The sequence below is a fragment of the Erinaceus europaeus genome, chromosome 1 (genome assembly GCF_950295315.1).
Source record: "Erinaceus europaeus chromosome 1, mEriEur2.1, whole genome shotgun sequence".
Taxonomy (NCBI): Eukaryota; Metazoa; Chordata; class Mammalia; order Eulipotyphla; family Erinaceidae; genus Erinaceus; species Erinaceus europaeus.
In genome coordinates, this window is record NC_080162.1 from 166053829 (window position 1) to 166125917 (window position 72089).

The 72089-nt window shown below is 37.2% G+C and overlaps 1 protein-coding gene across 1 annotated transcript; it reads right to left on the reverse strand.

Moving 5' to 3' along the window:
• Positions 1 to 7655: 7655 nt before the first annotated feature.
• On the reverse strand, positions 7656 to 36568 carry RIPK2 (receptor interacting serine/threonine kinase 2). The gene is made up of 11 exons (XM_007517354.3): positions 35947 to 36568; positions 32037 to 32190; positions 28793 to 28948; positions 25864 to 26021; positions 23742 to 23791; positions 22552 to 22713; positions 20066 to 20151; positions 13968 to 14057; positions 12754 to 12847; positions 10801 to 10950; positions 7656 to 8685 (listed from the first exon to the last, which is right to left on the reverse strand). Exons 1-11 carry the CDS (start codon positions 36117 to 36119, stop codon positions 8348 to 8350), a joined length of 1611 nt encoding a protein of 536 aa, XP_007517416.1. The 5' UTR covers positions 36120 to 36568; the 3' UTR covers positions 7656 to 8347.
• Between the last annotated feature and the right edge of the window lie 35521 nt (positions 36569 to 72089).

Genomic DNA, 72089 nt, shown 5'->3' on the forward strand with positions numbered 1-72089 from the left:
CATATGTGCTCTACTGGGTGTGACACCGCCTAGCTGGAGGATTATTCTTAAAAGGAGTAACTCTGCTTGTATGTTAGAGTAAGAATGCAAAAAGTGATTTTGCTTCACATAAAAAGAATTCTGAGTTATCAATAATAGTATGGAGGACCATTTTATATCACTTATTTAAATATGTATTAGGTCTCAAACTTTTTATCATTTTTATTTGCTGCTTTGTCATATATAGTGTGTACATACACTCTTATGTAGCTATATATATTAACATCTATCCTTTTTTACTGCACTGGATTTTATTCTACTGCAACTATAGTAGAATATAAGCAACCTGAGAATAAGAAGCACATGTCAAATTTCCTAGTAGGTTGCATAGTGCCAACACAGAAACTGCTACACAATGGGTCTAGTAAGATCAATAAATTCTTTTGTCACCTCTGACTGATTTATCTGTGAGTCTTTCTCACTGTTGGGTTTTCCTCAATGGTTGGAATGATCTTTCTTGTAGTATAAGAGGTTGAAATATTAGGTATCATTTCAGTAGTCTTTCAAATGTGTCATTAGGAACTTGGCTAATGAAAGAGGAAGAATCTATTGAGTAATCAAGAGGATTCAAGAGCTGATAGAAGAGGTTAGTGGTTAATGGTACTGTTGTAGGACTTGTAGAGTTCTTCATAGATAGTGTCACTTATTTGCTAGGTGATCTATGGAAGATAATTTACTCCTTTTAAAAAAATATTTTATTTATTAATGAGAAGGGGAAAGAGAAAGAACCAGATTACTTTAGTACATGTGCTGTTGGAGATTGAACTTAGGATCTCATGCTTGAGAGTCCAGTGCTTTATCCACTCAGTACTTCCCAGACCACACTAATTTATTCCTTAATAACCTTTCCTGATCTCAGTTTCCTTATCTATGTCATAGGGATTTTACAAAGGAATTTATAAAAATACTTTTAGTAGTTCAAAAATATCTGCTCCTATGTCACTAATAACCAATTACAGTTTTAGAATACATTTTTCTTCTAATGATTCTCACTAAATCTCTGCTTTTGATTTCTGGATAACTGTCTACTTGGTATCACCAAATGAATATCCAAAAGACTTCTCAAATTTATTGTATCTGAAATAAATCTCTCTCTCTCTCTCTTTTAAAGAATTTATTTATTTATTCATGAGAAAGATAGGAGGATAGAAAGAACCAGCCATCACTTTGGTACATGTATTGTCGGGGATCAAACTCGGGACCTCATGCTTGAGAGTCTAGTGCCTTAACCACTGTGCTGCCTCCTGGACCACTGAAATAAATCTCTTTAATCCATACTTTTGCCCAAACCAAGCAGTAACTCAAACCAAACCAAACCAAACCAAACCAAACCAAACCAAACCAAACCAAACCAAACCAAACCAAACCAAAACAAGTTTCAAACCCACTAAATTACCTTGTTCTAAAGCTTAGTAGTAGTCTTAATCTTTTCCTCGTATGTATCAAATTCTGTTGATTATAACTATACAAGGTATATGGAATCTGCTCATCTCTTTGTCAAAACTACCCTGATTTAGTGCAGGCTCCTCTGTTATTCTTGCATTCCTTTTCCCTAATTATCCATTCTTCTGAGTCACTAGTGGACATACGTTTTTCCTTAAAACTCTTCAGTCACTTTCTATCATGTTTAAATTAAAGACAAATGGGATTTCTTGTGCTGGCATGCATTTTATTTCTCTAGCCATCTGACATCATCCTCCATAATTGCCTTCCAGCTAATATTTACCTCATTCTTCTTTTTTGCCTCAAAAGTCCTCCCCACACTCCAGTGCATTGACTCATCTTCCATATACTGTATTCTCATTTGCTAGGAGAGAAGTTAATACCATCCCAAGCAAGTGAATTATTTCTACTTCTTATCCAAATTCTCTCTCATGTGACCTCATTCATTTAATTTTCAACTTTTTCTGTAATGTGTAATTATCTTCTTTTTAATTTACCAAATCACTTATTTAGTCAAGAAAAGGTAATTCTCTTGAGGATAGTACCCTCCCTGAAATGAGATTATCTGAAAAAAAAAAGTTTATGTATGCACTACATAAAAAGGAATCTAGTCTAGAAGTTTTCAAAAAATGCCTTTTTTTGCATCATCATTGTGAGGCTATATATATATATATATATATATATATGATTTGTTGCTCCATGTTGGTTGTCTCTCTCTCTTTTTCCTTAGAGCATGTATTTTATAAAACCTGAATTTCTTTTTTTATTTTTTATTTATAAAAAGGAAACATTGACTAAACCATAGGATAAGAGGAGTACAACTTCACACAATTCCCACTACCAGAACTCTGTATCCCACCCCCTCCCCTGATAGCTGTCCTATTCTTTAACCCTCTGGGAGTATGGATCCATGGTCATTGTAAGATATAGAAGGTGGAAGGTCTGGTTTCTGTAATTGCTTTCCCACTAAACATGGCGTTAACAGGTCGATCCATATTCCCAGTGTGCCTCTCTCTTTCCCTAGTGGGGCAGGGTTCTGGGGAATTGGAGCTCCAGGATATATTGGTGGGGCTGTCTATTCCAGGAAATTCTGGTTGGCATCTAGAACCTGGTGGTTGAAAAGAGAGTTAACATACAAAGCCAAACAAATTGTTGACCAGTCATGGACCTAAAGGCTGGAATAGTGCAGTTGAAAAGTTGGGGGGGGGGGCTCCATTTTGTAGATAGCTAGTAGGCATATTTTAGTTATATTCTAAAGGGCCTGTGGCTATACTAGTGGTTTTATTTTATTTATTTATTTTTTTGCCTGAGCCTGATATGCAGGCTGATCCTAATTATTGTCTGGGGAGGCGATATCATGGCTGGCAGAAGGACCAGAAAGCTGGATCAGGGAAGAGAGTAGCTCCCAAAAATGGGAAAGTTATATAAATATTGTTGACTGGAATCCCCATTGATTTGATCTGATCTGGGGCCTATATTCGGCTTATGAGCCTTTGTGACCTCTGCAATCCTGTAGATCTGAGCTCACATTCTGTGGTCATAAGTAGGAATGTTCAAAGCTGCTCCAATATCAGGACCCATCTTCCTCAGGTGCAGCTTAGAGTATGCTGTCCAGCCTCCCTTCGGAGGATGGAACATTCTCTTCCATTGTTAATCCAAGTTGAGGGCAAAGTCCTATGGGGGGCTTACAAAGGGGTCTATTATGTTGTTCCTGATAGGAATGACTGGTAACAGTGGAGAGAGGGATTGATTCGAGGTCTAGGCCCATCATGTCTGTTTGGGAATCTCAGGACTCCCTGACTAGGGCCCCAGCTGATGGGGTGGCCTGAAAGTGACAAAAGAGTCATTGTTAAAGTATGCCAGTCTTTTGCACTTATTCAGCTTTTGCAGTCCTTGCTTTGATGAGGTTAACTTTTGAGTGAGTGAGAGAACCGCAATAGGAAGCAGGTGAGGAGGGTATCTAAGTCTAAGTAGACACTATTTCGTTATGAACTTTATACTGACTCACTACAGAGTATTGTGTATTTTTGCTTTCAGGTATATATTTTGCCCTAATTTATGGATACATGTGAACATATGCTCTGTCTTATGGGACCTGGTCTATATCTAGGTTTTGGGATTCTGTTAGGAAGTGGACCTCCTGGAATAAAATTTGAGACTACTATGAAAGGAAAGGTCTCAACTGAGTAATGAGAGTGAAGGGTTGACATTCCATGCCTGACATCTCTGGACACAGTCTGAAGTGAAGCATGCTGAGGTGGTACTCCTTGTGTTGATTAGGTTGGGATCTGTGGATGCAGTAGCATTTGGTATGAATTGAGAGAAGCATGAAGGAAAATGAACCCTACCCTAGAGGTTCCAGGACTGGGGGAAATATAGGCTCTAAAGAGGAACTGAGAGGTTCTTGCTGTCTTAGGGTTTAAGAAGACGATAGTTATTGCTATAATCAAATTGTTTTGGCAATTGGGTTGACTTTGAAATATCCCTTTGTTAGGACTTGCTGTATCATACACATCACCATAATTTATGTCCTTTGACATTATTTGTATATGGCTGTGCCACTGGTTGCTTCTGTTCTCCCTGGTCTAAGCTTTTAAGAAATTCAACATATCAGACTCAGCCTATGTATTAAAAAGACAGTCTATGATATAAAAGGTTTGAGACATTCAATTTTCCCCCCTCATATTAATTAGTGATTTATATGACTACAAACTGATAGGAGTGTACATAGACACCATTCCCACCACCAAAAGACTTTGTCCCATCCTACCTCCCCTCCCTTCCACTGCCCCACCCTACCTCCCCCCCCCCAACCCCATAAAGCTGAACATCCACCCTCACCCTCAACCCAGTGTTTTTAGTTTGGTGCCCTACTCCAAAAACTTAAATTTCTAAGGGTTTTCTCTCTCATTTTTTGTGGAGCCAGAGTCTTACACTTATATTTTCATCATGTCTATGCTGACATTTTCATTAAGATAGAGACAGAGAGGAGAGACACTATAGCACCAGAACTCCTTCCTGTGCCATGCCACTTCCAATGTGGTGTTGGGGTGTATATGCCCATATCTGATGAGCTTTTCTACAACTCTCTTTCTCCTGTCTTTACTACGTACATACATCCTTTTGGATATTAAGTAGATTTTTTTTCAACTTTATAACATACATATGTCTTCCTCAAGACATGTGAGTCATCTCTTTTAACTGTAATTCTTCAAGAAGATAGAGCATCCTATTTTCTAGTTTTCTGGGCAGGTAGGAATTTAACTTAGTTGGGGGGGCGTATCTAACTCACAATTTCAAAATTATCCTGCATCATAAAAATATATAAACTTGATTTTTCATTTGGAAAAAGGCAATCAGCTAACATGATGGTCACTCCCAAATAACCAAATAAATCTAGCTTATGACCAACAGTGCTAGCAAGAACTTTAACTTATGAGGACTAGTTATTGTTTATCTTGAGAACATGCAAAAAATGTGCCATCTGTGGATGTGCATTTAAGTTGTTTGCATGTTTTGGCTTTTATGAATATTCCTGCTAAGAACATAGGAATACATACATATATATATGTATATAATTTGTTTAAATTGTGGTTTTTATATTCAGAAAATATAGTGGTTTGCTGGGTGATTTAATTCTATTGTAGTTTTGCTTTTTAATATGATCTTGCCACTTTTAAACATTTGTTATTATTAGTAGTTTATAAGGTTGTAAAAATCACAGGGTATAGTTCTACATCACTTCCACCATCAATTTTTTTATTGGGGGGATTAATGTTTTACAGTCAACAATAAAAAGGAAACAGAAGAGCTGTAATGTTAGCACTGACCATGGTGGGATTATATATATATATTAGCATTATCGCTGGAACTCACTACATGGATTTGCACTCTTTTCTTTTCAGAAAGGGTGACATAAAGATTCAGTGACTCAGAAAGGAGAGACACCTGCAGCATGCGTCAGTGCTTGTGAAGTTCCACCCACTCCTGCAGGTGTAAACTGGGGACTTGAGCCTGTTCATGGTAATATGTGTGTTCCACCTGGTGAACTCTACCTGGCCCCGGTCACATCTTTTTGGCAATACATTTTTTTTTCCTCCAGGGTTATCTCTGAGGCTCAGTGCTTGCACTATGAATCCATTACTCCTGTGGCCATTTTATATATATTCCTTTTCAATAGGACAGAAATTGAGAAGGGAGGGAAAAATAGAAAGGGAGAGAGACACCTGCTTCACCACTTGCGAAGAGACAATCCTGCAGGTGGGGAGCCAGGGGCTGGAACAGGGATCCTTGCATAGGTCCTTGTGCTTCATACTATGGGCTCTTAACCTGGTGTGCCACCACCTGACCACTTTTGCAATACATTAAAATTTTTTTATTATCTCTATTTATTTATTGGATGGAGACAGTCAGAAATTGAGAGGGAAGGGAGGGATAGAGAGGGAGAGAGACAGAGAGACACCCGCAGCACTGCTTCACCACTTGTAAAGCTTTCCCCCTGCAGGTGGAGACTGGGAGCTCGAATCTGGGTCCTTGAGCATTGTAACACATGTGCTCAGCCAGGTGCACCACCACCCAGCCCCTACAATACATTTCATTGAATGTTGTAAAGTAACTGGAAAGGACCTAAGAAACAAATGGGAGGCAGGGAGAGAGAAGAGCTCAGTATAACCATAGTGAAGGGGAGGTTACAACTAGAAATGAAAGTTGCTTATAGCTATTTTGTTGGTTTCCCTGTTTTCTTAGGGGGGCGGGTCTCTAAATATCCTTGCAGAAAATTAACTAAAGATTATGGTTAGAACTTTGATCTGGTCATCTAACATCACAAAGCCCACAAGGAATAGCTGAATGAGTGAGGACCATTTTCAATAGTGGAATTTGTGGATTATTGAGGTCATAGTTAAAAATATCTCCAGATCTATAGAGTAAGTCCTCAATGTTGACAATAGATTCTGATAAATGGTGATCCTTATGAATTATAACAAAACTAGATCTTTCTATAGTGTCATTTTACTCAATGCTGGATGTTCTTCCTCATCATTGTTACAGTGAAACAATTATGGACCAAATGATATAATTTGAGGATCTGCTGTAGTTTTTATTTCATGGTAACTTCTAGTTTCAGAGATATTACCCAATCAAATATTATGGTATTATGTTATGCTTAAGGTTGTTTTTTAGTCCTTAACTTTCTTAGTTTTTCTTTTTCTTCCAGTTCTCTAATTACGGCATTGTTTAGTAAGTTTCCTTATATATCTCTTCCCTTAATGACCATAATTTTTAATAAATTAGGAAAATTTAGTATTAAATGGAGTGAAGGTAGATAGAGGAAAAAGAGTTAACAAAAAACAAACAAACAACCTTGTACTATTTTTTTTTTTTTGAGGGTTCTTCTTGGTGCAAACAAGTTCATGAAAAAAGCAGATGACGATTTGGGGTCTTTGTTTTGGGAAATGCTACTAGTAGGTCTATTTTAGGTATATTCCAAAGGGCCCATGACTTTACTAGTTTTTGCCTGTGCCTGACATCTAATATGCAGGTTGACCCAGGTTATTGTCTGGGAAGATGATGTCATAATTGGAAAAAGGACTAGAAAGCTGGATCAGGGAAGAAAGTAGCTCCCAAATATGGGGAAAGTATCTAAATATTGTTAACTGTAAACCCCATCAATTTGATCTGTGGCCCATATTCAGCACAGGAGCTATGCAACCTCTGCATCACTGTAGGTCTGATCTTGCATGGGCTTGGGCAGATGACCCAACCATTGTCTTGGAGCCCAGCCTCCCCAAATCACTGCTCCATTAGGGAAAAAGAGAGAGAGAGGCTGGGAGTATGGATCGACCTGCCAACACCCATGTTCAGCAGGGAAGCAATTACAGAAGCCAGACCTTCTACCTTCTGCACCTCATAATGATCCTGGGTTCATACTCCCAGAGGGATAAAGATTAGGGAAGCTATTAAGGGAGGGGATAGGATATGGAACTCTGAGGGTGGGCATTGTATAGAAATGTACCCCTTATCCTATAGTCTTGTCAATATCTCTGTTTTACAAAAAAAATTTTTTAAAAGAATAAAAATGCAGCCCTGATAATGGTATTTCAGGAATTAACAATAATGAATTAGATCCACAGGTGTTCTAGAAAGCTTAAAATCATATACTACTCAGTAAGAAATCAGGCTGTAGAATGTGTTTAATGATAATAATAATAATAACTATTTCCCAGATGCACATATACTTTAAATATGAGGAGGAGGAAGTATACTAGTGGTTGGTAGTGATAATAGGGGGAAGGCTGATGTTAGGCATAGAGACAAGAACTCATGAAAATATGAATATTTTCCCAATATACTTTGTACTGTTTAACCCTTGAAAGTTTTTTTTAATGAATTCAAACTTTAAGAATGCAATATGAATACCAGAGTTTAATGAACAACCTTTTGGAGAAGATTTGAACCTGGCTAGGATAAGAATGTTTCACAATCTCTTCTTTAAGTACAGAGTGGATACTTCATATGGCCTGACTATGTTTATGACAAGTAATAAATAATTCACAAATAAAGTTATATGATAATGGCTTCTATCAGAAAACACATTATATCTTAAGATATTATTATGTACAAGAAAAATGTAAATTAATATAAGTTTAACAATTGATTAACTTAACCAGAGATATATAAAAATGGAATTTTTCTATATGCATTAATTTAAAAATACTGTAATGTCATAGAAGAAGACAAATGTTCGTTCACTTAAAGAAGAAACTTCATAAAAGCTTCTAATACTCATGGGTTTTATAAAAACAATATGATCAAGGCAACAGAAATATAAAATATTTTTGTAAACTGTTCTTTTTGAAAAATCCACCTATAAGGTATTATTTTTTAATATACTTAACGATGGCGACTGAGAAACTATAAGTATTTCTGGGTAAGGTTGAAGACCCATTTGCTTATTATCTTTCAACTTCTGTACTATAACTTTGGCAAATTCTTCTCCTTGGATGTCAGTGATGTCTAGTAATTGTCTGACTTTTGAAGTCCTTGTGGGTTTGGTACTAACAAGTTCATAGTCTTCTTTCATGATCAAATCCCTGGACAGAAGGGCATCTAGAGATTGGTTAAGACAAGCTTCTGTCATTTGGCTCACAATCTCTTCCCTTTTACTCTGGATCCACTGTTGGGCTACACCAGGCTGTAATCGTTCTGTAGAAAAGCAAGGAAGGGCAATTAAAAGATAAAAATAGATACATAATACCTTATTTTTTTCTTTAAAAAACACAGCCTTTTATATCCTATAAATCAGAACAAATACTTTACTTTTCAGAACTTTTAAAAATATAAAGGTTGCCAGCAAGATAGCTCACCTGGAGAGGGTGCCAGCTTTGCTATGTGCTTGACCCAGGTAGGAAGCTGGGGAAGTTTAGGTCGCTTCCTCCCTTCTTTCCTCCCTCCCTCCCTCCCTCCCTCCCTCCCTCCCTCCCTCCCTCCCTTCCTTCCTTCCCCCTCCCTTCCTCCCTTCCTCCCTCCCTTTCTTATCTCTCAAATTACTTTTTTTTAATTAGTGATTTAATAATGATCAACAAGATTATGGGATAAGAGGGGTACAGTTCCATATAATTCCCACTGCCAGAGTTCCATATCCAATCCCCTACATTGGAAGGTTCCCTATTCTTTATTCTTCTGGGAATATGTACTAAAGATCTTTATGGGGTGCAGAAGGTGGAAGGTCTGGCTTCTGTAATTGCTTCTCTGCTGGATATGGGTGTTGACAAGTCAATTTGTGGTTTCTTTCCCTCTTTTCCCTACTCTCTATTTATATTAATATGTTAGTCCAGAATGGTGAAGTCCCAGCAGTGACAGAAAAGCAATACAGCAAGAAAAGCTTGTTCTCTCTCCATGGTTTATTGGAGTTCACATTTCTCTAGTTCTTTCTGGGCAAATTCTTTTTTTTGGCTATGTCTTCAGCAATTTGCTTCATTTTTAATGTTAATTCCAATTAATTAATTAATTAATTTTCCTACCAGGGTTATGCTAGGGCTCTACTACTCTCAGTGGCCATTTTTTAAATAGAGACAGAGATAAATGAGAGGGAGAGATACCAGGAAAGGGAGAGAAAGACAGCCACCTGTAATCCTGCTTCACTGTCTGTGAAGCTTCATATCCGCAGGTAACGACAAAGAATGCTAAAATTTAAGTACCAACACCTCAATTATTCTCTGAGGCTTTTGAAAAGAAGTGTAACGGGAGGGAAGGGAGATAGGAAAAAAAAAAAAAGCCGAAGAGTATTTCAATGCAGCTGTCATTATTGTATGTATTATCATGGAGAGCTTTCCAAGAAGAATAACAGCATGAGGAATAATTCTGACATGAAATCAATTTAGCTGTAAATCTTATTCTGCTGCTATTTTTTTCTTGACAGTAATTTTAGCATTATTACGTTGCAGTTTAGGACAGCTGCTCTATGCTGTGACAGCTATTGGAACTATTTTGATAACCCATGCTACTAAGTTCTGTGATTTTTCTTCCCCTTGGCATCTCTTTTCTAACTTGGTTACAGTAACTTCTAAGAAATTGATGTAGATTACATTTAAATTATTTCAATATACTTATTTTGCTTATTTGAACCCCCTAAAAAACTGTAGTAGATTTTTAAAAAAATTACCTGTGTTTTAGATGTGTAAGAAGAAGCACAACAGGAAATTTAAAGCAAAGTAACTGATTGGGTGGTTTTTTTAGTTTAGCACAGCACTAGGACAGGACTCATTAACTAGATATTCTGATTTCTGATTTGAAGTTTGATAAACATGATGTACTGGGCTATTAAAACAGTTCACTTGAATAGGTACCCACACACATGGGCCAAGTCCCATTTCATTAATGAAAGCTTTGGTTCCTCTCTCTCTCTGCCTCTTTGTTAAAAAAAACAACAACAACTATGTGCTATTTCAATTTTTATTTATGGGTATATGTGCAATTAGAGGATCTTATTAAAGCTGATTTGTTTGAGCACCTTTATACATGTAAAGACTACATGCACATCTATTACATAGGCAAACATGACTTTACCCATGTACAGGTTAACACCTCCTCTTAGCACTTGCTCTCTACTTAATTATTCTTGTAGCACCATTAGGGCCTCTTATTCCACGTCAGCACTCATAGCTTCTGAGATTAAAGTACTTTTGTAATTATGAAGATATGTATCTATCAAATTGAGGAAATAAAGACAAATACAACTTACTATATGGCAAATGTAGTATGCATATACTTGTGAGAAATATGACATCACTTGTGAAAATTTTCACAATAAACATTTACCTGAGTTTTCCTCAGCTACAAGTGGATTTATTATTGTTAAAGAGCATGGTACAGTCTTGTGATTACACAATGTCATCTTTTGAATAGCAGAAATGCGACTTTCCCAACTGTGACTTGCTGTACACTTCACTGAACTGTCTTGAACTTTTTCTAAAAGGGACAACATCTGCATCAGGAGTAGAATATTCTTCACATATATATTTGTTTTCATTAAAATTACAACACCAGAGCAATACAAAGATAAGAATTCAATACCTTTAATTTTTTACAGTTTATTAAAGCTAGATCATAAACCTAATTCCATGTGCAAATATTAGAACAAAAAAGTTTTATACTGAATATTCTCATAAATATTCGTCTTTGGTAAAATATAAATCACAAAATTTCCTTTTTAAAATAACTTTACTTATTATTGGATAGAGACAAAAATTGAGAGGGGAGTACGAGATAGAGAGGGGAAGAGATAGTCAGACACTTGCAGTCCTACGTCATCACTTGTGAAGCTTTCCCCCTGCAGGTAGGCACCAGGGGCTTAAACCTTTGTCGTTGTTCACTGTAATGTGTGCATTTAACCAGGTGTACCACCATTTGGACCGTGAATTTTCTTATTTCTTTGCATAACTGGGTCCTTCCTTCTCCCACTGCACTTTAAATATATCTTCTAAAGCTATACGTGACATGTATCATTCTATATACTCCTTTGGCCATCCTATTCAATCTCAGGTCTCAAAATGTCATCTGTCTCCTAAAATCTATAATAATTTTCTGTTTTTTGCTGAAACTTAGTCTTATATTTGCAACAGCCACTGGAATGATATCATTATCTTATGTGCTGCTAAATAAATACCTCATATTTAAAAAAAACAAACATTTAATTATTCATCTTAATTCCAATCTCTGCTTGAACTCTTATTTCTGTTAATAGTGCCAATGATCTTCAAATCAGTAGGGATAAAAACTGATCAGCTTAATTTTTTTTCTTTGTCTTCCTTTCTGCAGATGAAAACTTATAGTGCTTGCAGCCCACTCTCTTTAATAACTTTCCTCACATCACTTTTCCCCTTTTCTATACTCTAGCAATGTTATAATCTCTCCCCTATGCTACAGTAATAGATTAAGACTCACTCAGATGAGTCTTTCCACATAAAGCATCCTTTTCCTTCCAAATATTCTACCATACTCTAGCCAGATTAAATCTTCCTAAAGCAGAAAAAAATTATAATGTACTCCGGCTCAAAAAATACTCTCTATGTTAAATGCAAAAGCCCAGTTAGCTTAGCTTTATGCTTGAATATTGAAGCTAGACAGTGCTCTGCTCTACTGATCTTTTGTCACCTTCATTTACCCTCTTTACCAGCTAAACCCAAAAATGCACTATTCTCTGTTATTTTCTTGCTTCTGTGCCTGTGTGGTATTCTTTAGCTTGGAATACCCATACTTAAAAACCATAGGTCCAATCTTCTGCCAGAAATAATTTCTTCATGATGACAATAATGGTATAATGTAGTGATATGAAAATATTTATCAAATGACCTAGCTTCCAGTCTTAGATTTGCCAGTGACTACTATGTGATCCAGTAGTCTTGACCATGAAAATATTTAAAATGAGGGTGTTGTGAAAGCACTTTGTAAAATATATTACTCTTCTAATATACTTAATTATACATCCACATCTATTACTTTCTACCTCATACTATGATTACTCTCAGGTATTTCTTCTTTCTTACAGCAGATTTTTCTTATTCCCAAAATGTCTAATGTAATGTCTCTGTCATTAAATGTATGTATAAACACCTCATCACTTTCACATATTTTGACCATCACTTTTAAAATATGAGCTATGCATGTAAAGATAGGATGCCTTACAGACAAACCATGATTGCTTGCCAAGAGTATAATCTTAAAAAACACATGAAAAATTTGTCAGTAATACTGATTAAAAAACTTACATACCGGATAAAAAATTACTATCTTGAATTGCTGATAGAGATCTTAATGTTCCAGGAGTACCACCACTTTCATATAGCTTAGAGGATCCACATGATTCCTAACATACATAGAGGACTAGATTAATCACAAGACATTTAAAAAAGCATGCCAATTTAATTTCTAAATAGCTTTTGCATTTTTTTGGTGTAATATAGACAAATATTCAAAAGTACTGCAGAATGAAACACATAAAATAATCAACAAAAGAATAAATCAGATTTATCAGATTAAACTAAGAAGATAGACAAATATTTTTGAAGTCATTATTTTTCTCAATATCTATATGATGTGAGGGGTTTTATCCAGTGGATGAGACATTTGAAACTAAGTTTCAAATAGCTACTCTACCTATTGCTTTAGAGCAAATGTGTATTTCTCAACACCTCAGGTTCCTTAACATAGAGGGGTTGAAACCACAGTGAAAGTAATATAGAAACTGGCTCCACTTCAGATCTTGACAGATCTAAATCTGTCAAGGAACTACTAACTAATTTTCAATTAACTTTTACATTTTATGAATCACATGTTATTTTTCTGCAGTGTGTATGTAAAACTGTGCACACAATGGTTGATTTTTACTGATGATAATCTTTAGCCGGGAGCATGCATAAACTTGGGGATTTAATAAAACAGGATGACCTCACTCATAACTGGAACTTAAGAAACAATTAAAGAAAAGGAAAAAACACAGACTATTATTAGACTAGTTGTGGTCTAATAATGCAGCAGAGCTGACTCTAATGGGGCAGGAGTAGAGCAGGAAAGGACTGGGAGGGCTTTAGAAACCCAGTACAGGATGGTGGAAGAAGACTTGGCTGGTGAGACAACAACTGTCTTGTATATCTCTATTTCATTTTCCCAATAAAGTGATTTTTGGGAAAAAGTGAATAAAAACTATGTACCATGCCTTTAAGGTTCATTTTAAGATTTAATTACTTTTCTGAGTCTGTAATGGGAATCTACCATATACTCTTATAAGAAATGATTAATACAAAGTAAATCTGAATATACTAAGAGAAATCTTTTTAAATAGCCAGCATTTTATATAAATTAGATGATTTATAGTTTTTAAATCTCTCTGGGCCTTAATTTCTCATCCATTAATGGGGGAGTTATAGTAAATGATAATTTATACCCTCCCAACACTGTGAATTTATCAACACATTTTTTTTTTTTACCTCCTGTGGACTATGATTTACAGATACGTTCAGTGAAAACTCCACGTTCTTCTTGTCACACAAGTGAATTGTACTTGAAGTACTCTGTAACTGAAATGAATACAAAAACTTTAGTTTGGAAGTGACTAAACATTATATGAGTAAAATATAATCTAATTAACATAATTTATGTTTATGTAAAATAAAAATAGCTGATTGTTGGTATCTTCTAATTCTGCTTTTAAAAACCCCTTCTGTTTCATTTGGTTTAAATCCCCCCTGCTTTACACTGCATTCTATTTACATAACCACTGTATTCTATTTACATAACCACTGCTGTCTATTTACATAAATCACTTTTACATTTTCATAAAGCACCACCTTCCCTCCAGGGCATTGGCGGTTTAGTGGTAGAATTCTCACCTGCTCCACCCCCTCTCCTTGTCACACCCTGATCCTCTCCTTGTCACACCCTGATTTTCACCAGTCACTTTTCTCTCCACCCTCTCTGCGTCACATCCTGTTCACACCCTACTTGGGATGTATATATAAAGACAACATTGTTCGTTTTAGTTAGTTGTTAGTTTAGTCTAGCTTGGAATAGATTGCACTGCGTCCTGCATGAATAAAGAGATACTGAGTACAGCTCAACCATGAGTCCCTGGTCGTCTGTCTCCGGTCAGTGAAGCTCAGCCCGACAGCTGATGATGCAACTTAAAAGGTAGAGCGAGGAGAAATAATTCCTACCTTGTATTAATTGGTTACAGATTATTCATCTGTCAAGTCTTTATATTAAAATTTTTTTAAAATAAAGAATAAAGAAAACAAAAGAGAGAGAATTAATGAAAATTAGAGTGGAAGTCAGTGGATAGAAAAAAAACAAAAGATTTATGAAACTAAGAGTTGGTTCTCTGAAAGGATAAACAAAACTGACAAGCCCTTACTAAGGCTGACTAAGAAAAAAAAAAGAGTGAAAACCTTAATGAACAGGATCAGAAATGAACAGGGACAAAATAGATACCCTAGAAACATAAAGGTCCCTAAGAAACTATTCAGAGCAACTCCACACCACTAAGTTGGAGAATCTAGAGCAAAAAGTTAAATTCTTAGAATTATAAACCTTCTAAGATGAAAGAGGAAATAAAAGTAAACAGATTGAAAGTGAGTCAGGAAAAATGAAACAATAATCAATAATACCTCCCCAAACAAAAGCCCAGAACTAAATGATTTTACTAGTGAGTTCTAACAAAACATCAAAGATGACCTACTACCTGCTATTCTCAAACTCTTCCAAATAATTGAAGAAAAGGAAATTCTTCCAAACAGGGTTTTGGAAGCCAACATTACCCTGACAGCAAAAGCTGAAAGGTAGGTACACCACAAAAACAAAACAAAAATGTGAAGGTACTCAACACATTCTTAGTGAATTGAATTGAACAAAACACCAAAAGATGGCTTATTGCATCCAGTGCCACCCCACTGAGATACTTCAGCAACAGAGGAAGCTTCAGTGATGTAACTTACATTTAATCAATAAGATAGCTCTCTTAGTGAACTTGCTTTGTCATGGGCACAGCCCAGGTTCATGCTCACTCCCACTTCACTGAGGGAAGCTTCATGCTGTGGTATCTTTCTATTTCTGTCTCTTTCTTAAAGAAAAAGTTGTCCTGGAGTGATGAAGACAAAGTGACAAGACCCTCTCTTCTACCCCTAAACTACATAGCACAGTACTTTTTAAAATTTGATTTTAATTGAGGAAATACTGTTTCATAAGACTATTGTCAAGAGTACAATTTCACATTTCTCCCAAACCTGTATGTTAGTCTACCTCACTGTGTACTGGAAGAAAAAGGCATTTTGGTGGTGAAAATTTTGTCCAGTGGCACATAGCTAGTGGAACTAGCTGCCCCTACAAAATTATTATTGGTTATTGGAGAGGAATGTTTCCAGCATATTTTGTGGAATAGCTCAATTGTATATTGTGGGAGCTATTTTAAAATCTAAATTGCTACTTAGGGGAAAGGGGAAACACATGCGATTTCAATGATACATATCCAGAACCTATAAAAGTGCATAAGTCAATAATACGTTAGTATATAATAACTAATAATAATTGAAAAATCTAAAGTACTTTAAATGTATGGTATTATTATCCACACTATTTCTAATGATTATAATACAATATTTCTTATGCCTCATCCAGTCTTTTTGAAATAGGCTATTCCCACAGGTCTAAGATGACATTTTCATTATGGTTTTGATTTGCATTTCTCTAATTACAAGTGAAATTGAACTTTTTTATATATTTTATTGGAGGCTTTAATGGTTTATGGTACGGTGGTTGACACAGAGGGACAGGTTCTTTTCTCTCTGCGGCAGATGCCTGTAGAACATTCTTACCCCCAGCTATTCCTCTTAATTTTATACCTACTTGTGGTAATGCCTTTGGCGTTATAATAAAGTGACTCAAAGTGAGAACTAAACTAATTTTTTGTAAAGCTCTTAGAGAAATAAGAATTGAATGAAGTGAACAAAACACGGGTACTCCTTGGTAACAGTATTTGCAGTAGTGTAGGTATTTAGAATTCAAATTAATTTTCATCCTGAAGTTAGCAAGTTGAATCGCCTACTACAATCTTTTCAGCTGTGTCTGGCCAGTAATGTTACTGATTATATTACACCTGTAAATACTGTGTAACCTTTTGAAAATTGTTAACAGTTGTGGGAAAATACAGAACAAATCTCCATCTTTTTCAAATTCATAGGTGAAGCCAGGAACATGATGGTGGGTGGTGAATGATGAGGTAAAAAGAAAACACAATTAAGTTTGATCAGGGAGAATGGTTAGGCTGTTATCTTTAAAGTGGAATATATAACAATATGATGAATGCCATTTTAAGTGGATAGGAAAGTAGGACATATTCAACACAGGGATTCTGTAGTACCTAAGCTATACAAGATAGCTGATCATCTTGAAGAATAGGTAATCGCTCTATCTCTGTCCCAGCATCAGGAGTGTTGGCATGGCTGTCACCGTTATTATGACCTCTCACAAGAATTCTAAGCTCTGGTAGTTCCTGGCCAGAAAAATAATGCATTCCTTAGTGGTTTTAAATTAAAAAAGGAGAACATACCATTATCATTTCAAGAGGAGCTACTAGAAGATGGAGCTGGTCTTATACAGTTCTAGGCACTAATTCTCTTTAGTACAAAATATCAGTGTAAGAAAACTTGGTTTCATAATTTATTACAAAAAACAACAGTCACTGATGCTTATTTTATTCCCTGTATTAAGCCAATGGATCATAAAAATATGAAATCATGTCATGCATACAATCCAGGTTTGAACCTAATTTCCATGACGTGGAAGGAAGTTTCAGTGCTGTGGACTTATTTACTTTCTCTCATTGCCCCGTTCTTCTTCTCTATCTTTTTACAATTAATTAATTAACTAATTAATTTTTTACTTATTGAATAGAATACAGCTAGAAGCTGAGAGGAAGGGGAAGACAGAGAGTGAGGGAGACAGAGAGATACCTGCAGACCTGCTTCACCACTTGTGAAGCTTCCCCTTGCAGATGGGGACGGGGGGGGGGGGGCTTGAACCCAGGTCATTGCACATTGTAACATGCGCTCAACCAGGTGTGCCACCAGGGGCCCCTTTCTTTTTCTCTCTATCTGGAGAAAAATCATCCTAGATCAGTGAAGCCCTAATGATAACAAAAGATATAACTGAGAATAATGTCACAGGCACCAAGCACTTCTAAGATGTTAGGACAGCCTTATAAGCTTATTCTTTTACATTATTTAAAAAAATATTTATTGGATATACACAGACAGAGAGAAATGATAGGGAATGGGGAGATAGAGAGGGGAAAAGAGAGACACCTATAGTACTGCTTCATTGCTTGTGAAGCTTTCCCTTATAGGTCGGGACTGGGAGTTTGAACCCAGGTTCTTGCACATTCGTTATATGTTTTGTTTTTATTATATGTTTGGTTTATCAGGTGCAACACTGCCCAGCCCCTACAAACACTTATTTCAAAGTGAAGTTAAGAAAGAACAAAAAAAAAAATTCATTGAGGTTTTTTTAAAAGATATTAACATTTAAATTTTATTTATTTATTTTTGATAATGACAGAGAGAAATTAAGAGGGCAAAGGGAGAGATATCTGAAGCTATTTCATAGCTGGTGAAGCTTTCACCCCTGTAGACGGGGACTAGGGGACTAAACCCGGGTCTTTGCTTACTGGTATGTGTATGTCTTAACCACATGCACCACCACCCAGCCCTGAGAAATTCATTTGGGTTGGTGAGGGAAAAAGAAATATTTTCTCGGGGTCGGGCGGTGGCGCAGTGGGTTTAGTGCATGTGGCGCAAAGTGCAGGGACCGGCGTAAAGGTTCCCGGTTCGAGCCCCCGGCTCCCCACCTGCAGGGGAGTCACTTCACAAGCGGTGAAGCAGGTCTGCAGGTGTCTATCTTTCTCTCCCCCTCTCTGTCTTCCCCTCCTCTGTCCATTTCTCTTTGTCCTATCCAACAATGAACAACATCAACAATGGCAATAATAATAACCACAATGAGGCTACAACAAGAGCAACAAAAGGGGGAAAAATGGCCTCCAGGAGCGGTGGATTCATTGTGCAGGCACCAAGCCCAGCAATAACTGTGGAGGAGAAAAAAAAAAAAGAAATGCTTTCTCTGTCTCAAGGTTATTGAGGGGCCTTCCAGACAACTAGTCTGGAAGTCTTAGTCTGGAAGTTTTAGGGAAAATTCCTGGAGTTTGGGGGATACCGGATCTAATTTTTTACATTTACTTATTTATTTAAAAAAATTATTTATTTATATATTTTGGCTAGTGGTAGAAGTTGAGAGGGAAAATGGAGATAGAGAGGGCAAGAGAGATATCTGTAGCATTATTTAACCACTTGAGATGCTTAGCCTCTGCAGGTGTGGACAGGTCCTTGCACATTGTGATGTGTGTGTTCAATAAGGTGCAATTCTGCCTAGCCCCACATCTAGCTTTTTTTTAAAAAGAGGCAAGCAATATTATTCAGTGGTTAGTAGGTTGTAGATTATGTCTTTTCAAAGGTTGAGAATTTGGCTAGTAACTGGTAACATCTCAAATGCAATTTAGTGAAACTCAGCAAGTTTTAAACTATAATTCCTTTCTGCTTAAAGGATGGTAGTTGTGTTTTAAACAACTTTTCACAGTATTAAGAAACCCTGCAGTAATGGGTACCTTCCATTTTTCTTTTTAAATTTGTTTTGGATAGATACAGACATTGAGAAGAAATGGGGGAAAGAGAAGGAGGAGGAGGAGAAGAAATGGAGAGAGAGGAACACCTATAGTAATGCTTCACTACTATGAAGCTTCCCCCTTGTAGGTGGGGACCAGGGGATTGAAGCTTAATCATAGGGTATTATGTGTGTGCTCTCCTGGGTGTGCCGCCACCTGGCCCTGATACCATCAATTATTCTGATCTACAAAAACCAGAAAGAGCAATTCCTGGCAATTGCTACTTTGATCTATTTAACATATAACCAAGTGAGAAAAAATAAAAGCAATGAAGATACATATTTTGGCCTTCTTCATAAAATCCTATAGCCTAAACTGAAATAATCTCAGAAAAGTGCCAGATATATGAAATAACTCAGATAATTATAACTGTACATATTAAACTTGGAGAGGAAGTTGATGGAAAGATAGCTTACTTGGATAGTGTCCTGCTTTGCAGTGTGCATGGCCCAGATCTATGTTCCCCACAACATTGAAGGAAGCTTTGGTACTGTGGTTTCTTCCTCCTGCTCCCTCCCACCCCAACCAAGAAAAAGAAAAGGAAAAACACTCTAGGGACTTAGGGTGTTCACTAAATAGTTTACATTTACATTTGATATACATAGCTCTGGAAATCTGAAGGTGGTTATTTGAATAAAGTAGAAAAGATATTTGGTTATAAAGGAAATAATAGTATTATAGTCTCTTATAAAAACTCTTGATTTTACACTGTAGTTTACATCTCTGTAAAGTATACAGATAAAATTTAAACTAAAAAAAAAAACCCTGAGTGATATATATTGTGCAAAGTCCTAATTTCTAGCATTTCACTTAGCAGCTTACCTTAGTTTTCTTTAATTGAATAACTGCTTCAAGAAAAGTTATTTCTTCAAATGTTCTTAGAATTGGTTCAAGTTCTATTAAACATTCTAAAGAAGAAAAAAGATACAACTTGAGTTCGTTTTGTTTCTAATCATTAAGCTGAATAATGCAACAACCAGTATTTAGCTGACAAGGCCTAAGTCAGCCCCCACCCCCATCCCCATAAATACATTTAACAGTCTTAAGAGCTTTTTGACAGCTATCAAGAAGTTCAAAAGGGGAACCTAAGTCTTAAGCACAAGGGCTAAGAGTTGGATTTCCACATGGAAAGAGCTGCTATAACTTTATACATATAATTAACTTGAGGTAGAGCATGCACCTAAATGTAAATTTGGAAAAAATCTTCATGACCTTGATCTAGGCAAAAAAATTCTTCTATATGACATCAAAAACAGGATCCATGATTAAACTGGTAATTGGACTTTAAAAATATTCTAAAAACTTGTATTACTTCAAAATAAGCTATTAAGAATGAAAGGTCACAAAATGAGAGTATTTTTGCTATAATATATTTGCTAAAGAACCTGTATGTGGCTGGCAAGACAGCTCACTGGAAGATGCCTTTTTTGCTATGTACACTATCATGGTTTAAGCCTCAGGGACACTGCTGCACTGGGGAAAGCTTTGCTGCTATGGTATCCCTTATTCTCTTTCCTTCCCCTTTTCTTGAAACGTTTAGCCTGGAGTAGTAAAGCCCCTGGGAAGACAACAACAATCACTACTATCATAGAAAGAACTTATACTAGCAACTGGGACAACTTTAAAATAAGACAAATGGCTTAAGTGAAATGGAGGTATACAAATGGCTAAAAAACATACATGAAAAATATGTTAACATCAGTAGTCATTTACAATAAGATTTTTCTCCACACATACTAAAATGGGTATAATTAAAGAGACAGACAGTAACAGGTATTAACGATAAAGAGATAACAGTAACAGGTATTGGTGATAATGAAACCAAACAAGTCATACATTACTGGTAGGAATCTTACTTGATGCAGCCACTTTAGAAAAAGAAGTATGGCAGTTTCTGAAATCTGAAAGACTGGTCTTCCATACAACCTAGCAATTCCATAATATATTGTTACCTATGGGAAATGCAAATATGTTCACACAAAGGCTTGCATTTAAACAGGGCCTTTGCATGCAAAATATGGCTTCCACCCTTGGCTACCTCCCTGGTCCTCTTTACACTTTTTCTTAATGTCACTTTCTCAATGAAAGCATTTTCAATTTTTCTTGAAGTCCAATTAACATGCTTTTGCTTGGTTTTGATTGGTGGATCAAACCTAAGGACTAACACATGTAGAGGGTACTTTACAATTAGGCTACCTAATTACCTGTACCTAATATTAGTTTTTCTTTTAATGAATTCTGTTTCTGATAACATATCTAAGAACTCTTAATTCAATGTCATAAAATTTTTGTCTATTCTCAGTATAGTTCAAGAAATAATCTATCACTGAAATAAATCTTAGATCTACCCAATTATTAAAGCCCAGGGATTATACTCTTAATTAAAAGGCACTTACAATAGTCTCTATCTTTTCTTTCACTTTTGTTCTTTTCCAATTAATTCCTTTTTTATTTCTATATTGGGGGATTGTTTTACAGTTGACAGTAAATACAATAGTTTGTACATGCATAACATTTCTCAGTTTTCCACATACAACCCCTACTAGGTCCTCTACCATTATGTTCCAGAACCTTCTCCAATTAATTTCTATGAAGCAGCAAGAGTTACTTCTCCTAAACTCAAATAAGATTATATAATTTCTTGCAAGAGACAACTTTAATGGTTTTCCATTGTACTGGAAAGAAATAACAAACAGTTAACATTGTGGTGACATCCAATAGTCAATCTTTTCTCATATTATTTCTTTTCTTGACTAAACATCTTTACCTGGATAGTTTTCTCTGCTTAAAATAAGCTTACATTGGCTTTTGAATTACTAGCTTCTTTTTGTTTCAAATTTCAGATATCTGTTCTTATGAAAAGGACTTTCTCCCCTGAATGTGTCCAATATCATAATTATTTCATTGTAGGACTTGAAGAACTTAGAACTTGTTTATTTTTTCTCTGTCTTCTCTATTGAAATGTGAGCTCCAGGAATTTAGTAATGTTGGTTGATTATTTTGTTCACCATTCTGTTCACACAACTCATTTCTTATGTAGTTTATAGAGGTGTTTAACAACTATTTACTCAATATATCAATGGAACTATTACTCTCATCAGACAATTTTCCTTCTCTGTTAAGAATTCTCATTTCTGCTCTAGAAGTAGTTAAACTTTTCAGACTTCTAGGAGTAACATAAGTGAAAAGGATAAAAAAAAACCTTTTAACTGTGTCATCTAACATATAATTTTTCAAGGAAGCTTTTATTCACAGTATACTTGACATTTTTGCAATTAAAAAGTTTTAGATGAAAACTGTATACTCACTCAAGAAAGATGGCCTTTCATCTGGATTTTGTGCCCAACCACTTTCTATTAAAGAGATCATGATTGCTCGATGAGGTATATCAAATGGCAAACTTTCTTCATTAGTATCAGGTCGACGTCCTTGTGACACACTAAACATAATCTGCAAAGGATTGGTGACTTCTGTCAAAGCAAATATATTTGCTTCATTAGAAATGTATTAATCAAAATGAAAATGTGGGAATCTTCATACCTAGGAATAATTTAGCACCACATTCTCTTTCAAAGTACTTCAATCATGTGAGGCATTTTGCACCAAAGGGAGGAGTTTATATACTCACCTCATTAATACTCAACTTGGCCACATGATTTGATTTGGTCAGTAAAATGTGCACAGAGGAGAGCAAAGCAGATCTCAGGAGAGTAGAGCAGAACCTAGCAGAGCCAAGAAAGGCTATGATAACTAATACCTAATGTGAGTAAGATAATGTTTACTTTTAAATTACTGAAAGATTGTGATTAATAGCAAGCTGATCTATGCAAACCTCAAAAATTAAGGAAATTATTAAAAACTTAAAAATTATTCTTTAGTGCTATGCTGATTTTTATGGAAGGAGCACTGATTCAACTTTTATTTTATTTTTTAAATATTTATTTATTTTTCTCTTGTTGCCCTTGTTGTTTTATTGTTGTAGTTATTATTGATGTTGTTGTTGTTGGATAGTACAGAGAGAAATGGAGAGAGGAGGGGAAGACCGAGAGGGAGAGAGAAAGATAGACACCTGCAGACCTGCTTCATTGCTTGTGAAGTGAGTCCCCTGCAGGTGGGGTACCGGGGGCTCAAACCGGGATCCTTATGCCAGTCCTTGAGCTTTGCGCCACATGCGCTTTTAACTTTTATTTTGCGTTCTATAGCTAGATTGGTTCTTAGAAGTAGGAATTCAAAGTTTTTATTTTGCTAATGAAAAAACGAGGAGTTAAGAGGTTTAAAGTTTGATCACAGAATAACTATCAGAATGAGAATTAGAATCAACAAATCTCTGACCCTCAATCTAGCATAAAATAGATTTACTATTGGTAATGTGTTATGTTGTTACAGTGTAGTTTCTACAAAATGAATGGCAGGCTGATTTAAAATAAGTTTTATAAAGTTCTGAGTGTGTCTCACCAATATGAATAAGGAAGAATAGGAAAAGTTAAAGTATACTTACCTTCAAAAGGCTGTTTTCTTGATAAAACTTCCCATGTGATAACTGCATAGCTATTTAAGATAAAAAATATATATATACATATAGTATATTGTAAACAATGCAAAATAAACTTGTAATCAAGTAATAAAAACTTTGCTACCAGAGTTGGGTGGTAGTACAGCGGGTTAAGTGCACATGGTGCAAAGTGCAAGGACCAGCATAAGGATCTCAGTTCGAGCCCCTGGCTCACCACCTGCAGGGGGGTCGCTTCACAAGCGGTGAAGCACATCGCAGGTGTCTTATCTTTCTCTTCCCCTCCGTCTTCCCCTCCTCTCTCCATTTCTCTCTGTCCTGTCTAACAACAACAACAGCAGTAACAACAACAAGGATAACAACAACAATGATAAACAACAAGGGCAACAAAAGGGAAAAAAAATAGCCTCCAGGAGCAGTGAATTTGTAGTGTAGGCAGGAAGCCCCAGCAATAACCCTGGAGGCAAAAAGCAAAAACAAACAAAACTTTGTGACCCCCCTGGTCAAAACTCCCATGGGCTCTCTAGGATTAAGAAAAACAACAACAACAACAAAAACACAATGTCTAGAGGCTTGCAGTATGCTGTCACCCTAGAAACAATCCTTTAGCTTAGATTGGATTAAGGTATGAAAACTTTTGTAAAGATAAGGGTATCAGACCCTGTTAGATAGAATTGGTGAGTAACAACTGCAGTGGAGCCCTTCTCACCAACAGTCATTGTCTTGTTACCATTGTAAAAACATGCCTCTGATGACACGTCCACACTATTTTATGTAGATGAGATGCATGGTTATGTACACACATTATTTATTTCTCTACTGTGCAAGTTCACTTCCCCCTCTCATAAATGTACATTTTTCCCTTGAAAAATTGTAAATACCTACAGGCTACTAAGTTATGAAACTAGAACCCTACTTCTACTTCCTTTCTCTAAAGCTTGCTACATTTATATATATATAGCCTATGCTGGCTAGACCAGTTTCTCAAGTTTTCTAGTCAACAAGTTCTTCTTTAATCGTTAGCTGCTCCTGTGATTTTTGTAAGACAAACTATAAAATAGTAATAATCTATTTTTTTTATTGTTGCTAGGGTCTAACTCCCCTCTCTCCCAACTCCAAGCCTACTTTTGTTTTTTCTTCTTTATTTTATATGGGGAAAGAGCCACAGAGACAGAGGGAGAGGGGGAAAGACAGCACTACCACAGTTTGGGTCATGAGCATGACAAAGCTATCCTGTCAGCCTTAAAATAGCTGTAAATTTAAAAGTTGGAATGAAGTTGGTGTATTATTTTAAAGTAAAAGACTTTGGGGTAAGTGAGGTGGGGAGGGTTCAGGTCTTGGAACATGATGGCAGAGGACCTAGTGGGGGTTGTTTTGTTATGTGGTAAACTGGGAAATGTAATTCATGTACAAACTATTGTATTTACTGTGGACTGTAAAACATTAATCCACTAACAAAGAAAAAAAAAGTTAATTATAGTAATACAATTTCTGAAAGCAGTAATAGGTAGAGAAATTCTGTTTAAAAATTACAATATACAACCAAGATGATAAATGTTCATTTTTTTTGCTTTGAGGAAAAGGATTTATTCTAATTTGAAAAAGAGAAAAATAATATATAAAAACTTAAAGTTATTTCCATGGTTAAGTTACTTTGAATGATTAATAGTCAGTCTTGAACATCTAGATGAGTTATGCCCTTCAATTACACGCATTTATTATTCAGACAAAACAAAGAACATTCCAAAAGTTATCTCTTTTTGTCTTGTCCAATAACATTTTTTTCTTTAAATATTATCTTCTTTGGTAATATAAAGTATTACTCATATTCTTTCATTTCCTTTATCATTTAATTTTCATATGACAAAAAGGATTATAATTTGACAGGACAATAAGATATACTTAAAATTCTTAAGCATGTGAAAGTGGCTAAACATAGGGAACTTCTAATTGGAAAATATTAATATTAATACTATGGTCTTCAACATAATTTCCTATCACTTATGAGAAAAAGAATGAAAATTACACATTAAATGATAGCTAACAAAATCTGAAAAAAATTTTTTGTTTTTGGAGACATGGTTCAATGAGCAAAAGGAACACATTGTACCTGTAGATATCGTGTTTAACACTGGCCCTTGATTTCTGTCCAGGTTCATAATTCTCAGGTGGCATGTAGATAATTGTCCCACCTTCTGGTGCAGATTTACTACTTCGTGATTGTGAGAGAGACATCATACGCCATTTAGATAAACCAAAATCTGCAATCTATAAGAGAAAAGTATAAATAATTGATTAAAAAATTCTTATGTTGGGGCCAGGTAGTGGTGCACCAGGCGAAGCGCACATTACCATGCGTAAGGACCTGGGTTCAAGCCTCCAGATTCCCACCTGCAGGAGGGGAGTTTTATGAGCAATGAAAGAGGTGTGCAGGCATCTCTCTGCCCTCTCAATTTTTCTGTCTTATCAAAATTAATTAATTAAATATTTTTATCCTAAAAATGTAAGACTTGATAATTGTTTACATTTAGACATATGATCAGAAGAAATATTATATTTGAATAGTTTATTTCAATATATTCTACCAGATCAGAAGTACCCTATAGACCAATAAATGGGAAAAGTACAATAGGAGTCATCATCTTCTACTTTGCTTACTTTTTCAGTCAAGAATAGATTATACATTAACATAAAAGAAATAAAGTCCAAAGAAGTTAAAAGGTTAAAAAACGTGTAAATATCATGTTATTTTACACAAAAACTTCAGTTTATTTAAAATACTTGCAAAAACTTTTAAGGTGCTGTTACTATACTTTGTGAGACAGAATGGAGAACCGAAAACATCATTCTAATTACTAGTTGTTTTATTTTTAAAAAGGGATTTATTTGTTCATTGTGGTGGGAGAGAGACAGACAGGGTTGCATAGAGATGGAGAAGCAAAGACTGAGGGAGAGATGGGGAGGGATAAAGAGAGAGGAGACGAAAAACAGAGCTATGGAAAAGGTGACACTAGGGATTGATCCCGCAATCTCTGGGGTCTTAGATATGCACACTGGTACTCTAACAGAGTGAGTGATATCTTTGGCTTAATTCTAATTTTTATAAAGAAAAGCAATGTTAGTTTTGCAAATCTATACACTGGCAGAAGACTATGCTAAGCCTAAGGTTTAAAAATTTTAGAAACTTTATGAAAAGAATACATTATGAGTAATCAATGAAAAATTCAACAAGGAATCCTACTTTTTTTTTTTTTTGCCTCCAAAGTTATTGCTGGGGATCGGTGTCTGCACAACAAATCCACTGCTCCTAGAGGCTATTTTTTCCCTTTTGTTGCCCTTGTTGTTTACTGTTGTTGTTATTGTTGTTGCTGTTGGGCAGAACAGAGAAAAATCCGAGAGAGAAGACAGAGAGGGGGAGAGAAAGATAGACACTTGCAGACCTGCTTCACGGCTTGTGAAGCGACCCCCTCCCCCACTGCAGGCTGGGAGCTGGGGGCTTGAACCAAGATCCTTATGCTGGTCCTTGCACTTAGTGCCATGTGTGCTTAACCTGCTGCACTACAGCCTGATACCCAAGAATCCTGCAAAATTATATTAGACTAGTAGACAATTTCAAAACTCACAAAGTATTTTAATAAAGTATTTGACTACTAAGTTAGCACACCTATCTGGCATATATAGGAAACTTGAAATTAATTTGTTAACAAATATTTATTGAGTGCTTCTATAAGGCATGTGATAGCTAACACAACAGATTAATAATTCTGTCTTTATGTAGCACATGTATTGAGTGGGGAAGATGTCCAATAAACATTAATAAAATGTTATGTCAGATGGTGAAAAATATTACAGAGAAGCATAAATCAAGGTACAAAGATTGAGAGGAAATGGGTATAAAGAAGTTGAGGATGAGGAGGATATCTGGGAAAGATGTCAAGCAAAAATTTTCAGATCTCTTTAACGGACAAAATGAAGGGGGAAAAAGAACTGTATTATAGCTATTTTGAAGGTATTCCAAATATTCTAAGTGATTATTATCCAATCATGATGATTAATAGAAGGACTGCTTTTGACCTGGAGGAAGGATCTTAGCACCATATTGCACAACTTTGACTTGAGCACTATACTGGCTAAGATTTAATCCTGATTTGAAGATACCAAAAAAAAAAAAGCCATATCAATTTTTTAAAAATATTTATTTATTCCCTTTTGTTGCCCTTGTTGTTTTATTGTTGTAATTATTATTGTTGTTGTCGTTGTTGGATAGGACAGAGTGAAATGGAGAGAGGAGGGGAAGACAGAGAGGAGAGAAAGATAGACACCTGCAGACCTGCTTCACCGCCTGTGAAGCCTGCAGGTGGGGAGCCGGGGTTCGAACCAGGATCCTTATGCCGGTCCTTGTGCTTTGCGCCACCTGCGCTTAACCCGCTGCGCTACAGCCCGACTCCCAGCCACATCAATTTTATGATGGCACAAAGATGTAAGAGAAAGTTATAATACCTGAGGTACAAAAATAACATTCAAAAGGCTATATGAGGCTAAAGTGATCAACAAAATAATACGTGCTGATATCCAGAAAATATTCTGTAAAATATACTGAGCAATCATTCATGAAGAAAAGAACCTTTCAGGGTTTCTTTTTTTGCCCATACTGTGTCCAATTTGAAGACTGTGCCCTGAATGCTTATCCTCAAAAACTGGTAAATTATTAAGGAAAATATTTTTAAGACCAATAAAAACAATATATATATATTAAACAATTTAAATGAACATAATGATTTTGTATATAATACTATGATTGAGTTTATTTTTGTGGTCTAGGAATAACTAAGCCACCACAGCAAGAAAAGGGGTGCTAATTATAAGTAGGGAAGAATAGAAAAGGGAGATATATTAAATTGTGTAGGTGGAACAAAGTAACTTTAAAAAATTTGGGGGTGCTGGGGATTGGACCCAGTAATATATATAAATAAGGTGTGCATTCTACCATTATTTTGCCTACTTAGCAACGTACAGATATACTTATAAAAAGTAATTACCTTAACATGAAATTCACTATCCAATAAGATATTTTGAGTCTTTAAGTCATGATGAAGGAGTGGAGGATTCATATTGTGCAGGTAATTTACACCTAGTGCAATTTCATGCAAGATGCGAAATCTCAATGGCCAACCAACATTGGGATATTCAGTTTTCTTCATATACACCGAAAGAAACAAAACAAAAATTAGTAGCCACATTTCATTACATTTCCACATAAGAAATACAGTGTAAATTAAGATTAAAAAAGCATATGTTTATCTGTATTACATGTCATCAATTTGACATTAATATCTTTGTATCTTATTTATCTTAATGTGTTTTATAGAAAATAATTACTTCACAGGACTGATATTCCCTTTTAGTTTGTATTGGTTAATACAACTATATGGTATTTAGTTGATACAGTTTTTGATATTCTTATCTGAATAATACCTAGATACATACATATACTCTAGTTCTCTATTTTATGGCTCATAATAAGTAACTTGTGTAGTAGTTTGTAGTATATACCAAGAGTATACACACACACACACACACACACACACACACACACACACACCATACAGAGCAGACTGAGGGAAAAGGAGAAACACACCAGGGTACTCCTCTGCCATGTCTGATGTTATATTTGTTGTTGTTTTTCTTATTTGAGGTGCTGGGTATCAACCCCAGGGCCTCACTCACTTTATTGCTAAGGCATCTCCTGGGCCCCCAAATTCACGTTAGTTTCCTATTATTATATAAACATAACTTATAATAATTATGGCACCAATTAACAGTCATTACCATATCTGCTAACACTAATATTTTATGCATTTAATCATATAATTAATTTGCATTCCAACTTGAAAAATTAACCTCCCCTGAAAGTTTTGTTCTCATTTAAAAAAATTTTTAATTCAATTATTCTAATAGATTTTTACTGAGGAAATACTGTTTTACAATAATGTTATTGTCTCGGATATAATTTCATATCACCCCAAGATAAAGTTATTTATTATTATTATTATGAAATGGAGAGATTTTTTTTTATTTTCCCTTTTTTGTTGCCCCCCCCTTTTTTTTACTGTTGTTGTAGTTATTACTATTGTTATTGATGTTTTCATTGTTAGATAGGGCAGAGAGAAATGGAGAGAGGAGGGGAAGACAGAGAGTGGGAGAGAAAGACATCTGCGGACCTGCTTCACGGCCTGTGAAGCGACTCTCCTGCAGATGGGGAGCCAGGGGCTCGAACTGGGATCCTTACTCTGGTCCTTGCTTTTTGCGCCACGTGCTGCGCTTAACCTCCTGTGTTACTGCCTGACTACCTAGAGACAGATGTTTTATTTGGTTCATAGTTTGTTTGTATATGGTGCCAGGACTGAATCTAGAACATCATGTATGCAAAGCATGTAGTCTACTGCTAGACCACTTACATTACCTGGGAGTTTTGTTTTTGTTGAAAGAACAAAAAAATCTTCATATCTGAAGTGTATATGATTAAGACACATTAAAAACATCATGGTTTATATTCTCGGTAATATCAAGTTATATTAATTTCAGCTATACTAAGACAAATGTACTTTGAACATAAAAGTGTAACCTGGAGCATGAATATTCTCAGAAAGATCAGACAATTTGGGGAGATTGGATAATAAATCATCATAAAATATATGTCACTGCATATATCTTTCTAAATAATATGAAGAAGTATAATTTTACTGAAAATTCAAGAAAATGTTGTTCGTGATAACCTTTTCTGTCATTGATCAGCTTATAGTTTGATGAGCTTATCAGAAGAGGAGTAACTCAAAATAATTTCTGCTTATTGTATATACATATATATATATGCATACATACATATGTATACATTTTTGAATATATAATTTTTCATTTATACATATTTTACCTTGTATATTTTGATTTTATTCAACAATCTTTTGTGTAACTGAGGAGGGTGTTTCAAGATAAGTAGCACCATAATTGACACAACAGGAAATCAAAAGAGAAACAAAACACTAAGAGTGAAATATTACTTCCTCTGGTGTGTTTAGGCCCCTATCTGCTTGAGTAAATCTTTGAATCAGCTAAAAAGGTATTTTTTCCCTTAAAACTAATGTAGTTTTAAAGGGATAGTGAGGCATCTATGCAATATAGTGGTATATAAAAGTTTTGATATAGAGATGAAGGTAAAGAATTGCTTATTCTACATTTTTTTATTCCTTCCAGGAGTTTGCAATTTTCTTGAAGGAGGCTGCATAATTTCTGGTGGGCACCAAATTTGAGTTTCAGAGTGTGGGGACACTGAGGTATGGGAAGAGAACATTAGATAGAATTCATCTTGATATTTAATTTCAACCATATAAAAGAAATTCTACTTAATGAATTTGATCTCTGTGGTGATAACACAGATCTTAGACACTGACAGTAGTTACTTATTTCATCCTTGTTTCAGGTCACATCCAGGAGAGTGTGATGTACTATGAAACAAAGAGGAAGCTACTTCATGAACGGCCGATAGTGGTACTCATTCTCCCTCATTAGCTTACAGAACACTGTGATGTATCAGCATTTAGAAGCATGCAGTACTTGGGCCATACAGATTATAATACCCAGTTTTAACTAAGTGCCATCTCACAAAATAGACCAAGTAGCTTAGAAAGATTTTTTTTCATGAAAAACTCCAAGTTGGAGGTAATATTAATAATATAAACTCAAGCAAACAACCAGTAAATATTCCTATTTTGTAAATGAGGATCCCAAATTTGTTTTCTGATGAAATTCACTGCCAAAGTCAGAGTGATATATTGAGAAAAAAAGGCATATAGCTTATGACACTATCATTGATGATGCTAATATAGCTGATACTCAAATTTTATTTGGTTTATTGAAATTTCATGGACTAGTATTTTAAGTTTCAATTTGACTATGAAATTGCCTCTGCTGTAAAATCTGTCCTTACTGTGGGCTGTACCAAGTACAGAGTTTATATATTTTCTCCAATGCGGTGGAAATGAGGTTCAAATATGGGTCACACACATAGCAAAGCAGGTACACTATCCAGATGAGTTATTTTGATAACTTCACATTATTTTTAATACATAAGAGAAGTCAACCTATGCTGAAACTTTACCAGTGCAATTATTACTTATGTTTACTTTGAGTCACCTGCTTCCAAGTAACCTAATCATACATAAAACAAAACCACTATATTAAACTTAAATGATAGGATTTTAGTCACTGGAGATGGAGAGTACTTACCCTATGAAGCAGTTCATTTAATGATCCATTTGGCATGTATTCAGTAACGATTCCTAAAAACTCTGGTTCATTGCAAATGCCCAAAATTGGGAGAATGTAACTAAATCTAGCTTTGTGTAAAATTTCAGCTTCTCTTAAGACATCATTTCTTTCACTGAAGAAAGAAAATGTATAATTACTTCAACGTAAAGAAAAATAACAAGCATCTTGTGATAATATTAAGCCTAGATTTTTCCATTAATTAGCTTTTGTCCTCATACATATTATGCAACTTTCTGTCCTTAAGTTTCATCATATTTAAAGTAGGGATAACACCTACTTTACATATTCCATACATATGTTTAGATACCAAAATAACTTCTCTAAGTCACTAGTAGAAAAGCGTGATTGTTATTGTATTTTTACAATCATTAGTAAAAATGTCTCCAAAAGGAATGCCTTCAAAAAGACTTTACCTTTTTTTTTTTTCATTTGTGTATCTGTAGAACTTGGAGCATCACTTATATTCAATGATGTTAAAGTGAGAACTGTGTCTAGAAAATGGCATACTGTGTATAATGAATCAGAATATATAATAGGGCATGGAAAATGAATGAAGGTGAACTGAGTAGTCTGGGGCCACATCTTAGAACCTTAAAGTTAGCACAGAGTGTTTACACTTCATTAGTCAACTCCAAGTTGTGTCTGAAGCTGTTTTCTGTTTTATTTCTTTGTTGGTTTTATTTGATAGAACAGAAAGAAGATGAAATGGGAGGGGGAAGATAAGAGAGTGAGAGAAAGAGAAACACCTGTATCCTACTTCACCACTTATGAAGCTTCCCTCTAGCAGGTGGGGACCAAAGGCTTGAAACCTGGGTCTTGCTCATAGTAACAGGAACACTCAACCAGATGTGCTACCACTTGGCCCTGTGACTGCAAGATAAGGAGAGAAATGATATGAGCAGAATAAACTTTAGGATGATTAGTGTGGCAAGGGTAAAATGGGATTAGTAGAAAGGGGTAGAATTTGAAAGCCAGATTACAATACTAGTTAGACTGGGTAACAAAGAAAGCCTAAACTATAATGGTTGCAAAGAGAAACAAAAATGGAAATAGTAACATTGGCTGAATATAACTTCCAGGACATGGTGACTGGTGGACTGACTAGGAGGATTTAAAAAAAGCAAAAGGGAATTCGAGATACCATCAATTTTTACTCTGGGATAAATGGGTGATGGTAGCAAAAATAAATGTCAGAGATATCTTCAGGAAAAGACTGTTGAGTAAATGGCAAAGAGTGACCATCCAAGCTCTGGAAGAATAGCTGTTGACAAAAAAATAAAAGAAAGAAAGAAAGAAAAAGAAAAAGAGAGAAAGAAACAGACATTTAGCATCAGGCAGTGAGGATACCTTTAAAAACAAACAAAAAGGAAAATAAATCTTATTATGTTACAGATGATCAATCAGACCCATCTGTACAGAAGGAGTTGGAAGAGAGCTGGGGAAGGTCAGCTGACTGGGTAGAAATCAGGTTTTGCAGAATGACTCACCAAATGCTAAAATAAGAACATGTAACAGAACAAAACATTAACTTCTTGCAGGTGATGATCTCAAAGAACAATGCACACATTATTTATTCTCCGAACCAGAAATCAAGGAGTACATGTCTTTATTAGTTCCTTCTTTGTAAGTGAGGAAACAGATACACTGAGTCAACTGTATAGCCCAGACTACATAAATACTGAGATGGTAACAAGAAGAAGAATGTCAGAAAAGGATGTGATGCTGTGATGCCAATGTTTCACTTGTCTTCATGGCTTCTTTGAAGACTGACTTAATTTCCTATCCAATTTAGTGAAGTTTAGATTATGAAAATTGGAAATGAGTATGGAAAGGAAACTCACGTTACTACATTTTTTTGAACATTAAAAAGAGAAAAAAATATTAAAATTTTAGAAGCAGCATACAAAAAGGTATGCTTGATTTGTTTAAGAATACCTACTTGGGGACAGGTGGAATAGCTCACTTGGCTAGTGAGTCTGGCCCCCACTGCACTGAAGGATGCTTAGGTGCTATGGTCTCTTGTTCCCTCTTTCTCTCTCCACATATATATACATGTATATATATGTGGAGAGAGGAATACCCACTTGGATCTTTCAGTGCTAGATATCCGTGTCTTTTCATAGTAGATTCTAAAATATATCTACCTGGGAGCTGGGCTATGGAACACCTGGATAAGCAAAAACATTACAGTGCACAAGGAACTGGAGTTCAAGCCCCTTATCCCCACCAGCAGAGGAGAAGCACTAGGAATAGTGAAGCAGTGCTGCCAAGTGTCGCTCTTCCTCTCTAATCCCTTCTTCCCTCTTGATTTCTGTCTCTCTCCAGTAAGTAAATAATAATAAAATATAACCTTAAACATATCTACCCTCTTTACCTAACCACCATCTTTCAAAGTTGATTGTATACATATTTACACATTTGACCAGAACTGGCTCCATAGAATGCACCATCGTACTACTGTATATCACCAGACTTGGATTGTGCTTATACAAAAAATGGGTATAACTTCTAAAAGTGTCTCAAATTAACTGTGAAATTTACTTCATCTAGGCCCAACAGTGAGAAATAGATAGGAAAAACCACAAGTAGATAACACTGTCCAATCACATAGGTAGGGTTGAAGCTGAGGAATTTATCTATTTCTGTATAATAACAATCTCTGGCTAATCACACATCCATCATGATGTATTTTCACATTGCAGATGGTGGGAGGATAGGATAATGCTGCAATCAAGAGTGTTAACTTTTAAGAACTGAATGCAAGGTCTAGTTAAGTCACTGGAAGGAAAATATGCAAAGTCAGTGACCAGACCCATTGTCTAGTTCATACAGTCAGTCATAGGTCTATGATATATAGTTGAAATATTTTTATGGGAACATAAACAGATAGTAACATCTCCTTAAGACCTGCTTATGGCACTACGATTGTTCTAAGATGTGAAAGATACCCAAAATTTTAGCTCTGACTTTGCCATTTAGTGGTCTTGATTCAGTTTGTTAGCAAACAATAACACACATTTTCTCTAGAATCAAGTTTTCCTGTGAGAGTGAAAGGAGAAAGTAAACTGCTAAGTTGAAACGGATCTCTAAACTTTAAGGACCACAAAATAAAAACCACAAACAAAGCAAGAAACCAAAAGGCCCAATCCAAAACATCCTGGACTCTACAGCAGCATCGTTCAATAAAACATGTGAAGCACATATATACTTTTAAACTTTATAGCCACCACTTAAAAAAAAAAGAAAAAAGGAAACACGTGGGATGTATTTTATGGTATCTTGTATTTGATCTAATATATCAAAAATATAATTTTTTATCATGATATCCACATAACGTTGAAGTACTGTATTTGTTGTTGCTAAGTCATGAAAAGCTGGTGTGTACTTTACACCTGAAGTCACTTCAGTCCTTGTTTAAAGCAGTCATTTGTCACCTATTGGTTGGCGAGTGAGACCCTAGAAGATGATTTCAGCAGAGGCAGGAACCCATGAAAGAAAGCAAATACGTATTCACTATGTAAAACAATGGCAATTTCGATTAAAAAAAGGCGTTTAGAGTTGGTCTGAGACCGCTTTTAATGTTTAGAAAGGAAAGTCAGGGGACCAAGAGCGAAGGCAGGGGCAGTGGAGAGAGGAGCAGAAAGTGACAATGCCATCCTTACAGAAGGAGGCTCCTCTGACTGCTCCAGTCCCAAGCTAAAGAGGGAGTTCAAGCCCAAGTGGCCACCGCCTTCAGCTTTTGTTTGCTTGTTCTGGTCACTACCTTTTGGGCTCTATAGTCCGGACAGCCCGGTGTTAAGAGTCGGCCAGGCAGGGAGGCTGCGGAGTCGCAGGGCTCCTACGGGGGCGGGGCTAGGGGGGCGCCTACCTGGTGAGCAGCGGCGTGTGAATGTGCAGGTGCTTCACTGCCACCTGGATGCGCCAGTCTGCGTGGCGGGCGGACGACACGGTGCCCGAAGCGCCGCGGCTCAGGTAGCGCAGGTCGGCGAGCTTGTGGTAGGGAATGGTGGGCAGGGCGCTGCAGATGGCCTCTCCGTTCATGGTGGCGGGCGCCGCGCGGGCGGGCGCTCAGGCCGCCGACCGGTTCCGGGTGGTGAGCCGGCCGCTCCGTGGGCTCCGCGGCAGCTGGGATCCTCCCCTGAGCGAGCGGGACCGGTCGGGCCCTGCCTGCTGCGGACACTAGGTCACGAGGTCGCCCATGCCCCGCGCCGCCGCTGCTTAGCCCCAGCCTGAGTGATCACTTGGCTTGGAGAATCGGGTCACGGAGAGGAGGAGCTTCTTCCCGAGACAGGGCCTTCCCCGCCGCTCTGGCCGGTCCGGCCCGCCCGCTCCTCCCGGTCTAACTTCACTGGCGAAGTCGGAGGCGCTGCGCGGGCTCCTGGGGGCGGGGACCAGTCGCCCTCCTCCCCGGCTGCTCTCCCCTGGGGCCCGCGACTAGGGCGACGCCTATGGGGTTCGGACAACCACCTGGGCTCTGGGGAGAGCTCTCCCACCCTCTCTCTTGCCCTCCCTCCTGTGTCTACCCCTCACCCCGCCCCCCCCCCCCAAGTTTGTAAGTTTTCTGTTTGGGGAAAGTCCCACTTTGCTGTCCTCTGGTCACTTACCCGTTGGTCAGAATTCCCCTCCTGGCCACAAGTCATCACAGGACAGCCAAAACAGAGAGGGGACAGGGAGGAAAAAGTTCTGCAGAGGGAGCAAGACTAGAGGGCTCCATACTTAACACACCTAGCAAATTCCATTGAGTGTAAATTCACCTATCTTAACCTAAACTTTTAAGTCTCTCACTTCTAGTTATTTCATGAATGAAGGCTGTATGATAAACCCTGTCAACATATCTAGGTGTCTAGTTCTTGTTAAGCACACCTCTACAAGTCTTCTGTTTTTCTTCAGTAGTTAACATAACTGTAGGCATGTTCCTATCTTTCTCCCCTCCCCCCCCAGGAGTAAAAGATGTTTTCACTTAGATGTCTCTTTTGTAGAGTGTGGTTACAACTACTATATATACCAAGCTCTTATTACGCATGTAATGAATTCGAAGGCACAATATTAGGAATCCTTGACTCTAGTGGGAGATTTCTGCTTATAGAAAACTAGTGCTTCCGGTATGTTTGTATTGCTGGAAATAAGTTACAGTGTCATTTTATGATAACAGGAAGTTGTGATGAAAAAATATGTTCAAAAACTTTCAACATTTAAAATAAAATACATAGCTTTAAATATATAGTCTTATACTCCATGTTTTGCTATTTAATAAGAATTGTTTACAAAGTGCTCAAAAAAGGTTTTCATTCAGTCTTCATGGAAAAAAGTCACATCTCAACAAAGCTAGTAGATTTCAATGTAATGTGTGCATATGTCTCTCACGTTTGTGTAATTAGTATACTATTATACCTGTACTCATGCTTGTTTTTCATTTAACATTAGTTTTGGATATCTACATATGAATGTATTAAAAGATACTTCATCATTTTTGGCTAATAGGTATACCATAATTTACCTCCCATTGGTAGACATTAAGACTATTTCCACACATTTGATGTTACAAATCGTGCTATAAGGATTACTTTGCACATGTCACTTCATGTACAATATTATATACATATATAATTTTTGGACCCAAGAGTTACATTCATTTGCACTTTGGGTTTATAACGAAGTTGTAACCACATTTTATTTTCCCCTGCTTGCCACAAATGTTCCTCCACATACATGCTTTCACTTCCTTTTGAGATAGGAAACATAATGTTGACTTGCTGATTCCTGAATGTCAGGCAGGACTGCTAAACACATTTGAATACCAAAGGACTTCTTTCTTCCTTTCTTTCTTTCTTCCCTTTCTTTCTTTCCTTCTTTCTTTCTTTCTTCCTTCCTTCCTTCCTTCCTTCCTTTCCCTCCCTCCCTTCCTTCCTTCCTTCATTCCTTCCTTCCTTCCTTCCTTCCTTTCTTTCTTTCTTTCTTTCTTTCTTTCTTCTCCTTCTCCTCTCCTCCTCCTCCTCCTTCTTCTGTCTTTGCTAGGTCTTCACCACTTTGAACACTTTTTTTTTCAGATAGATGAGAGAGAAAGATTATTAAAGAATATTAAAGTCCCCCCAGTCCAGCAGGGTAGGAGACTGCGAACTTGGGTAGCCCATATGTTAACAGTTATCTCCCCAGGTGAGCTATCTTGATGAGCTATTAAGATTTGTTTAGTCATAGTCCTTTTAAACAATTGAATACATTTATTATAAACTCAAACCTTAAGCTTTCCTGACGTTAACTTATGTAATTAAAAAGTATGGATATATTTTTGATTAATTCCCATAATGAGTTGACTAAAGATAGAAAGATTAAGTAACAACGTTGCTAGATTACACCAGCTAGATGAAATTATCTATGCCAGTTAGCGTAAAGCACAGCCATCACATGTATTGAAATAATCTTTTCAAAATTCTATATAACCACATAAAGATTCAGTTCTCTATTTGCTGAGACTAAAGATCACTTACACCTTTGCATGCTGTTTTAGAGAATAACAGTATGAGGGCTGGGGAGATAGCATAGTGGTTATACAAAGTTTCATGTACAAGGCTCCTTTTTCTCTCTCCTCCCTCTCATTAAAATAAATAAAACATTACAAAAAGTTAAACAACAACATCAACAACAACAGTATGAAATCTCCTCTCTACAACTAGAAACAAGAGAGAGAGAAAAAAATACAAATCTAGAATTCCAAACATCTCCTATTCAGATTTTTTTTTCTCAACCAAAAAACACCCTGTAACTTTTAAAAACAAGTGCTGAAGAAGTCCCTCTAATTATGTAGCAGTGGACTTTCTTCATGGGAAATTAATGTTTAGATCCATTTAGTAACTTTGGCACAAATCATATAAGTACATATTTTTGTACTTATGAGGACATTAATGTTTGGACATTAATGAGGACAGTAATGTTTCTCATTTAGCCATTCAGATGGTATTCAGTTCTATTATTTAGTTATTTTATTTATAAAAAGGAAACACTAGCAAAAACCTTAGGATAAGAGGAGTACAACTTCACACAGTTCCCACCACCAGAACACTGTATCCCATCCCCTCCCCTGATAGTTTTCCTATTCTCTATCCTTCTGGGAATAAGGACCCAGGGTCATTTTGGGGTGCAGAAGGTGGAAGGTCTGGCTTCTGTAATTGCTTCTCTGCTGAACATGGGCATTGACAGGTTGATCCATACTCCCAGCCTGTCTCTCTCTTCCCCTATTGGGGAAAGGCTCTGGAGAAGCAGGGCTCCAGGATACATAGGTGGGGTCCTCTGTCCAGGGAAGTCTGGGTGACATCACGGTAGCATCTGGAACCTGATGGCTGAAAGAAGAGTTAACATATAAAGCCAAACAAATTGTTGACTAATTATGAAACGAAGGGCTGGAATAGTTCAGATGAAGATTTGGGAGTCTCCATTTTGTAGGTAATAAGCCTATTTTAGTTATATTCCAAAGGGCCCATGACTATACTAGTTTTGTTTTTTTTTCTGAGCCTGATATCTGATATGCTGGTGGACCCTGGTTATTATCTGGGGAGATTATGTCATGACTGGAAAAACGACCAGAAAGCTGGATCAGGGAAGACAGTATAGCTCCTAAATAGGCCCCAGATCAGATCAAATCGATGGGGTTTACAGTCAACAATATTTATACACTTTTCCTATATTTGGGAGCACTCTCTTCCTTGATCCAGCTTTCTGGTACTCAATTCTAAAGCACAACGTGTGCAAGTTCTTAAGTTGATCCAGAATATGATAATTTTTCTGACAGCTTAGGTAAATTAAATAAAATTTTTTGCATGTCAATTGAAAAGGTAAATATTAATCATATTAAAATCAACTTCTTAAGGGACTGGGCAGTCCCAGTGCATAACCTTCCCATGTGCACAGACTCAGGTTCAAGTCCCTGGTTTTTGCCTACAGGGGGGAAACTTCACAAGAGTGGAGCAGTACTAATGATATCTCTCTGCTCTCTCCTTCTTTATCTCATTTTATTTCTCTTTATCTCTATCAAATAAAACAGAAGGAAAAAAAAAAGCTGCCTGCAATGGTGAAGTTACTTACCATGGAGGCACCAAGCCCCCGTGATACCTTTGGTGGCAATAAAATATAACAAAAATTCTTTAGTATAGCAATTTACAAAAATATTTCAAACATTTTTCAGTCTTAATTTGCATTTTTATCATTTACAACAGTATTTAGAAAATGGTGAAATTATTTTAATTTTTATCATTTACAGACAGAAGAATATAAGTAATATCACATTACAACATTTTATGTTTCATTACATATTACATTCAGTACAGCATTAAAATTTGTCTCTCTTATATATACACAATGGAATACTACTCAGCTATTACGAATAATGAGCCCCCCTTCTCTTACCTATCTTTGATGGAGCTAGAAAGAATTATGTTAAGTGAGATAAGTTAGAAAGACAAAGATGAGTATGAGATGATCCCACTCATAAACAGACTGAGAAAGAAGAATAGAAAGGGAAACATAAAGCAGAATTTGACTGAGTCTGGAGTATCACACCAAAGTAAAATATCTGGGTGGAGGGTGAGGAGAGATTTTCAGCTTCACTATAGAACTTCACTGTAGGGACACAGACCTTTGGTAGTGGGAATAAAAATAAAATAAAATAAATTGCCTCTTTTGATGTGATTAGTCCTTCTAATTTCCCCTTCCCTTATAGTAACCACTAATTGGTCTTATAATCTAGGAATTCATTTATATTGTTTTATTTGGTTCACCTTTTTTTTTTCTACATACTAAATATGAAGGAAATCACTTCATGGTTGTATTTTTCTGAATGACATATCATGAAGTATAATGCTCTCCATGTTTCAGACAACAGGACTTTAGCTTTCTCTACAGTTGAATGGTATTTCATTATGAATATCTACCAAATCACCTTCATTCCTTCATCTGGTGGTCTTTGTCAGTTGTTTCTGGTTCTTGGCAGTTGTAAAGCTGCAGTAGACATGGGGTATTACTGGAACTTACAAGTCATTGAAATTTATTAATATTTTGAGCTTAGTATTAATTCTCAAATTAATGTTTCTGTGTCATTTGTGTAAATACTCAGAATTAAGACTTCTTCTTTTTTTTCTTCTTCTTCTTTTTTTATTTCATTGAGAACTTTCCATACTGATATCTATAATGGCTGTATAAGTTCTCTATACATCCTCCCAACACTTGCTGTATCTTGTCTTTTGGAAAATAGCCATATTCTCACAGTTGTGAAATAATATCATATTGTTGTTTTGTTTTGCACTTCACTGATAATAAAAGATGACTAACTTTTTGTATGCATACTGGCCATAAGTTTGTCTTCAGTAGAAAAGGATTCAGTTCTGCCAGTTTTAAGTTGGGTCGTTTTATTTCTCAGTTTTATGAGTTCTTTTTACATTTTACATCGTAATTGTCAAATATATGATGTTTAAGTATCTTCTCCTCTGAGTAGGATAATTTTGTTGTTATACAATTTCTTTCATTGTGTAAAAGTTTTTAATTTAGTTTATTATTTTTATCAATTTATGGGGGGTCTAATGGTTACAGTATAGTTGATGACATAGAGTTATAATCTCTTATTTCCACATGATAGGTGTTTACAAAAGGCTCTTATCCCTACTTTAGGTCCCTCAACCTCCAGGGAGTTTGATGTGGTCTCACTTATTTATTTTTGCTTTAGTTTCCTTTGTCATTAGATTAGAGACCCATACATATTTTTAAGATTGATATGAGGGAGTGTATGGCCCATGTTTTCATCTATGTACTTTTTGACTTCAGATTTTACATCTAAGTATATAATTTATTTTGAATAAAAATTATTTTTTAACCAAAGCACTGCTCAGCTCTGGCTTATGGTGGTGCTGGGAATTGAACCTGGGATATTAGAGCCTCAGACATGAAAGAATTTTGCACAATCATTATGGTATCTTCCTCCCCTATAACTCTTTTTTTTTTTTTAAAGATAGAGACCACAGCACTGATGCTTTCTTTAATTTGATGGGGCCCAAGCTTAAACAAGGGTAGTATATATGACAAAGCAGCACACTATCCAAGTGAGCTATTTTGCTGACTCCCTATATTTCATTTTGAATTAATTTTTATATGGTATTCGGTATTTGTCTAGTTTAATTCTTTGCATGGAACTATCCAGTACTCTCTGTTAGTGGGGAGTCTTTTCTTGCTCCATTGTAAGCTTTTAACTCTTTTTTGTTGTACAATAGTTTTCAGATATGTATGATTTTATTGTTTTTTTTTTAAGTTCTATACCATTAATCTGTATGTCTGTTTTTATTTCAGATACCATGATGTTTTAATTACTATCGCTTTGTAATGTAGTTGAAGTCAGGAAGTGTGATACATCCAGTTTTGTTTTATTTTTCCTCTGGAGTGGTGCCCCCCACCCTTATCTGAAATCTTTTGTAGTTTCTAATAAATTTTATTTTTTTTCCTTCTATGTATGTAAATAATGCTATTGGAAATTCAATAGGGGTTGCATAGCATTTGTATATAGCAATTATTAATCCTTTTGTTCAATTTCAATATCATATTATTGAGGAAGTGCTGATTTATTAATTGTTTTCACAAGGGTACATTTTCACATTTCCATCATATTATTCCACCGTAGGAATTTAGGTTCCCAATCTCCTCTTACTAACCCTTCCTTCCCCATTTGTGCCTTTAAATCTGTTGTAATAGACTACAGTCCTTACAGATTCACTTTGTATTATCCTTTGCTTTGATTTCCATTATTAGTCCTTTTCCTTCTGGCTTACCGAGCTCAGTATGATTTTCTCTAGTTTCATCCATGTTGTAGCAAAGGACAGTATGTCATCATTTCTTAGAACTGTATAGTGTCCCATGGTGTGTATATACCACAACTTCTTTAACCATTCATCTTATAACCATTTTAATAATGTTGTCTTCCAGATCACAACAATGGAATATCACTCCATGCATTTGTGTATTCTGTTTCATTCATTAATGTCTTACAGTTTTCCATGTTAATTTCTTTAGGTCTTTGACTCAATTTATTCCAAAGTTTTTAATTATTAGGATTTTCCATATTTTTAGGATCTAATCCAGGGCCCCACACACCCTTAGGCAAGTCCTCTACCTGCTGACTAGCTTCTTATCCCAAGGTTTTTAGTTATTTATATGCCCAAGCACATGAGATTACCTTCCTGAGTTCTCTCTGCAAGTTTATTACTAACACATAGATTTTTGTATGATAACTCTTTTGCCTCCAGCCTTATGGTATTAATAATGATTAACACAATTGATAATAAGAGGAGTACAATCTCATAAAATTCCCACTACCAGAGTTTTGTATCTCATCCCTTTCATTGGAAGATACCCTCTTCTTTACCCCTCTAGGAGTATGGACCAAAATTAGTTATGGGGTAAAGATGGTAAAAGGTATGGTTTCTCTGCTGAGATGTTAACACATTGCTCCATAGACCCAGCCTGTTTTTATCTTTTATTCTGGGGTAGTGAGGTTCCAGGACACATTAATGAGGTCATCTGCCCAGGGAAGTCAGGATGGCATCATGGTAGTGTCTGCAGCTTGGTGGCTGAAAAGCTATAAGATAAAAAACATAACAAATTGCTTAATAATCAGGAACCTAAAGGTATGAATAGAGCAGATGACATTACGGGTCTTCTTGTGGAAAGAAGCTAGGAAGTCTTTTGGTAATTATGATATTAATCATAGTCTAATGAGTCAAAATCATTAATTTTAATTTAATTACCTATTTTAGGTATGTTCCATGTCGCCTCTAACTTTAGAAATTTTTGCCTGAGCCCAATAGCTAGCATGCAGGTGGACTAAAAGTATTGTCTGAGAAGATAGTGTCAGAGTTGGGAATAAGACTGGAAAGCTGGATTAGGGCAGAGATTCGCTCCCAAATATGAGGAAAGTATGTAATTATCATTAACTGCTGACTCCCTCAATCTAACCTAGGGCCCATATCTATTCATATTTAGCACATGAGCCTCTGAGTAGAACCTCTGAGTTCCTGTCAGTCTGAGCATGCAGTCCATGGTCACAGTTAGGAACATTCTAGGCTTCACTCTTCAGAATGAGGCTTCTCGAGTGGCAGAGTATGTTGACCCAGCCTTCCTTTGGAGAGTGGGGCAGTCACTACTATTGCTGTTCTACATTGAGAGTAAGGTCCTGGTTGGCCCACAAGAGGGTTTATGAGGATATTCCTGATGGAAGTGATCAGTGATGGTGGAGTGGGATCTATTAGAGGTCTAGGCCCATCATATCTATGTGGGAATCCAGGGCTAGAGCCCTGGATGATGGGGTGGTCTTGTCGTGACCAAAAAGCCATCATTGAAGTGTGCCAGTCTCTTGCCCTTATCCAGCTTTTGTAGTCCTTACTTTATCTGACAAGGTTAGACATAGAGTTATTGAGGGAAGTGGAGTAGGAGGTAGGAAAGGAGGGTATTTAGGCCCAAGTAGAAAATATCTGATTAAGTACTTTATGGTGTATTTTTTTTAGGTCTTTCCAATTACTTGACACACTTACTGAGTCTAAGTCTACTCACTGCAGACTAGATTATGAAGGGGTAACGCTAGTTGCATTGATTTGGTTGAGGTCAGCAGATGCAGTATCAAATGGTCAGGGATCAAGAGAAACATTTTTTTATTTCATTTTTGATTTTACATTGTCCTAATGGCTTTCGTTAATATATTTTTTAAATATTTATTTATTATTTATTCCCTTTTGTTGCACTTGTTTTATTGTTGTTACGATTGGTGTTGTTGTTGTCGGATAGGACAGAGAGAAATGGAGAGAGGAGGGGAAGACAGAGAGGAAGATAGAGACCTGCAGACCTGCTTCACCGCCTGTGAAGTGACTCCCCTATAGGTGGGGAGCTGGGGGCTTGAACCAGGATCCTTATGCCGGTCCTTGCGCTTTGTGCCACGTGCACTTGACCTGCTGCGCTACCTCCCGACTCCCCGTTAATATTTTTATATGTTATATGTTTATTCTCCACATATTTGTGTTTTTCCTTTTCTTTCTTATTTTGATTGATTTCTATCTCCATACCATTATGATCTATAAAGGTGCTTATATATGATTGAAGTCTTCATAACTTTACTGAGATTTATTTTGTGTTCATTATAAATTCTACCATTGAGAACATACTGTGATTAGTTGAAAAGATTAATATTCTGATATTTTTTTTCCATTGAATGCTCTGTAGATACCTATTAAATCTATTTGTCATTTGAGATCTTTATTTTCTTGGTGATTTTTTGTTTTAATGACTTATGCATTATTATAAATGGAGTGTTAAAGTCTACCTTTATGTCTGTTGCTATTTACTCCATATATTTTGAAGCTTCTATGGTGGGGGTATAATATATATCAATAATTGTTAGGTTTTTCTGTTGTATTATCTCTTTGTCATATAAATCCACCTCTAATTCTTGTCCTGTTTTAACTAGGAGTCTGTTTTTCCTTATATAGATTTATTTTTATTTTTTTCTTTTTTATTTAAGAAAGGATTAATTAACAAAACCATAGGGTAGGAGGGGTACAATTCTACACAATTCCCACCACCCAGTCTCCATATCCCACCCCCTCCTCTGATAGCTTTCCCATTCTCTATCCCTCTGGTAGCATGGACCCAGGGTCATTGTGGGTTGCAGAAGGTAGAAGGTCTGGCTTCTGTAATTGCTTCCCCGCTGAACATGGGCGTTGACTGGTCGGTCCATATTCCCAGTCTGCCTCTCTCTTTCCCTAGTAGGGTGGGTCTCTGGGGAAGCTGAGCTCCAGGACACATTGGTGTGGTCTTCAGTCCAGGGAAGCCTGGCCGGCATCCTGATGACATCTGGAACCTGGTGACTGAAAAGAGAGTTAACATACGAAGCAAAACAAATTGTTGAGCAATCATGGACCCAAAGCTTGGAATAGTGGAGAGGAAGTGTTAGGGGGGTACTCACTGCAAACTCTAGTGTACTTCTGCTTTCAGGTTTATATATTGCAGTAGTTTATGGATACATGTGAACATAAGCTCTCTCTCACAGAAACTGGTGTATATCTAGGTTTTGGGACTTTGTTAAAGTGAACCACCTGAGATGGAATTAGAGTATACTATGAAAGGAAAGGTCTCACCCGAGTAATGAAGCTGAAGGGTTGTCATTCCACACGTGAAGTCTCTGGACACAGTCTGAGGTGAAGCATGTTGAGGTGGCAATCGTTGTGTTGGTTAGGTTGTGATCGGCAGATGCAATATTATTTGATATGGATTTAATAGTTCCTGCCTTTTTAGTTTTCCACTGAATTTAAATACCACTGTTTTTGGTTGTTGTTGTTTGCTTTCCTTCCTTCTTTCCTTCCTTCCTTCCTTCCTTCCTTCCTTCCTTCCTTCCTTCCTTCCTTCCTTTCTTCTTCTTCTTCTTCTTCTTCTTCTTCTTCTTCTTCTTCTTCTTCTTCTTCTTCTTCTTCTTCTTCTTCTTCTTCTTCTTTTTTCTTTCTTTTTTTAAATTTATTGGTTAGCAAGGAAGAGAGGGAGGGAGAAAGAACCAAAGCAACACTTTGGCATAAGTGATGCCAGGAATTGAACTTGAGGCTTCATGCTTGAGAGTTTAATGCTTTATCCACTATGCCACTTCCTAGATGGTGCAGTAAGCATTTTTCATTTTCTTCTTATTTTCATGTAAATTTGAATGTTGTTTACATAGAAATACAGATATCAAATAGGCAAGTTAAATCATTAAAGAGGTATAAAACAATATGCAAATAAGTAATTTTTTTAAATTTTCTTGATTTTGAGTCTTCTTCTACTAGAGCAACAAATACTTTTAACAAACTTTATGTTTCATAACATTTGGTGCTGGAAATACAAGGAAAAGAAAATCCATGTGGAGGGAGTTGGGCGATTGTGCAGCAGGTTGAGCACATGTAGCGTGAAGCACAAGGACCAGCGTAAGGATCCTGGTTCGAGCCCCCAGCTTCCCACCTGCAGGATACCTGCAAGTGTCTGTCTTTCTCTCCCCTTCTCTGTCTTACCCTCCTCCCTCCATTTCTCTGTCCTAACAAAGATGACATCAATAACAACAATAATAACTACAACAACAATAAAAAACAAGGGCAACAAAAGGGAAAAAATACAAAATCCATATCATTCCTTCTCTCAAAATGCTTTTTATATATTCTAAGGGAGATAGAAACTTGAATATAGACACTTATATATGTAGTGTGATAGGTGTTCTGTGAAGAAAAGGTGACACTTTTAGCTATTGGAGGAGAAAAGCATGCATGGTAAGTTAGTAAAAACAAAGGTAAAGTAAATTGCTTGAAGTCACAGAGTTTTTAATTACAGGGACAGGTTTCCTGAACAAATTGGCTTTAATCAGAGCCATGTTCATTCCAGGAAATGCCTGCTCTATTGTTAAGAGTTTTCCATTTTCAGTTTCATTTTATACAGTATCTCCATAGAGAAATTTAGTAGCAATAGGGAATTTCCCAACTACTGAAAGTGTGGACAAAAGTTTATTATTTGTTTATTTATTGTGAACATTCCATGGGAAGTTTACAGATTTCCAAAGATGTGGAAAGATATATTACTAGTAGCTCAGTCAGTGTTAAAAAAAATTCATCCCCTGAATTTAACAGGATATTTGACTTTTATGCCAGTGGATCCAAGTTATTGTGTGGGGAGATGATGTCATGGCTGGAAGAAGGACCAGAAAGCTGGATCAGGGACTTTTTAGCATGTCTTCAGAACTCAAAATCATTTGCTCCAATTGTTAGTTTCAGATTGTAAGCAAACACCCAAAGAAATATTAACTTTTCTTAGGCAGTGCATACACTGACACACACACACACACACACACACACACACACACACACACACACACACACACACACATTTTATTGTTTATGGGAAGTGGGTATGTGAAAGAGGATATTAGTTCAATACTGTTTTTAGTATTCTCTTCTGAGCAGGCACAAATATGTGGAAGAATGTAGAGCCACTACCGCACTAGTAACCCCTGTAGTATAAGCCATGTTAGGGCAGTTTTATGCAATTTTCTGAAAATGGAAACTATGAATCAGGGATCCAATGCCAGCAGATGAATAGGTTGCCAAAGACAACCGCAACATTTACTGAGAAATAAGGAACACTTGGAAAACCTTTGGGTAAATTTCATAATTGAGAAAAAAGAGTAACATTGTATGCCCTGTCATGTTGCACAACTCCAGGTATTATTCACATGAAATACATTATAAATATATCCACAGAGCATAGTGTGTGAGCTCACTGGTCTACTTATCTACCAGGATTCTTCTGTGAGGCTCAACTACGTAATAAGTATAAAAATACTTCTATAAACTGTAAACCTGTTGTTATATACACAGAATAGCAACAATAGCTGTTAATTTCCTAATAAACTGTCCTTAGAGCAAAAGATTCTTAACCTAGTTTGAGAAAAAGAAAAGCTCATATTAGCTAGTAGTTAGCATGGCATCCTCCTGTTGAATATCAACACTTCCAAAGAATACCAATCTCAGACAAGTCCACTTTGTGATGGTAGTGAGACAAGGGAAAACAAGACCATTTCATGATCATATCTCAACATACAGAAATAAGAACATTTTCTAAACCACAGAGATAAGCAAATATGATGCTTTCTTCACTTATAATGAATGGTTGCTACTTCTCTCTCTCTCTTTACAGTTAAAGCATTGCTTTCATTTCATTCCTCTCACTAAATTAAAATTATGTAATATCATGAAATACTTATTCAGCTATAAAGCTAGATGAAATTCTGCCATTTGAATGATGTGGATTAATCTAGAGGGTATCGTAGTTAGCATGATATTGTGTATGATTTCATAAATATATGGCATATAGAGTGAACAAGCAGCTCGTCACTTAAATAAATTGAATAAAACAATAATAAATCTCTGGAACGTAAGATCAACTAGTGGTTACCACAAAAAAAGAAGGAAGTCTGGGTGGTGGGGAGGAAGTAAATCAGGACAATGGAAGCATGTTGATTTTCAGTGATGCACATCTGGCACACATTATAGTGAAATGATACTTTAATTTAAAAAAGGAAATATTTAGATATCTAGTTGAAGAATTGATCCTTCTTTTGGATGGCTGTCAAGTGCGGTGAGAGCCTTGTTTCCTTGAAAATTCCTTCAAATTATCCAAATAAAACCCAGTTATGAGAGTAAGCTCTAACATGTTATGGAGATTTCCCATGATCCCCCATGGTATAAATTCCTCCTTGCAATTAGTCAGTAGACCCTGCATTATAGAATTGCAGATGTGTCTTGGTTTGTGTTTGGTTAGAGGATACTGCCATAGAGAAGTTTATTCCTATCCAGGAGCCCTCACTATCTGCATCTGAGTGAGAGAGCTGACTGCTCAGATTTTTCTAGCTACTTCCCTATGGCATTGTATTCAGGACCCCAAATTCCTCAAGACAGGATTCTGACTGAGCATGATTTCATTAATCAAGATCTGTATGGATTAATGAAATCATATGAAATCACTGAATTTCTAAACACATCAGCAGCAGCAATAATTGCTATAACAGCTAACATTTAATGTTTGTGATAGGCGCTCTTCTAAGAAGTTCATGTAATACAACACTGTATATTGCTACCCTTCTTATTTTGCAGATGGAGAAACTAAGGCATGGTGATGTTGATTGATTATATAAAGTAAATAGTACAGTTGTTTAGTGATAGGACCAGGTTTTGAAGCAGAAAATTATATTCTGTATTATGAGTGTGTTTATCTGCTTTTATGAATTAGCATTATACTACTGAAAGATGGAGTATAATTGAACTGGTATAGTCCAACAAGAGTATATGTGAGTAAGGGTGTTTCTTTGAAGATTGTTCTATTTATTTCTTCCTTGAAGATTGTTCTATTTATTTCATATGAGAGAGTGTGGAGTGCAGAAGCTTTTTAACTTGATATAATCCCATTATTTTTTTAATATTCTTTGTAATTGTATTTGTATCATTGAAGATGCCTTTAAAATTTAGACAGTAAAGAGTTCTGCCAATATTTTCCTCTAAGTATTTGATAGTTTCTCATCTAATATCCAAGTCCTTGATCCATTTGGTATTTACTTTTGTTTTTGGTGAAATATAGTGTTTTAGTTTCGTTCTTCTGCATGTTTCAACCCATTTTTTCCAACATCATTTGCTAAAGAGACTTTCCTTTCCCCATTTAATCTTCTGGGCACCTTTGTCAAAGATTAGATGCCCATAGGTGTGTCTCTCATTCTTGACAGTTTTTATCATAGCTTTTTATTTCTTTTTGTGAGTCTAGCCAGTAGTTTATCTATTTTATTTATCCTTTCAAAGAACCAACTCTGAGTTTCATTAATATTTGGGATCATCTTTCTGGATTCTATTTCATTAACTTCTGCTCTGGTTCCTTTGTGCTGACTTTGGGTCTTTTTGCTTCTCCTATTCTAATTGGTTCAGTTATGATGTTAGATAGCTTACTTGAGATCTTTGCTTTTGTGAATGTGGGCCTGTATTGCTATAAACTTCCCTCTTAGGACAGCTTTTGCTGCAAAGGACTTGCTGTGTTGTTCTAATGAAGGGATTCTCATTCTGGAGGGAAATAGCTGGATGGGGCATAGTGTAATTGTTCTGATGCAGCAAAGGAGACTTGAGAGCCATAAGGCTTTGGAAAGAGGAGAAATTTTATCATTGTTAATAGGCCACAGAAAGAGCTCATGCTCTTAAAGAATTCTGGGCTCTGAACAAAAGGAAGGTACAGCTTATATAGAGGGCTTCAGGTTGAGAGCAGTAAGCATTCTTATAGAGGCTGCAAGGTTAAGGTGGTAGGACTTGTACCCATTGCTCAGGGTCTGGTTGCTTTAGTTGCTGTTATCTTTTCCTGCATAGCTGTGGAAAAGAGGGAAGGTTAGCTTACAGGATTTAGAAGTTATGACCTTTAAGGATAAGATATACCATGGGATGTGTGTGTGTGTGTGTGTGTGTGTGTGTGTGTGTCCTCAGGGTCTCCTAAGGCTTCTCTTCTTCTTACAATTTGGTTAATTAGCTCTGTCTTTGCCTTAACATTCTTTTTCTTTTCTATTCCAGTTCTTGCCCAACCTCCCATTTTGCATCTGTAAAAATCAAATCTGAGTATAGTGTTCAAGTAATTAACTGACAGAATTGGAAGTAAGATAGATATAGTTCAGTCTTACTGCATCATGAAGCCCATGCTAACTTAGTCTGTGTTGTATTATTCTAGAGTTGCATTAAAACTAGAACCTACATATGTAAAGGATTCAGATAGCATGAATTTGCAGCATTCTTTATACTTACTTTTCAAAGGATGAGAACCTCATTAGAGTAAAGACATTGTGTATTTCAGTGAGTACTCAAATGGTACACATAACTGAATTGGGCACTGAGATACAGTCGTTAGGCAGCTACATTGGAGATGAAGAGTCTATCTAACACACAAATATTTAACACAGTAACTGTAAAGTGATTCAGTAATACTCATGGTAAGAGTGGAAGGTGGATTAAATGGATATTACTTTATAAAATAAAATAGTATCAGTTGGGTATTATTGGGAATATAATATATAATTGTATATATGCAATATATACATATGTGTAATATACATCGCATTTCAGAGCACCCTTTTCCATAATGTTTTTTCCATATACAATACAAAAAAGTACTGTTTTTGTATTAAAGTGTTACAGACAGAAGAAAAGCTGTTCTTCAAGACTTTTTGGTACATTTTAGAGAGGACTACAAGGTACAAAAATGAGAATTCACTGGTGGACCTATGTACTGTAAGGGAGCAATAGCCATGATAAGGAACATGTACATATGTGTTTTTATATCCATTATGAGTAGGGGAATAAAAGACTTTTACTTCTCAACTCAAGCCCTAACCCAGGTCCTGGATCAGTGATGATACAATGTTTTATTTTATTTTTTGAAAATATTTTATTTATTTATGGGACAGACAGAAATTCAGACAAAAGAGAAAGGTAGAGAGAGAGAGACAGATAAACACCTACAAACACCATTTTACCACATACAAAGCTTTCCCCCTGTAATTGGGGACTGAGGACTTGAACCTGCCTCCTTTCACATTATCACATGTGCACTCAATTAAATGCATCACAACCCAGCCCTGACAATAAAATATTTTCAGAGCTGAGTACACAAAAATCTATAATTTGTTAGTAGATATGTAAAGACTCTAAAAATCTGCACTATGTGAGTGCAACCTTAATCAGGCATATAAGCGCATGCTAGTATTATCATGGTTCATTTCCAGTCCGTCTGTTAGTATCCACAACGCCTATCCTTCCTAAAACTTGCTTTCCTCACTCAGAAGGGTTAGTGGAGGAATGAATGAGGTGTTGCATGTATTTGTGCTCTGCGACTGATACATTGATTTTGGTTTTGAGTAATGGTTTTGCTCTAAGGATTTTTTTAAATTCTATTTTAGTGTCATTTGAGGTCTAGACAAGAAAATATGATTATTTTCCACTTGCTGTGAGTCTCAAGAGATGAAAGAGTGCTTTCTTTTTTAAAAATTTTAAAATAAAAAATACCGACAAGACCATAGGATAAGAGGGGTACAATTCCACATAATTTCCACCACCAGAGTTCTGTATCCTATCCCTTCCCTTGAAAGCTTTCCTATTCTTTATCCCTCTGGGAACATGGACCCAGGATCATTATGGGGTGCAGAAGGTGGAAGGTCTGACTTCCGTAATTGCTTCTCCGTTGGACATGGGCCTTGGCAGGTTGATCCATACTCCCAGCCTGTTCTTGTCTTTCCCTGGTGGGGTCAGACTGTGGAGAGGTGGAGGACCAGGGTATGTTGGTGAGGTCCTCTGTCTGGGGAAGTCAGATTGGCTTCATAGTAGCATCTGCACCTTGGTAGCTGAAAAAACATTAAGATATAAAGCAGGACAAATTGTTTAATAGTCAGGAACCTAAAGGCAAGAATATAGCAGATGACTTTTGGGATCTCCATTTTGGAAAAAGCTAGTAGGTCTATTTTAGGTATAAACCAAGGGGCCCATGACTTGACTAATTTCTGCCCAGGCACAACAGCTAACATGCAGATAGACCAAAGGTATTGTCTGGGAGATGGTGTCAGAGTTAAAAATAGGGCTAGCAAAATGTAGACATATAAATCAGTAGTTAATTAATATGAGAGGGGGAAAATCGATTGTATGTCTCAAAGTTTCTCAAAAGACAAACTGAATCTTTTTAATATATAGGCTGTGTATTTGATATGCGGACTCTCTCAAAAGCCTAGACCAAGTAGATTAGAAGCATCCAATAGCACAGCTATATACAAGATACTGGATACTGTACAGCAAACCATAACAAAGGGACTTTTCAAAGTTAACCCAATTACCAAATAATGTGATGATAACATTAACTATCGATTGTCTTTTTGAACCCTAAGACAGCAGGAACCTCATATCTCCACTATAGAGCCCCTACTTCCCCCAGTCCTGGAACCCTTGGATAGGGCCCACTTTCCCGTATGCACCTCCCAATCCAAACCAAATAGTATTGCATCCGCCGATCACAACCTAACCAACGCAACGATTGCCACCTCAACATGCTTCACCTCAGACTGTATCCAGAGACTTCACGTGTGGAATGACAACCCTTCAGCTTCATTACTCGGGTGAGACCTTTCCTTTTATAGTACACTCTAATTTCATCTCAGGTAGTTCACTTTCCAACAAAGTCCCATAACCTAGATATACACCAGTTTCTGTGAGAGAGAGCTTATGTGCACACATATCCATAAACTACTGCAAAATATATACCTGAAAGCAGAAGTACACTAGAGTTCGCAGTGAGTACCTCCCTAACACTTCCTCTCCACTATTCCAAGCTTGGGATCCATGATTGCTCAACAAATTGTTTGGCTTCATATGTTAACTCTCTTTTCAATCACCAGGTTCCAGATGCCACCAGGATGCTGGCTAGGCTTCCCTGGATTGAAGACCCCACCAATGTGTCCTGGAGCTCAGCTTCCCCAGAGGCACACCTTACTAGGGAAAGGGAGAGGCAGAGTGGGGGTATGGACCGACCAGTCAACGCCCATGTTCAGCGGGGAAGCAATTACAGAAGCCAGACCTTCTACCTTCTGCAACCCTCAACGACCCTGGGTCCATGCTCCCAGAGGGCTAGAGAATGGGAAAGCTATCATGGGAGGGGGTGGGTTATGGGGACTGGGTGGTGGGAATTGTGTGGAGTTGTACCCCTCCTACCTTATGTTTTTGTTCATTAATCCTTTCTTAATAAAAAATTTAAAAAAATAGGGCTAGAAAGCTGGGTCAGGGCAGAGAGTAACTCACAAATATGGGAATGGTTTATAAATATCATTTTATGATGTCTTTTTTTTGGGGGGTCACTACAAACTGCTGTACACTTTGCTTTAAGATGTATATTTCCCCCTAATTTATGGGTACATGTGCACATGTTTTCAGTCTCATGGGCTCTGATCTATATCTAGATTCTGTGGCTTTGTTAGGAGGTATGCCACCTGATACAGAACTGGGGAATTCTATGAGCTAGGAATGGTCTCACAAGAGTGCTGGAGCTGAGGGGCTGACATTCCATGCCTGGTGTCTCTGGACACAATCTGAAGTGAAAGGTGTTGATGGTATTGGTTACATTGATTTGACTGAGCTCAACAGATGCAATCTCAAATGGTATGGATTGAGTGAAGTGTGCAGGAAGACAAACTATGCCCTAGAATTTCCAGGACTGGGAGAAATAAAGTGTTTTTTTTGTTTGTTTTTTTTTTTACCAGAGCACTGCTCAGCTCTGGCTTATGATGGTGCAAGGTACTGAACCTGGGATTTTGGAGCCAAGGCATGAGAGTCTCTTTGCATAACCATTATGTTATCTACCCCTGCCCTAAAATAAAGGTTATATAGAGAATGGGGAGGGTTCCTGCTGTCTTGGAGTTTAAGAAGGTAAAAGACAGTTATTATTGTAACCAAGTTATTAGGGAATTTGGTTTACTTTGAAAGTCCCATGGTTAAGATTTGCTGTATCATACAAAACCTTACCATGGTTTATGCCAAGGCTCAGCAACTCCATCCTCAGATGTTTTCCTGTTAACATGATTTCTAAAATGATTCAGGTGTGGAGTAAACAAATACTTCTCCATTAATGTATGACAGACAAACTAGATAATTCTGAATGTAGTTATGTTCATTCATATAGTATAGCATGTAATTTTATACATGGAAATTGGCAAAACACACAAAGAGTGGATAAACTGGCTTTTAGGTTCAAGTGGTGTCAACAGTTTTGGTTTATAATCTCTTCTATACTTGTTGTAACTGGTATTTGTTTACATTATCTTTTTTATTTTAATTTTTTAAGTTTCATAATTTGATAGGACAGAAAAATTTTGAGAAACACCTGCAAACCTGCTTTACCTGCATGTGGGGACCCAGGACTTGAACCCAGATCCTTGTGCACTTAATCAAATATGCAACTACCGAACCTCTGTTTACATAATCTTAAGTATAAGATCTAAGCTATTAGCAAGAGCTTAACAGCATGTTTTTAAATATAGTTCAGCCATAACTTCATTAAGGAATGATTTCCTAATGCAGTGCTTCCCCTGACATTCAAAGTATTTAAAGAATCCCGAAGTCCTCTATTTGCCTTAGGTTCTACTTATAGCACTGATGCAATAGTTTGTCTGCCTGGCTATTGTAAGGTGCTTGCTGTTACTGCTGAACTTTCCAGCATTACAAATAAAGAAATCATAGATTATTCATTAAATGCAAACATTTAAATGTACCACAAAAGAGGAAGTTATTTCATTAGCTCTTTAAAAAATGAAGGATACCTGATGATCTATGAGATAATATATATACATATATATGTATATATATATATATATATATATATATATATATATATATATATACTGATTTGAAAAGATAATATTGACAGCAGTCCATGGTCAAAGAAGTAAAACGTGATTTATGGGAATGAGGCCAACTGGCAGGTATTGTCTGAAACAGCACCATGGCTAGGGTTGGTTGTATAGACTTTTTATTTCTATATCTGATCATGGAATCTAGTAAATGAAAGATAGAACCCTTTGAGATTTAGGGATTTTGAAGTAGGTTCACATCCATGTTGGGAAAACATATATAAATGTAATATAAATTTCTTGGGCATCAGACCTACCCGAAATTGGTGCTTAGAATGAGGGAGGTGGGGGATGAGTGCTGGTGCACCTGATTAAATGTACACATTATTATGTTCAAGGACTGGGGTTCAAGACCCTGGTCCCTACCTGTAGGGGCAGGGGAAGAGCTTCATAAATAGTGTAGCAGTGTTGCAGATGTTACTCTCTTTCTTTCCCTTCCTATCCCTTCTTTACTCTCAGTTTCCTTATGTCTCTATAAAAATAAATCCCCCCCCCTTTTTTGTCTCTAGGGTTGTTGCTGGGGCTCTCTTTGTACCGGCACTATGAATCCACAGCTCCTGGTAGTCATTTTTCCTTTTTTATTCTATAGGACAGGGAGAAATTGAGAATGGACCTGGGGGGGGGATAGAAATGGAGATAGAAAGACAGACAGGGAGTTGGGTGGTAGCAGCAGGTTAAGCGCAGGTGGCACAAAGCGCAAGAACCTGCATAAGGATCCCAGTTTGAGACCCAGGCTCCCCACCCGCAGGGGTATCGCTTCACAAGTGTCTGCAGGTGTCTGTCTTTCTCTCCCCCTCTCTGTCTTCCCCTCCTCTCTCCATTTCTCTCTGTCCTATCAAACAATGACAACATCAATAACAACAATAATAACTACAACAAAGAGCAACAAAATGGAATAAATAAATAAACATTAAAAAAAAAAAAGAAAGACAGACAACCGCAGACCTGCTTCACCACTTGTGAAGTGTCCTACCTATAGGTGGGGAGTGAGGAGTCCTTGTGCTAGTCCTTGTGCATAGTATTATGTGTGCTTAACCGTGTTTGCCACTGCCCAGCACTATATATATATAATTAAGCAGGCAGACAGAGACCAAGGGAATAATTTTCTAGCTAAGGAAAATTAACTGAATAGGTGGATAGGGTGGGAAGAATTGAGAAATGGTTTGTCATGAACTCTTAAGTGTTCTAAACGCAGATACTTAGTTTTACTACCTGGTTAATTGATTTGATAAAATTAGTTTCTATACGTGTGTGTATGTGTGTATTACATTAGCTTATATATTTAGATTGTATAGATTTTGGGAGAAACAAAAGGAAAGATAGTGAAAAGTTAGTCTCCACATCCTTCCATGTCTCACAACTACCTTGTAGGAAGTGAATTACAATTTTCTGTCTTCTCTTTTCTAGTTTATTAAAAAGATTATGAAAATGACATGGATTTATAGCATAAAGTTTTAGGTGTTTTTTCTTTTCTTATGCTATTTTATTAGTTTTTTTTTTTTTTTGCAAGTTTTCAGCTCCCCATGTCCAGGAACTCCTGCTCAGAATTTTCCAACTTCTGCATTTTCTGCCTTGTTTAATTTAACTAGCTATCTTTCAAAGATTCAATATTTTATTTTTTTGTTCTTTAATATATTTTCCAATACTCTATAATATTCTTCTTTGTCTGATTAATATATGCACTTGTTCATATTTCTTTTTCTTCCTTACTTCCTTTCTTTCCTTCCTTATTTTTTAAAACTTTATTTATTTATTATTGGATAGAGACAGAGAAATTGAGGGGGAGGGAGACAGAGAGATACCTGCAGCCCTGCTTCACCACTTGTGAAGCTTTACCCCTGCAGGTGGAGCCCAGGGGCTTGACCCCAGGTCCTTGTGCACTGTCGTGTGTGCGCTTAACTAGGTGCGCACACTACACACACTACCCACAGCCTGCCCCCTTTCTTATTTATTTATTTATTTGTTTTTTTCTTTTGCCTCCAGGGTTATCGCTGGGGTTCAGTGCCTGCACTATGAATCCACTGTTTCTGGAAGCCATTTTTCCCATTTTGTTGCTCTTATTTTTTTTTAAATTTTTAAAATATTTATTTTATTTATTTATTCCCCTTTGTTGCCCTTGTTTTTATTGTTGTAGTTATTATTGTTGTTGTTGTTGTTGGATAGGACAGAGAGAAATGGAGAGAGGAGGGGAAGACAGAGAGGAGGAGAAAAGGATAGACACCTGCAGACCTGCTTCACCGCCTGTGAAGCGACTCCCCTGCAGGTGGGGAGCCGGGGTTCGAACCGGGATCCTTATGCCGGTCCTTGTGCTTTGCGCCACCTGCGCTTAACCTGCTGCGCTACATCCCGACTCCCTTTTGTTGCTCTTATTATTGTTGTTATTGCCGTTGTTGTTGAATAGGATAGAGAGAAATAGAGGAGGGGAAGAGAAAGATAGACATGTAGACCTGCTTCACCTCTTGTGAAGTGATGCCCCTGCAGGTGGGGAGCCAGGGGCTTAAACTGGGGGTAACATCAATTATGTTCTTTATTCCTTTTTTCTGAAATTTCTACTTTGTACCTTTTTTTTTTTTTGGTTACTTTTTCGTTGAGGGTTTACATTACATGTTGGTAATGTTTATAGTTGTTAGTACATGTGTAAAATTTGTTTCCTCCCCCCTCCGCTTTTGTTGCCCTTGTTGTTATTGCTGTTGTTGGATAGGACAGAGAGAAATTGAGAGAGGAAGGGAAGACAGACCGGGAAAAGAAAGACACCTGCAGACCTGCTTCACCGCTTGTGAAGTGACCCCCTTGCAGATGGGGGCTCAAACTGGGATCATACTTAACACTGGTCTTTGCGCTTTGCACCATGTGTACTTAACCCACTGCACTACAGCCAGGCCCACAATTTCTCAATTTTCTGCAAAAACACACATACCCCCATCTTAGGTCCTCCTCCACCATCATGCACCAGTACCTGAAAGCCACCCCACCCTCACCGGAGTCCTTTACTTTGATGCCACACACCAAACACAATCCAAGTTCTACTTTGTGTTTTCTCTTTCTGTTATTATTTCTCAACTTCTGTTTACGAGTGAGATCATTTCATATTCATCTTTCTCTTTTTGCCTTATCTCACTTAACAGAATTCCTTCAAGCTTCATCCAAGATGAGGTGAAGGTGAATTCACCATTCTTGATAGCTGAGTAGTATTCTATTGTAGATATATATATATATATATATATATATCACACCTTTTCAGCCATTCATCTGTTTTTGGATACCTAGGTTACTTCCAGGTTTTGGCCATTATAAATTGTGCTGATATAAACATAGATATACACAGACCTTTTTGGATGGTTGGGCTTGGTTCCTTAGGATATATCCCCAGATGAAGAACTGCCAGATCATAGGATAAGTCCATTTCTAGCCTTCTGAGGGTTCTCCAGACTTCTCTCCACAACATACCCATCAACACTGTAGGAGGGTTCCTTTACCCCAGCAACCTCTTCAATATTTGTTGTTACTATTCTTTCTGATGTATGATATTCTCACAGGGGTGTAGTGATACCTCTTTGTTAACTCTGTTTGCATTTCTCTGACCATCAAAGACTTGGAGCATTTTTTAATATGTTTGTTGGTCTTTTGAATCTCCTCTTTGGTAAATACTCTGTTCATATCCTCTCCCTACTTTTGGATAGGGTTATTTTTGTTGTTGTTGCTGAGTTTTGTGAGCACTTTATATATTTTGATTATTAGCCTTTTGTCTAATGTATGGCATGTAAAAATATTCTTCCAGTCTCTTTGAGTGGTGGCTTCTTTTGCTGTGCAGAAGCTTTTCAATTTGATTTAGTTCCATTAGTTTATTTTTTTGTCTTCCTTACAAATGGACTTGTATCATTGAAGATGCCTATAAAATTTAGATGTAAAAGAGTGTTGCCAATATTTTCCTCCAAGTATTTGATAGTTTCTGGTCTAATATCCAAGTCCTTGCCATTTGGAGTTTATTTTTGTGTGTGGTTCTGTTTCGTTCTTTTGCATGTTTCATCCCAAATTTCCTAACACCATTTGTTGAATAGGCTTTTCTTTCTCCAGTTAATAGTTTGGGCCCCTTTGTAAAAATTAAATCTCCATAGGCATGGTTTCATGTTTTTCTAAGGCTTTACTATTTATTTGTTTCTTTTTTTTATAATTTTTAATTTTTTTAAAAAATATATCTTTATTGGATAGAGACAGCCAGAAATTGAGAGGATGAGGGAAGCTAGAGAGGGAGAGAGACAGAGAGACACCTACAGACCTGATTCACCACTCTCAAAGCTTTCCCCCTGCAGGTGGGGTCCGGAGACTTAAACCTGGGTCCTTGTGCACTGTAGCATGTGTGCTCAACTAAGGGCACTACCACCCGGCCCTATAATTTTTATTTATAAAAAGGAAGCACTGACAAAAACAATAGGATAAGAGGGGTACAACTTAACACATTTCCCACCACCAGAACTCTGTATCCCCTACCCTCCCCTGATAACTTTCCTATTCTTTATCCCTCTAGGAGTATGGACCCAGGATCATTATGGGGTGCAAATGGTGGAAAGCCTGGATTCTGTAATTTCTTCCCCAATGAACATGGGCGTTGTCAGGTCCATCCATGCTGGGGCTCATGTGGGGTGGCTCCAGCCAGGAGGCAAGTTACCGATTCTCCCTCGCTAGCTCAAGGGCTCACCAATACAGAAAGGAGACGGGGAAATATTCTGGTACAAACATTTTATTTGGGCATGGGCTTGGGTATATATAGAGATTTAAACAAAGAACATTTTTCAAATACGTCAGAAATTACAGGTTTCTTAAAAGTCAGCTTGCCCCTATGGTAGGGGGTTGGTATGACAAGAATTGATGCGATACATAAAGGTCAAGATGATTATTCTCTATGATGCAGGAAGGTTAATTATCCAAAGGCATTTGAGAGAAGCACAGGGGTTAAACCAGTAGGGTGAGATAGAAAGAAGAAAAACAAGGCTTGATGTAAACCATAGATATCAATGGGCATAAGGAAATAACCTTTTGAAGCTTCATTGTCTGGTGTTGGGGAGGTGTATGATAGAGTGTGTTCTCCTTAGTGATCAAAAGGTGAAGTGGATGTATGAACTTTGAGTGACTATGTGAACTTTGAGTGAACCTTAAAGCAGGCAGCCATGTGGCCTGCTAACAGTGATAAACTAAGAGTGAGAGGCCTGTAGATTTTCTGTGAGCTTGGGAGTCTAACAAGGAGAAACTGAGTCTGGGAGACTTTTCCCTCTTGGCTCATCTCTATAAGTAGAGAGGTGAACAAGTGGGGTGTCTTTCCAGACCTCCATCCAAGGATGGGAAAGCTTCCCTAAGCTCTACCAAGCTTTCATATAGTCCTACAGATCCATACTCCCAGCCTGTCTTTCTCTTTCCCTCGTGGGGTGGGGCTCTGGGGAAGCGGGGCTCCAGGAAACATTAGTGGGGTTGTCTGCTCAGGGAATTCCAGTTAGCATCATCTAAGCATCTGGAACCTGGTGGCTGAAAGAAGAGTTAACATATAAAATCAAACAAATTGTTGACTAATCATGAACCTAAAGCCTGGAATAGTGCAGATGAAGATTTGGGGTTCTCCGTTTTGTAGACAGTAGGCCTATTTTAGTTATATTCCAAAGAGCCCATGACTATACTAGTGTTTTCTTTCTTTTTCTGAGCCTAACATGTGATATGCAGGTGGAATCAAATTATTATCTGTGGAGATGATGTCATGGCTGGAAAAAGGACCAGAAAGCTGGATCAGGGAATAGAGTAGCTCCCAAATATGGTTCCTATTACAGTTCCCTCACTCCAAAGCTAACCTTATCAAAGTAAGTACTACAAAAGCTGAATAAGGACAAGAAACTGGCATACTTTGTCATTATCAGACCACCTCATCAGCTGGGGCCTTAATCAGGGAATCCTGAGAGTCCCAAACAGACAAGATGGACCTAGACCTCGAATAAATCCCTCTCTCCATTGTTACTGGTCATCTCTATCAGAAACAACACAATAGACCCCTCTGTGGGCCCCCGTAGGACCTTGCCCTCAACATGGATCAACAATGGTAGAGAATGTTCCATCCTCTGAAGGGAGGCTGGACAACATACTCTATGTTTCACCTGAGGAACATGGGTCCTGATATTGGGGCAGTTTGGAATGTTCCTACTCATGACCACAGAATGTGAGCTCAGATCTACAAGGATTCAGACATCACATAGGCTTTATTTTTTATGACAGAGGAGAGAAGGGGGGTTAACTGTATAAATCAAGAAAGAAAACATTGTAAAATCATTTTTAAAAAAATTTTGCTTTGGGGTGCTTAAAATTGGTGGATCTATTAGATTCTTAAAGCAATAGCAATAGGATAGGTACAGGAGAGAAAGACTTAAAAACCTAATGGCTGACACATATAACGAGTTACTTTCTGCCATCAGTCTGTCTTCCAGCTGTCAGCTTCCATGACACTAATGTTCCAGGAGAATACTAGAAGATTGGGAGAGAGAGCGGGGAGGAAAACGGGTCAAGGTGAATTTCCAAGAGCGAAGGGACAGGGGCTAGCAAGAGGGTGTTTTCAGCCAAAAGTTTCTCTCCCTCTCTCTCTTTTAATTTTTATTAGTGATTTAATAATTATTAACAAGATTATAAAATAACAGGGGAATAATTCCATACATCTCCCACCAACAGAGTTCTATGTTCCATCCCCTTCATTGGAAGTTTCCCTATTCTTTATCTCTCTGGGAATATGGACCAAATTTTTTTTTATTATTTATAAAAAGGAAACACGACAGAAACCATAGGATAAGAGGGGTACTACTCCACACAAGTCCCACCACCTGAGCTCTGTATCCCATCCCCTCCCCTGATAGCTTTCCTATTCTTTATCCTTCTGGGAGTATGGTCCAAGGGACATTATGGGGTGCAGAAGGTGGAAGGTCTGGCTTCTATAATTGCTTCTCCGCTGAACATGGGCATTGACAGTTTGATCCATATTCCCAGCCTGTCTCTCTCTTCCCCTAGTGGGGAAGGGCTCTGGGGAAGCAGGGCTCCAGGACACAATGGTGGGGTCCTCTGTCCAGAGAAGTCTGGTTGGCATCACAGTAGCATCTGGAACCTGGTGGCTGAAAGAAGAGTTAACATATAAAGCCAAACAAACTGTTGACTAATCATGAACCTAAAGGCTGGAATAGTGCAGATGAGATTTGGGGGTCTCCGTTTTGTATTCTCCTCAGTCTTCACAAGTTCAAGGGAAGTTATTTCATATGATAATGATGACTGCTAATTAATTCAATGTGGCCCAGCCTTCCTCTTTGTTTATGGGTACAATACATCACATACTCTCAATAAGAAGCAAAGAAGATTATCCCAAAATTGCATGATATTATAATTAGAAGTTTATCTTTTGGGGAGTCTGGGAGATGGTTCACCCAGTAGCTGTGATGAACTGAGTTTGAGTCTCTGGCTACCACATTGGAAGGCCATGAAAAAGAAAAGCTTTATGAATGATGGCTTGACTTGTGTCTCTTCTTATCTCCTTGTACTAACTTTTTTTTTGCTTCTAGGGTTATTTAATCCTGGTGGCCTTTTTTTTAATTGGATAGGAAAGAGAGGAATTGACAGAGGGAATAGAAAGACATTTTCAGACCTGCTTCATAGTTTGTAAAGTGACCCCCTACAGGTGGAGTGCTGAGGACTTGAACCAGGATCCTTGCGCTTAGTACTATGTGTGCTTAACCCAGTGTGCTATCCTCCACCCCTCTTCTTATCTCTTTGTCTCTTACTATATATATATGGAATTGTGCAGGAATTGTGGTTGGCCTCATATTAGCATCTGGAACCTGATGGCTGAAAAAACCGTTAACATATAAAGCCAAAAAATTGTTGACTAATCATGAACCTTAATGCTGGAATATTGCAGATGAAGATCTATTAGTACTTTTGAATGCCCTTATTTTATTCCTCTTCTCTTTCCAGGTCTTGGTGGAGTTGGAATTCATAGATCTCTAGTCATCTTCCTTTACATTTCCAGATTATTCAGTTAGTTATTCAGGTGAACCCAGTGAAATAAAAATTTTGAATATGCATAAGAAAGGCAGATTTAGAGGAGGTAATGACAAAATCAGTGTCAGAGTCAGAGTGATTTGGATGTGAAAAGGATTTATCCTGATGTTGAAGACTATGAAGATGGAAGAACGATTGTGAGCCAAGAAATATACTGGAACACTGAAGACAAAACTGGAAAAGGTAAGGACATCGATTCTTCCTTAGATCCTCCAGAAGGCAACTTAGCCCTGCTTACATCTTGATTTGAACCCAGTGCATCCTGGTTTAAACTTCTGACCTGTGGAACTGAAAGATTTTTGTGTTGGCTTTACTACTTAGTGAGTAGTAGTCATTTATATAGCATCAATAGGAGGCGAGAACCAATTTGTTGAGCTGTTAGGTTTTGTTCTGTGATGAGTTTCAAGAGAATATGTGGAAGGTACCAGGTAGTCTGGCATGTAGATAATTTACTCAAATCTTTACTATGGGGATATCACCCCTAAATGGAAGAAATCTTTCAAGAATCTGGAGGAAGAGCTGTTCTCTAAAATCTTATGAAGTGGTGAGTTTGAGTTTTGTTATTTTTAGGTTTTTGTCTCTTTTTTTTTTTAAATAAATACTTTATTTCTTACCTCTGCTCTAGTGGATGACTCAGGAATTTTATAAAACTCTTAAACAGTATTTTAACCCTCTCTGGCTCTAAGTTGTGCCTTAACTGTTGATTGAAATATATAGTCAAACTCTAGTAATTTATCAATTTCAATAGAAAAGAACTCTTAAGTTACAGGTAAGCATTAATTGATAATAAACAGGAACTTTAAACTATTTATGTGGTGCCAGAGATGAAATCCAAGACCTCTCACTTATGTTAACTATCATTGAGCCATCTCGCTAACCTAACCCAGCTTTTTCTTTTTTTAGGTTTTAAGAGAGAGAGAGAGAGAGAGAGAGAGAGAAGGAGAGATGGAGAAAGAACACAAAACTCAGTTGACCAACTATGGAATCTTTGCTGCTCCTTTGTGATGCTAGGGATTGAACCCAGAACCTCACACATTCAATGTGCATGCTCTACTGTTGAGTTACCTCCCTCACCCGTAAACTGTTAATTTTAACATTAGGTAATATTGAGTTTAAAGCAAATACAATGCCACTTTCTACTTGCTTGATTAGAGAGTAATTCTGTTGCTAGGTAAGGTTTTTTTGGACTTCAGATGGTTAGATTTAATAATTGGGAAAAGTGAAAAGCAAATCTCTTAACCAGGATCTAGCAGAGGGCAGTACTTTTTTTTTTTTTTTTTTTTAAAGAGGAAGGGATTTATTCAGCATCTCTGCCTCAGTTCAGTACATCCATTTCTGTATCTCAGTAGCGGTAATCTTTCTTTTGTTACTTGGGGTTAGAATACTGGTTGTGCCATATGACCTTAAAGTTCAAAGTAGAAGAGAAATAGTACCAATAATTCCCTCTGAGATTTGTTCTCTTTACCTTGAAGAATATTATATTCCTTTGAAGAATATAACTCAGTTTTACTATTTATGCTTTTCTTTGCCTACAGGACTTCCATGGGATTTTGCACCTGTGCTATTCCACCACTTTCACTGAACCCACTCCCCTTCCCCCCCCCTCCCAGATTAGAGAGTGAGAAAGAGACAGAGAGGGGAAAGATACCATACACTACTTCACATTTTATGAAACTTCTCCCATATGGTAGTTGGGGCATGAAACTTTGGTCCTCAAGCATGGTAAAAATATGCATTCTATTAAGTGTGCTATTTCCTGGCTCCATAGGTATTATTTACTTTTTTAAATATATATTTCTCCTTTGCTTTCCTTTGGATAGAGGGAGAGAGAGAGAGGAGAGAGAGAGAGAGAGAGAGAGAGAGAGAGAGAGAGAGGAGAGAGAGAGAGAGAGAGAGGAGAGAGAGAGAGAGAGAGAGAGAGAAAGAAAGAGGAAGAAAGGAGCCACTTGCTGCTTGACTCCACTGCTGATGAAGCTTCTCTCCAGCAGGTGGTATGTGGGGCTTGAACCTGGGTCCTCACACATGGTAATTTATATGCTTTACAAGGTACGGCACTAGATTTAACATTTTTGAAGCATATTTAGATTAAAATCAAAGTTGTAGAAAAGATACATACATTTCCCATATACCCTTACCCTCAAATATGTATAGCCTCCTCCATTATCAACATCTCCTACCAGAGTGGTGCATTTATCACAGTTGATCAAACTGCATTGGTATAACGTAATCATCCAGATTCATTAGTTTACACTGCTGTTCATTCTTGGTGTTATTATTCTGTGGGTTGGGAAAATGCATAATCTTCTTCATTATAGTATCATACTGGGTAGTTTCACTGTCATAAAAAGTACTCTGTGCTCCACTTACATCTGGACCCCTAACTACTGGAAACTGCCAATGTTTTTCTGTCTCCATAAATTTACCTTTCCTAGATTATCATATAACTGGAGTTAAATGGTATTCAGCCTTTTCAGATTTTTTTTTAACTTGGTAGTGTGCATTTAAGTTTCCTTCATGTCTTTCCATAGCTCAATAGCTCAATTCATTCTAGGACTGAATATTTCTTTTTCTGAATCTAGCATCTTGGTTATGCATTCAGTGATCTCTTGATTGCTTCCATGTTTTAGAATTTGTGAATAAAGCTATAAGTTCCATGTGCAAGTTTTTGTGTAGACACATTTTTTTTATTCCTCTGGATAAATACCAAAAGTGTTTTGCTGGATTGTATAGTAAAAAAAAAAAAAGAAATTTAACCATAAAAGGGCAATAAAACAACTAGTGTGATCCCACTAGTGTGCATGCAAAGGTCTCTGGTCTTCTGAAATATACTGAATTGCCATCCATTTATTTTGTGAGACTGAAGCCAAATGAGGGCCCACTAGCTGGTGTGTCAGAAAGCCAAAGTCTGCTACACCACTTTTTGCTTGAAGGGAACTTTCCTCTGCTGCCTTTTGGTTGAGTCCACAATCAGAGCCTAAATTCTATAACTTAAATCAATCTCTAGTTTCTCCCTAGGAGTGATACAGATGGAAGTAGGAAAACCAGGATCTTAATTTGGGAACAATTAGGGAGGGGATAAAGGTTCCCAGGTCCTTTTGCTTTCAGAATCTTGGCTTTCCAAACTTCCTCCTAGAACAAAACCCATAATGGTCCCAGAAGGTTTTTATTGTTTTCAGAGAGTGAGGCCTCCTGGATTTGAGTTCTTTAGGCTGTCCCTTTGTTTTCAGACTATAGCATATTAAGTGCTAGTGAGTTAAATTCAACCTACTTTATTTATGTAAAGATTTATTAAATAATTTACCTATGTAGGATCATCTCTTCCCTACAAGACCATATCAGACAGCCTAGTTCTTTTGGAACCCATTTTCAAGACCAGAAGAAAATGGGGGATATGCTGACTATAGAGGGAGCATCTTGTCATCTCCATTTTCTCAGGTCAGAGACATATTATTGGGTCTTAGATGCTCTGAGAGGAAAGGAGTTACAAATGAGAGCACGTGCTGGGTGCTTGTTCAGGACAATCTGACTGTTAAGAACTGTCTTTCCACATAATCCCCTTTCAATGGTGTTTTTGTAGTGAGAACACTGGTTATTGAATGATCTAGGTGGCATTTCTTTCATTTTTATTTTTATCAGCAGGGTTATTGATGAGGCTTGATAGCTTCAACCTTTCTTTCTTTCTTTCTTTTTTTTTTTGATTAATGTGAGAAACAGAGATAGAGAGGAGAAAGGAGAGACACATGCAGCACTGCTTCACTGTTCATAAAGTTTCCCACCTGCAGGTGAGGTCAGGGGCTTGAACCTACATCCTCACACATGGTAGTATGTGTACTATGCTAGGTAAGCCAGCACCCAGCCCCAGTGACATAACTTTAAAAAAGTAAGCTAGATACCTAGCAATATAACTTCATTTACAATTAACAGTTTAAAAGATAAAAATGTTGGGATTTGAGGTTACCCAATTAAGTAATATCCTTGAACATAGAACCAATTGGAGGAGATTAACTCAGTCAATAAAAATCAGCTGTGGAGAAGGAAAGCACTGAGTAGCCTGAGTGGAACACAAGAATGTGGCTTAAAAGTACAGTCATAGCTACAATGGATTTATTGACTCATTTCTGAAGTAGATAAACCAGCTTACTTACAGCACAACTGCACAACTGACAGCATCTCTTGTAGATATGTGGGTAGAGAGGAGGTAAATTCCTCACTATGTGGGAGAGAACAGAGGTAATTTGTTAATTCATTCAAAAAGTGTTAATATTTTTTGAGTACCAGCATTATTCTAGGTGCTGAAGACATAGCTTTAAAAGGAAGGAACATATTCTTGCTCTCATGTGCAGTTTATTTATTTATTTTTATTTCTGGGAACTAGCATGCATTGGGGGTGTCACAGATAACAAAAACATGCATGACTTTAGTTACTAGTTGACTCAGAAGAGATTGAGACAGGACCTGTGAATTACATTAGTTTCTGTCTTGATTCATTTTTTCCCCTTTTATTAGTGATTTAATATTGATCTACAAAACTACAAGATAATAGGAGTACAATTCCATATAGTTCCCACCATCAGAGTTTTGTGTCCCCATCCCCTCCTTTGGAAACTGCAGTCATTTTCCCAAGGTCACTGACATGGGCTGATTCTATAACTATCTACATATATGTATGTATTTATATATATATATTTCTTGACCCATTTTTTAAAGGTTCTGTTTTCGCTCCTTTCTAAGTCACCCTTATACCAATTTATCACTTCTGGCTGTCTTTTCCTTTTTCCTCTTCTCTTCCAGATAAGAGAAACAGTGTCTGACTTCCTTTGATGTTCTCCAGATTCGCTTCCTTCTTCTGTTGGGCAGTACGCCAGCATCCTCCTGCTTATACCTGCGGTCTGTTTACATAACCAGTTACCTAGGAACTGCCCTGCCTGCGGGGCATTGGTTTAATCCCCACTGGTTCATGATGTGTTTTTGCTCCGCCCCCTCTCATAGTCACCCTGATTTCCACCAGTCTCTTTTCGCTCCACCCTCTCTACGTCACATCCTGTTTCCACCTTACTCGGGGAGTATATATACAGCTGCTCTTCTCTTTTAACACACTTGGGATTGCCTTCCAGCTCCGAAAGTTCCAGAGTCTATTTCCTGCGACGAGTTCCTGATCCCTCTCCCATGCAGCAGCGTAGGTTGGCTCTAGTTGAGTTCTCTCCAACCCAGAGAGCACTTGCTCGGGAAGAAGCACCCTCAGGCTATCCCAGCATTCTTCTTCTTCTTTTTTTTTTTAAATATTTATAGCCTTTTGTTGCCCTTGTTGTTTTATCGTTGTAGCTATTATTGATGTTGTCATTGTTGGATAGGACAGAGAGAGAAATGGAGAGGGGAAGACAGAGAGGGGGAAAGAAAGATAGATACCTGCAGACCTGCTTCACCACCTGTGAAGCAACTCCCCCTGCAGGTGTCTATCCTGGGGGCTTGAACTGGGATCCTCACGCCAGTCCTTGCGCTTTGCACCACCTGTGCTTAACCCGCTGTGCTACCACCAGACTCCTGCTTCCTTCTTATTAATGGTATAAAAACAAGAATCCTGGTGACAAATTCTTCAGGTCCTGGTGTAATGGGTGTACAGATCCTTCTGGTTTATTTTCCTTATCACTTACCCCTCTAGGAGTATGGACCGAAATTCTTTTTGTGGTACAAAAGTTGGGATTTCCAGCTTCCCTGCTGGACATGGGCATTGGCAGGTTGATCTATCCCCCTAGCTTGATTTTGTCTTTCTCTAGTGGAGTAGGGCTCTGGAAAGATGAGGTTCCAGGAAGATGGTAAGATCATCTGCCCAGGGAAGTCAGAATGGAATTATAGTAGCATCTGCAACTTGGTGGCTAAAAGGCAGCAAGATAATGTCCTGATTCATTTTTTTAGGTAATTCCTGTGCACAGCCTTATAAGGGAGGAAAAGGTGCTATAAATATTAATAAGTCCATTAAAGTAAAGATGAAGCAGGAGAATGGAGAGTCCCTTCTAATAAAACATCATGGGCCAGGGAAATAGCATGATCATTATCTACAACACATTTATGCCTGAGGCTCCTGGTATCTAGTTCAATCCTTCGCACCACCATAAGACAGAGCTGAGCAGTGCTCTGACAAAAACAAAGACTTCTTTCACCAATGTGTCATGGAACCCTGCCTCCCCAGAGCCCTGCCTCACTAGGGAAAGAGAGAGGCAGACTGGGAGTATGGATTGACCTTCCAACACCCATGTTCAATGGGGAAGCAATTACAGAAGCCAGACCTTCCACCTTCTGTACCCCACAATGATCTTGGGTCCATACTCTCAGAGGGATAATAAATAGAGAAGCTATCAAGGGAGAGGAACTCCTTAGCTCTAAGGAGTTCTGGTGTTGGGAATTGTGTGGAACTGTATCCCTCTTCTCCTATGGTCTTGTCAGTATTTCAATTTTATAAATAAAAAAATTAAAATAAAAGTTGAACAGATGTAGTGTAATGAGTGAAAGCCTTACAGAATTCTCAAAGTATCATTCTCTCCGCAACCTAGTCAGTCTTAGTATCTTTTTCTATGATTACTAGTACATGATATGCATATTAACCATTGTAGGATACTTGCTAGAACTGGGGGTGTATCTTTATGGTAGAGCATATGCTTCTTCATTAATCCTGTGCATCAGAAGGTTTTGTTTTTCTAGATGTAAGCATGAAATATAAAGTGCAATGACATAAAATGAATCTGCCTGACATTTTAGGTGTCCTAGGTACAAGCCTCTATTGGTAATGATCCTCCCTTTCATTTTCTTTCTTGTTTTGTGTTTGCTGGGACTTCATTGTTGTGGACTGACTTTCTCCAGATACACACACACACACACACACACACACACACACACACAACTGAAGCTTCCCCCTAGTGTCTTGGGGAGGGAGTTGAGACCTGAAACAGGTTACATATATGGCAAAGTAGCACACTCTCAGGTGAGTTAGCTCACCAATCCTTATTGTATGGGTGAACACCTTTAACGTTAAAGATTTTTATTTGTATACAGTGTGATCCTGCCCCTTAAAAAATCTTGGATCTTTTCCTGACTGCTCACTATTCACCAATTTCCATCTTAGTCACCAGAAATAGGATGGATGAATGCTAACATCCTTTTAGTGTTTACATCTATATTATCTGTGTGCCTAGAAAACCTTTAGTGATGCTGGAAATCCTCTAGTATTTGCTCCTGCAATGTACATTATCTGAGAGGCCTTCTTTTCTAGCAAGGTGTTCTGATGTTCTGCTAATTAGTTTTCTTTTGAAGTAGCGGTGACTGAGAGCTCTCTGAAAACATTTTTTAATTACTTCTGTTTTGATTAAATGTGTTCAGTACTATGTACAATAGATGGTCATTGAGGAAACCAAGGACAACAATTTAATGTAACCCATAGGGAGTCCAGACATTTTCATGGGTTAGCAGAATTGAAATTCTCTTGAAAACTTCTCAGATCTTCATAACCACAAGCCCTACCTCTCTTACGGAAGCAGAAAATTCTCAAGTGATTCATACATGTAGTAAAGATTTAGAAGTCTTATTTAAATGACACAGACACCTGAGGCTTTTATGCTAGAGGACCACAGTACCCCGAGTAAGTAAATCCTATTACTTAAAATATCAGAACACATAACTAAAGGCTATTTTGGTGATTTAATAAATATCACATACTATAAACTGTAATTTAAGGTATTGACTTAAACAGAAGGAGAATAGAATTTATTAATTGTGATTGTTTTACTTGGGGATGGTCATGAATATTTCTGTGCTTTTCTCAATTAAAAACATTTGTTATATCTTGTACAAGAATACAGAAACAAAAAATATAATTCCTTATATCCTTTATTAGAAGTTGTGACTAGTTGGAGAAGCTAGACATGAATAACCAGTTTAACTGCAATCACCAAGTT

Excerpts from the sequence above, each read along its gene's own strand:
- RIPK2 (XM_007517354.3), bottom strand. The coding sequence starts at position 36,119 with ATGAACGGAGAGGCCATCTGCAGCGCCCTGCCCACCATTCCCTACCAC. Across the intron at positions 28,949-32,036 it reads TAAATGAACTGCTTCATAGG|AAAACTGAATATCCCAATGT; the intron begins GTAAGTACTCTC and ends GTGTATATGAAG. Across the intron at positions 20,152-22,551 it reads TGAAAGGCCATCTTTCTTGA|AATGTTTAATAGAACTTGAA; the intron begins GTGAGTATACAG and ends TTTCTTCTTTAG.